Source organism: Hyperolius riggenbachi, chromosome 5, assembly GCF_040937935.1.
Source record: "Hyperolius riggenbachi isolate aHypRig1 chromosome 5, aHypRig1.pri, whole genome shotgun sequence".
Lineage (NCBI taxonomy): Eukaryota > Metazoa > Chordata > Amphibia > Anura > Hyperoliidae > Hyperolius > Hyperolius riggenbachi.
In genome coordinates, this window is record NC_090650.1 from 383,549,632 (window position 1) to 383,621,720 (window position 72,089).

The following is a 72,089-nucleotide window of genomic DNA, read 5'->3' on the forward strand; positions in this document are numbered from 1 at the left end:
ATGATATAATTTGTAACACTTTCAGCTTTCTGAAGAGATATCCATTCTGTTTATAATGTTGTGATACATGGCTTACCTCTGCCAGCATATTAATCTCTTAGAATGTTCAATGATTTCCATCCATCATCAGCTGTTATCTCATTATAAGAGACAGACTTTTGTCATCCAGAAATTGAATTAGCTCAGCATAAGGGTGGCCACTAACTGTCCAATTTCTAGCGAAAAATCGTTCGAGCGATCAGAAATTCTGATCGGACGAAAAATCGTTCACTACACCATCAACTAACCAATCTTTGCTTCCTATCTATTACGACCACTAAGAAAATCCAAATTTTCATTCGACGAAAATTCATTCGGGCGACATTTTTTTCACTCGTCCATAATCGATTGTGTCCACCAATGGAGATTATTTACAACCAATCCGATCAGAATTTCTGATCGCTCGAACGATTTTTCGCTAGAAATTTGACCGTTAGTGGCCAGCTTAAGCCTCCTCCTTATTTCTGTCTTCAACTGGATCGCTGTTATCTGAAGATTCATATGGTCTCTTTAAAGAGAATCTGTACTGTGAAAATCTTACCTAAATAAAAGTACCAGCCTGTTTGTAGTCTTCTCCTAGCCCCCTCTGTGACATTTTCGCTGCTCCTGCTGCTTTCTTGGTGATAAAATCACAGTTTTATTCATTGTTTTTGTAAGCAATGAAGATGGCCGCCAAACAGGCAATACATCATCAGAGCAGGTGCTTGTTTGCAGAAGCTCAAATGTGACTTCACTGCTGTAATATTTCTCCCACTTTTTGCCTTGGCTGCTTGTCTAGGCTTTGAACTTATCTTTCTGCACTCTCAGCTTGTCACAGACAGGTTGGCTGTGAGCAGAGACACTGGCTGTGACTCATACACACAGCAAACACACAGAGCCTGCAGGGGGTGTGGGGGAGGTGTGCACAACTTCTCCCTATCACAGGACATTCCTCTCTGGGCTGACAAGGCTCGACAACGAAAAGAAGATTAGATATAATACAGAGACAGTGCAACTAGAAAAGGCTGCAGTAAGCCATACCACATTAGAACAGGTATAGGAACTTATAGGATAGAAGAAATAAGGCTGAAAATGTTGTTACAGAGCCTCTTTTATAGTGGCCATACATAGTACAATAAAAAGGTTCGATTATCCCGTTTATTCGATCTAAATGATCGAATCGAATGAAAGTTGAAAAGGTTTTTTTTTTTCGATCAAGAAATTCAAACGATTATCCCATTTTTTCAAGAAAAATTACATCGGACATGCTGGAAAAATCTTTATATTCGATCTAATGGAATAATCAAACTAAATTATCTAATCAAAAACAAAAATGAAAAATTGTACCATGTATGGCCACCCTAAGATTCATCAAGTGCAGATAGCTAGGAATTTTGTCTCCCACTGCTCATAATTCTTCTCATCTCTGTTGAAAAGCAGTCTGTTCAATCGGTTTGTTCCCTCTCTCCTGGTCCAATAACCTGTTGCCATTTTTATTTAAATGATGGGATAGCCGGATTGATGCTGCCTTCTAATCATATCTTGTAAGTTACAGCAGATCTCTGAGAGAGGGTAAATTGCACACAAGCACCATGCTTTGATCTCTCTCATGAACCTCTCATACACTTCTTTTCTCTGCTGAGTAAACTTTATTTAACACTTCCTAGTTAACAGACAACATTGTCACATGACTCTAGATCAGTTAATAAGCTGTATAAGAGCATATGAATCCTCACATATCTTAATGCATACAATTCTATGGGCCACTTTTGCATTAAAGGGAACCTAAACTGAGAAGGATATGGATTTTTCCTTTTAAAATAATACCAGTTGCCTGACTCTCCTGCTGATCCCGTCTCTCTAATAATTTTAGCCACAGCCCCTGAACAAGCATGCAGATCAGGTGCTCTGACTGAAGTCAGACTGGATTAGCTGCATGCTTGTTTCAAGTGTGTGATTCAGTCACCACTGCAGTCATAGAGATCAGCAGGACTGCCAGGCACCTGGTATTGTTTAAAAGGAAACATCCAAATCCCTCTCAGTTTAGGTTCCTTTTAAGTGATCCTGTTATTCTAACGCTCTACATGCAGGCTTTGAACTAACGCAAATGGTATAACACAGAGTGTCCGCTGCAGTTCACACACATTGGGCCTGATTCACAAAGCGGTGATAACTCAGTTATCACGCCTAAAAGACTTTAGGCGTGATAACCTTTGCACTAGCAAAGTTATCACCGCTTTGTGCTCTAACTCGCGCGAAGCTCCCGCGCGTACGCAAAGTCCCATAGGGCTTAATGGGCACTTCGCGTGAAGCACGGTGCGCTGCGCGCAAAACTTTGCGCGCGGGAGTTCGCGCGAATTCCTTCAGATCACGCCTAAACTAAGTTTAGGCGTGATAAAGGGCTTTTCACAGGCGTGCAAAATGTTTGCACCGCTTTGTGAATCAGGCCCCTTGGCTTCAATTCACAAATGACTGTTTGTTAAAATAAAATAAACCAGGTCAATAAAATATCGCATTCAGTATTTTAGACTTTTTTTTCCCAAATTCACAAACATCACACGAGCGGTAGAAGTTCGGTAATTTACAGAAAAATGTTGCTTCAATTCACTAAGCCCTGATTGGTAACATAGAAGTCTCACCAGTGGAGGAGGTCTCTACAGCAAGGTGTGCAGACTGGTCTACATAAGCCGTTCCTGTGACAGCTTATTAGAGACCAAAATGCGTTCTACATACCTTTAGAAGTTCATGCATGCCACTAGGATGAGCTCTTCTGTGTATCACTATACAGATCTGCACATCTAAAGGGATACAGAAAAGCCTCTTTAAATGTCTATTTCTCCTGCTCTGTGGTTCTCATGTCCTGCCCGCCAGTGCATCGGATCAAATGGAGTTAGAAGCAGGAGGGGGTGCTTTTCCTATTGGCTGTCTGTTTTAGTCAGTCAATGCTATCACACGCTGATTGCTAGTTTCCGACAGATTAGAACTGGTCTTAAAGGGAACCTAAACTGAGAAGGATATGGATATGTCCTTTTAAAATAATACCAGTTGCCTGACTCTCCTGCTGTTTCGGTGTCTCTAATACTTTCAGCCACAGCCCCTCAACAAGCATGCAGATCAGGTGCTCTGTCTGAAGTCAGACTGGATTAGTTGCATGCTTGTTTCAAGTGTGTGATTCAGCCACTACTACAGCCAAAAAGATCAGCAGGACTGCTAGGCAACTGAATTTGTTTAAAAGGAAACATCCATATCCTTTTCATTTTAGGGTTCCCTTTAAAGAGACACTGAAGTGAAAAAAAAACTATGATATTATGATTTGTATGTGTAGTACAGCTAAGAAATAAAACATTAAGATCAGATACATCAGTCTAATTGTTTCCAGTACAGGAAGAGTTAAGAAACTCCAGTTGTTATCTCTATGCAAAAAAGCCATTAAGCTCTCCGACTTTCAAAGTCGTGGAGAGGGCTGTTATCTGACTTTTATTATCTCAACTGTTCCTGAACTATTTACTTTTCCTCTGCCAGAGGAGAGGTCATTAGTTCACAGACTGCTCTGGAAGAATCATTTTGAATGCTGAGGGTTGTGTAATCTGCACATATTATAGAATGATGCAATGTTAGAAAAAACACTATATACCTGAAAATAAAAATATGAGAATATTTTCTTTGCTGCTAATCTTCTAGTAATTATTCATAGTACACAACCAATTCACTATATCATATTTTTTTTTCCGCTTCAGTGTCTCTTTAAATACTGAACATCTCATTTGGCTTTACCGCATGCTCTTATCTTTGTGAATTGACATTTACTGACATGTTAAGTTATTTACCGCACAAGTCGATAATTTACCTTAGTGATCGTCAATCTCAGTTTTCCATATGGTATCAGCCTTGATGAATTGGCATTAGAGAAGATATTTAGTAAAATAAGCTGTTTACTGCATTACTGCAAGTGGTAATGCTTTGTAAATTGAAGTGTGATTCCAGCCTATTACAGTACAATCTGACTATAGTAAACTCTGTTATAGCAAACCTCTGGAAATAGTAAACTCAGTCTTCAGGTCCCAGCAACTGCATCTGTATAAATATACAGTGTATGACCAATTCTGACATAATAAACTTCTGATATTGTAAACTACTTTTCCAGGTCCCATGGAGTTTACTATAAAGAAATTCTACTGAATTTCTACTGAATAAAGTTTTGCTTTTTTGGTTTAATATACATCTTTCAGAAGGAAATCAGGCATGGTAATACTGCTCTATCGCATATTTCACACATTCCCAAGATATTTCGCAGTCTGGGGCGTGAGAACATTGTTGGTCTCTGACAATATCCAAACATTTGTGACCTAACTGCTGACATCTGTTCATGCTAACAGTTGCTACAGCCATATGTTTATTGGTCCTGCCAATTCTCCACCTTCTGCGAGACACAAATAGCCCCGTTTAAACGAAACCTGTCCTTAAAGAGAGTCTGAAGCGAGAATAAATCTCGCTTCAGACCTCATAAATAGCAGGGGCACGTGTGCCCCTGCTAAAACGCCGCTATAGCGCGGCTTAACGGGGGTCCCTTCACCCCTAAATCCCCCTCGGTGCAGCGGGGGAGCGCTTCCTGGTTGGGGCAGGGCTAACCGCCGCAGCCCTGCCCCACGCGCGTCTGTCAGCGCGTATCTCCGCCTCTCCCCCGCCCCTCTCAGTCTTCCTTCACTGAGAGGGGCGGGGGAGAGGCGGCGATGCGCCGCTGACAGACGCGACTGGAGGCAGGGCTGCAGCCGTTAGCCCTGCCTCCAGGAAGCAATAAATCTGCGACCTTTCTACGACACTCTTTTGCGGGGGGTGGGTTGGGGGTGAAGGGACCCCCGTTTAGCCGCGGGATAGCGGCGTTTTAGCAGGGGCACACGTGCCCCTGCTATTTATGAGCTCTGAAGCGAGATTTATTCTCGCTTCAGAGTCTCTTTAAAGGGGAACTGAAGTAAGAGGTATACAGAGGCTGCCATATTTATTTCCTTTTAATCAATACCAGTTGCCTGGCAGCCCTGCTGATCCTCTGCCTCTAATACTATTAGCCAAACATTTATATTGCGCTTTTCTCCTGACTCACAGCGCCAGAGCTGCAGCCACTAGGGCGCGCTCTATAGGCAGTAGCAGTGTTAGGGAGACTTGCCCAAGGTCTCCTACTGAATAGGTGCTGGCTTACTGAACAGGCAGAGCCAAGATTCGAACCCAGGTCTCCTGTGGCAGAGGCAGAGCCCTTAACCATTACACTATCCAGCATGCAGCAGATCAGGTGTTTCAGACTTTAAAGTCAGATCTGACAAGACTAGCTGCATGCTTGTTTCTGGTGTTATTCAGACACTACTGCAGAAAAATAGACCAGCAGGGCTGCCAGGCAACTGGTATTGATTAAAAGGAAATAAATATGGCAGCCTCCGTATACCTCTTACTTCAGTTCCCCTTTAACTAAAATGTTCTAAGCTACAAAGGTGGATATAGCTCAGCCTGGACACTATCTGCACGGAGTTCACGTGTTCTCCTATACTGTATTTTTCTTCCGGCCACTTCAGGTTTCTCCCATATCCTAAAGCAAGGTAATTGTTTCAACCCAAAATTAAACTATGATAGAAACATTAGACTGTGGTAGGAATTAAAATGTGAGCTCTTCTGAGGGACAGATAGTGCAGTGTTCTCCCCAGAATTTTTTTTCAGCCGGGTGGCATGAAAAAGTAGCCGGGTGGGGAAGTAAGGGCCCTTTTCCACTAGGAAGTGTCATCGCAATCGGGCTGCGATCACGCAACCTATAATTTCCACTATCCGTGATTGCACCGTGTAGCTACTGGGAACAGAGCATGTTCGCCCACCAATTCCGATTCGGATAAAGTGACACATGCTAGTGGGAAATGAGCACTGCGATTAACATGTTATTGTGGTGCTCATTGGTCAGAAAAACTGCTGCGATCCACTTTCTAAAGCAAATCGCAGCTAGTGGAAAAGGGCCCTAAGGTCATGCTGGGTGTAAAGGGAAAGTTACACCTAAGTGGGGTGTGTGGGTAAGTAGGTCAGGTTGGGGACTGGTCCGGTGGTTAGGTTGGGGGCTAGTGGGATGGGCGAGTAGGTGGTAAGGCTAGTGGGGTGCGTGGGTAGGTGCTCACGCTAGTGGGTGGGTGAGTAGGTGAGTCAGGCTGGTGGCTAGAGGGGTGGGTGGGTAGATAGGCAGGTGGCTAGTGGGGTGCGTGGGTGCGTGGGTGGCCAGGCCGGTGGCTAGTGGGGTAGATAGTCATGTTAGTGGGGTGGTGCCGCAGTACAGATTAGCCAGTATGGGTGCCACACTACAGGTTAGCCAGTCAAGTACAGGTTAGCTAGTGTATAGGTGCCACAGTACAGGTTAGCCAGGACTATCCCAATCCTCTGCCTTCACCATATCCCCGCACTATCCCAATCTTCTGCCTTCACCCTATCCCCAAACTATCCCAATCCTCTGCCTTCACCCTTTCCCCACACTATCCCTAGACTCTGCCTTCACTGTTCCCTACACTACCGCTATCCTTTGCTGTCACCGATCCGTGCATTATCCCAATCCTCTGCCTTCACAGATTCCCAGCAGTATCCCAATCCTCTGCCTTCACTGATCCCTGCACTATCCATATCCTCTGCTGTCACTGCTCATTGCACTATCCCTAGCCTCTACCTTCACTCTATATCCCTGCACTATTTCAATCCTCTGTTGTCACTGATACCTTCACTACCCCAATCTTCTGCCTTTACCGATCCCCGTACCATTCCATCTCCCCAATCTCCCATCATCACAGAAAAGGACCACTGCTCTGTGCATGTAGTATGTCCTTATATATTCAGCATGGGTACAGGCAGCCACTTTCCCTCACCCGCAGCGCTCCGGACGGCCAGGCAGATTAGTAGCACCAGGATCAGGAGGAGCGGGAAACATCCCCCTTGTTACGCGCTCCATGTCTATCGGGCATGTGGAAGGCGGAGTCTCCATCCCGACTTGTACTCCGCGCAAACTTTTTAGAAAGCTTGATTGGCCGCAATGAGCCTGAGAGGTGGGACCCGCCCCCATCCACCGGCACAGCTATTTCTTCTCCGACCGCGGCGCCGAATGAAATTAGAATTTACAGAGGATGAGGCTGAGAGCGGAGCAGGCAGTAGCGGCGATCTGACCTCCCGCCTCCCCGCCGATAGCACCACCTACAACCCGCCCAGTCAGCGAGGGGCTGGATAGAAGCTCCATTGCTCGCAATGCCAAGCCTCCGAGGCCCCACCTACAGCCCGCCCAGTCAGCGAGGGGTTGGATAGAAGCTCCATTGCTCGCAATGCCGAGCCGCCGAGGCCCATCCCCGCCGATAGCACCACCTACAACCCGCCCAGCCAGTGAATGACAGAGGAGTGCTGTTCAGCGACGGTTTTCGCTATCGAGCGCTGATTGACAGCAATGGAGCACTCCTTCCTGCATTTAATTAAACAGCACCGAGGGTTTGGCAGCTGGGCGGGGTTTCAAATCACCCGGGCAGCCCGCCCACCTAATTAGGCCTGGGGAGAACACTGTAGTGACTCTGGAAGATATGTGGAAGATGACAGAGCTAAGTAAGTCCAGCCATGTTAATGATTGTTGAAACTGTAAAGAAAATGAGAGAAAAGCCACCCACAGCCAGAGCCGTTTTGGGGTACAGGCAAGCCAGGCAGGTATCCTGGTTGATATACTGAACAAAATACACCCTTCCTTTTTAATTCAAATTATAATGTGAGCCATAGCAAGCCAAGCAGCACTTATGCTGTGCATGTGTGCATTGTCTGGGATGCCAATCTGCTCTATAAACATGCTGCTGCCTGCCACGACCCCAGGTCCACACTCTGTTCCTTATTTTATTGCCCACTTGTGTTACCAAAGGGAGGGGCACATCTATAACTGCTACAGCCTGCAGGTGTGGCTGACATTTGGTTGGACGACGTCCTGTGACTAGATATGCTGTATTTTATTGGGGTCCCTGTCAGAAGGGCCCGTATGTGAGTAATTTTACTTTTTATGTTTTAACCTTTGCTGCAATAAATGATCTGATGATAGATACGCTTAGATGTATCTTTTTATCAATCTTAACTAAACTGCTGGACATGCTACCTAAAAACTGTGCACATCCTTAAACGAGAGGGAGGCCGGCAGGGAAGTCACCAGCCACTGGTCCTGTGATGTTCTACCTACACCAGGCATGGGCAAACTTGGCCCTACAGCTGTTAAGGAACTACAAGTCCCACAATGCATTGCAGGAGTCTTACAGCCACAGTCATGACTCTGAGGGCTCGTTTTCACTGTTGCGGTGCGGAATCGCCTGGATTCCACCGCAGAAGAAATCGCATGCGGCTGCGTTTCCGCATGCGGATTTAGCCGCGATTTCGCATGGCAAGGAGCCAGGCGAATTTAACCATGTCACTGCCTGAATAAAGCACCATAGCAAACCATGCGAAATCGCACGCGAAATCGCGGGGAAATCCGCATGACAAAGCTGCATGCGATTTCCCTAATAAATGCATTAGCGGCGATTCGCCCGCATTCCTCCCGCACGCGAAAACTGACGGCTCTGCCGTGCAGATTTCTGCCGTACCGAAAAACGCTCCCGCCGCCGCACAAGTGGAAACAGCCCCATCCACTTACATTGACTATGCGAATCCGCATGCAGTACCCGCATGCGGATTCGCTATAGTGGAAACGAGCCCATAAAGGCAAATGAATTGTGGGACTTGTAGTTCCTTAACAGCTGGAGGGCCAAGTTTGCCCATGCCTGACCTAGACCCTATAAATGAGGACTCCTGCATGCTGCTGTACTCTCCTTTCTCTTCCTTGCCTCATCCACTGCTGCATGCATGGTACGCCCTATTTTCAGAAGCGTTCATTGCAGTACTACTGTGCAGGCATAGAATGCTCCTGGCCACGAGTATCAAGAGGGAATGCTCACAGCCGGACTGCACTGACTGGCAGATATACCGGGCTACCTAACGAAAGATACAGGTGGCCTGGGAGGACAACGAGGAACTGATCAGCCTGAATGGTAGTTGGAGGAAGTCTGAGGTATGTATCATTTTTTTTCATTGTCTCGGGTACACTTTAAGCCAATCACCCTGAACAAACATGCAGCAGATCAGATGTCTATGACAAATCGAACAAGAGTAGCTGCATGCTTGTTTCAGGTGTGATTTAGACCCTACTGACCAGAAAGATCAGCAGGACTGCCAGGAAACTGGTATTGTTTAAAGAGAGCTCAAAAAATGCAAAAAAAAAGTAGGTTCCCTGATCCACGGGGCCGAGCAGATCAGGTAGCCGCAAAAACCGCTGCTCCCGTGGGCCGCAATGTCCCACTTTCGTGACCTGGCGGGCGTTTTAAACAGGGAATTCCTCTCCCCTGTGTTTACCTCCGAGTTAGAGACAAATCTTGTCTCTAAACTTGGGGGGCTATAGCGCAGCGAGGGGGGGCAGAGAGCGGCAGTTAGGGGACACAGAGCCATGTCATTAGGCAGAGGACATGGATCTGTGCCCCATCTGACCGCCCCTCACCCCCCCCCCCCCCCCCAAAAAAAAAAATCCTCCTCGGGTCCTCTTTAAAAGGAAATAAATATGGCAGCTTATATACAGTGGAGGAAATAATTATTTGACCCCTCACTGATTTTGTAAGTTTGTCCAATGACAAAGAAATGAAAAGTCTCAGAACAGTATCATTTCAATGGTAGGTTTATTTTAACAGTGGCAGATAGCACATCAAAAGGAAAATCGAAAAAATAACCCTAAATAAAAGATAGCAACTGATTTGCATTTCATTGAGTGAAATAAGTTTTTGAACCCTTTAACAATAAAAGACTTAATACTTAGTGGAAAAACCCTGGTTTGCAAGCACAGAGGTCAAACGTTTCTTGTAATTGATGACCAAGTTTGCACACATTTTAGGAGGAATGTTGGTCCACTCCTCTTTGCAGATCATCTCTAAATCCCTAAGGTTTCGAGGCTGTCTCTGTGCAACTCTGAGCTTGAGCTCCCTCCATAGGTTTTCTATTGGATTAAGGTCCGGAGACTGACTAGGCCACTCCATGACCTTAATGTGCTTCTTCTTGAGCCACTCCTTTGTTGCCTTTGCTGTATGTTTTGGGTCATTGTCGTGCTGGAACATCCATCCACGACCCATTTTCAGTTTCCTGGCAGAGGGAAGGAGGTTGTCGTTCAGGATTTTTACGATACATGGCTCCGTCCATTTTCCCGTTAATGCGATTAAGTTGTCCTGTGCCCTTAGCAGAAAAACACCCCCAAAGCAAAATGTTTCCACCCTCATGCTTGACGGTGGGGACGGTGTTTTGGGGGTCATAGGCAGCATTTTTCTTCCTCCAAACACAGCGAGTTGAGTTAATGCCAAAAAGCTCTATTTTGGTCTCATCAGACCACAGCACCTTCTCCCACTCACAGAATCATTCAGGTGTTCATTGGCAAACTTCAGACGGGCCTGCACATGTGCCTTCTTGAGCAGGGGGACCTTGCGAGCCCTGCAGGATTTTAATCCATTGCGGTGTAATGTGTTTCCAATGGTTTTCTTGGTGACTGTGGTCCCTGCTAATTTGAGATCATTCACTAACTCCTCCCATGTAGTTCTAGGATGCTTTTTCACCTTTCTCAGAACCATTGACACCCCACGAGGTGAGATCTTGCGTGGAGCCCCAGAGCGAGGTCGATTGATGGTCATTTTGTGCTCCTTCCATTTTCACACCAACAGTTGTCACCTTCTCTCCCAGCTTCTTGCTAATGGTTTTGTAGCCCATTCCAGCCTTGTGCAAGTCTACAATTTTGTCTCTGACATCCTTGGACAGCTCTTTGGTCTTTCCCATGTTGGAGAGTTTGGAGTCTGCTTGATTGATTGATTCTGTGGACAGGTGTCTTTTATACAGGTGACTAGTTAAGACAGGTGTCCTTAATGAGGGTGACTAATTGAGTAGAAGTGTCTAACCACTCTGTGGGAGCCAGAACTCTTAATGGTTGGTAGGGGTTCAAAAACTTATTTCACTCAATGAAATGCAAATCAGTTGCTATCTTTTATTTAAGGTTATTTTTTCGATTTTCCTTTTGATGTGCTATCTGCCACTGTTAAAATAAACCTACCATTGAAATGATACTGTTCTGAGACTTTTCATTTCTTTGTCATTAGACAAACTTACACAATCAGTGAGGGGTCAAATAATTATTTCCTCCACTGTAGGTCTCACATTATTTTTAAAGTGTACCTAAATCAAAGTAAAAAAAAAAAGTTTCACTTACCTGGGGCTTCTACCAGCCCCCTCCAGACATCCTGTTCCCGCACCGTCCTTGAACGATCCTCCAGTCCTCCACCACGGCTTAGTTTTGGTTTCCACTCTGGCCAGTCAATGGCCACTGCACCTACGCGGCCTTTCCTGTGCACATTCTTGCGTCCTACACAGTACAAGATTTCTCAGTACTGCGCCGGAAAAGATTTCTAAGTACTGTGCCGGACGCTCCTGGCGATGCCTCGTCAGACCCGCACTGGCAGTGGCCATCGACTATCAAGTTGGCGGAAAGCGAAACTAAGCCACGGCGGGAGACCGGAGGATTGTTTGAGGACAGCGCAGGTGCAGGACTGGTCTAGTAAAAGCCCCAGGTAAGTTAAACTTTTTTTTTGTATACTTTGATTTATCTTTCCTAAATCAAAGACACGCCACCCATACACGCAGTAGTCTAGAAATATGCAATACTAACATAAACAGATCAGCACAGCACATCAAACCTAATAAGGAATAGGAAGGGCGGGATTGAGCTCAGAGGGCCTGTCCCTTCGGAATAAGAACAGTTGGAAGCTATGATTATTCAAAACAAACGTCAATCCAAATCTGTGCAGGGAAGTTCCTATGCTTGTGTACAGCAATGCAGGAATCAAGGAAGTTCCATTTTCAAACCCTCATAACCCCATCCGGTGTAGAAGACACATTCCTCAGAACTTCTCCTCACTCTACTCTCCCGCCTCCCCGCCCGGTGAATCTTCAGCACAGCAGCACTACCAGCGCACAGCTCGGAGCCGCGCATGCGCAGTACCGCATCCTGGCTGGGCAGAGCTGCCTGTGGAATGACAGCCTATTTCCTGGCATGTGCGCGGGGTGCCCCGGGGAGGGCGGGGCCTGGTGGCATGTGACGAGGGGAGTGGCCGCTCCCCGGAGTCCCTCGCCTGCTCTGTTTATTATCTCTCGGCTGCATAGGCGGCGGGACTGGGCGCTGGAGATCGGCGGGGAGAGCCGTGGCGGCCGCTGCGCTGCGAGCTGACGAGTCCGGGATATTATTGTTGATGGTGGCAGCTGCGGACGGGGCGACACCCGGGGCGGTTCTGCACTTCTGGTAAGTTCTAGTGATGGGGGGGAGAGCCGCCCTGCGTACGCCTCACTCTGCGCCGGAGTCCCGGGCGCCGAACCCAGCGGAGACTAAACTTTGTGCCCCCATTGGCATGCCCGCCGCCATGTTGTGCTCAACTTCTGAGTGTCGCCAAGTGCTTCTGTATAGTACAGAATAGAACGTGGGGGGAGTTCCAGAATACATATAGAATGTAGGGGTGATCTAGTGGGGCAGTCAATATGATATGAATAGTATGCATGAGGTAGGTTTCTAGTCCTGGTTATATAACATGCAGCAATAGCTAAGTTCTAGTTTGTGGAGGGGTTGCTTTTGCTTGTGGCGCCCATATTATATAGTATTATTCCAGAACTAGTTGACCTAAGCCCGTTTAGAAATGGGCTCTATGGCTGTTCACACCGCTGCATGTCAGTGCGCATGTGTGCACCTATCCACTGCGCTCACACGGCCGCCCTGGCCCCGTCCTGCTCCTGTCCCACCGGCTACACATGTGCATTAGCCAAAAAACCCGGACACAAGGACAGGAGGAGGATGCAGGGACAGTTAGGATTTATTATATAGGATGTGATGGCTTTGTTAGATACTTACCTATTGCCTATAAAGTGGGGAGCCCCTGGATCTTGCTTGACCCCACTGCTGCTGGGTGGGACCCTCTTTTAGTTTGCGATCATGTTTCTCTTCGTGCATGGCCATCCTGTGCGAGGGTGTCTGCATGATAGCATGGTGCTAGTCATGGGTGAATGGCTTTGGCTTACTGTACAGGTGCGGCTCTAATCGCGCAGGTGTAGTACATGGCCACAAAACCATATCTGACAAGCTCTTGTCGGATCTGTTCAGTGGGCCTGCGCAGTACGCCGTTGGTTTTATTGACAGTGGCGCTCCATGCAGGTGCAGTAAAGGCCACCCTCGAGGTTGTCCTCTGCACCATGCGGGGACCCCGGCCGGTGGCTGCGAATGGAGCTGTCAGTGTGGGACAGACAGCTGCGAGGGGCTGGTGAAAGCCCCAGGTAAGTAAATCAGATTTGCTATAATTATGCCTGATGATTCCTTTATCCCCCTTGGCGGTATGAAAAATACCGCCAGGGGGCAGCGCAGCAGTTTTTTTTTTTTTTTTTAAATCATGTAGCGAGCCCAGGGCTCGCTACATGATAGCTGCTGCTCAGCGGCATCCCCCCACCCGCTTCGATCAGGAAATCCCGTTCTTTGAACGGGATTTCCTGGAGGGCTTCCCCCGTCGCCATGGCGACGGGGCGGGATGACGTCAGCGACGTCGGGTAGTCATTGGGACTCCGGATCCAACCCTCGGCGCTGCCTGGCACTGATTGGCCAGGCAGCGCACGGGGTCTGGGGGGGGGCCGCGCGCCGCACCGGATAGCGGCGATCGGGCGCGCGGCGGCGATCGGGGTGCTGGCGCAGCTAGCAAAGTGCTAGCTGCGTCCAGCAAAAAAAAAATTATTTAAATCGGCCCAGCAGGGCCTGAGCGGCACCCTCCGGCGGCTTACCCCGTGTCGCACACGGGGTTACCGCTAAGGAGGTTAAAGGGAACCAGAGAGGAATGCTTCCGTAAAATACAAAAAAAGCTTTTATACATACCTGGGGCTTCTTCCAGCCCCATAAGCCTGGATTGCTCCCACGCCGCCATCCTCCGCTTCCTGGAACCGCCGGTACCGGGCCCGTCACTTCCGGCGGACACGGCCAATTGTCCGCATCACAGGGGCTCCCTCCATACCCGTACGCATGCGGCTGCGCAGGAAGCAGCTGCAAGCGTACCTGTATGGAGGGAGCGCCCTGTGATGCAGAGAATTGGCCGCGTCCGCCGGCCAACTGGCCGACTCGCGGCAATGACGGGACCCGGTGGCGGTGGATCCAGGCAGCAGAGGATGGCGGCGTGGGAGCGATCCAGGCGTATAAGGCTGGAGGAAGCCCCAGGTATGTATAGAAGCGTTTCTTCATCCTCTCTGGTTCCCTTTAAGAATGTGAAGGTGTTGGGTCACCTGTGCTTGGGTAGTGAGGGTGTAGTATTGCAGCACTTCTGTAGTATTAGACAGGTCTCACGCTTGCATGTGTGGCAGACGCAATCATATTTTCTCATGCCGTTAACATACACCAGGTGTGTTTGTTTACAGAAAACATGCACTGATGAGGATCAAACAATCCGAAACAGTCTGTATGCATGTTGGATTATTATGGCTCTGTACAAATTAACAAGATGACACATCATTGCATTCCAGTGGTTCTGGAGGTGTGTTTAGCTTCTAAGGGTACAATGGTTAATTTGCATATATTCAGCAGTGATGCACTGGGAGACATCTCAAGCTCACTCCAACCTGAATTATCGCAAATTCTTTCTGTTTTAACCACCCTGGCGTTCTGATTAAATCGCCAGGGTGGCTGCGGGAGGGTTTTTTTTAAATAAAAAAAAAACTATTTCATGCAGCCAACTGAAAGTTGGCTGCATGAAAGCCCACTAGAGGGCGCTCCGGAGGCGATCTTCCGATCGCCTCCGGCGCCCAGAATAAACAAGGAAGGCCGCAATGAGCGGCCTTCCTTGTTTTGCTTATATCGTCGCCATAGCGACGAGCGGAGTGACGTCATCGACGTCAGCCGACGTCCTGACGTCAGCCGCCTCCGATCCAGCCCTTAGCGCTGGCCGGAACTTTTTGTTCCGGCTACGCTGGGCTCAGGCGGCTGGGGGGACCCTCTTTCGCCGCTGCTCGCGGCGGCGATCAGGCAGCACACGCGGCTGGCAAAGTGCCGGCTGCGTGTGCTGCTTTTTATTTCATTAAAATCGGCCCAGCAGGGCCTGAGCGGCAGCCGCTGGCGGTGTTGGACGAGCTGAGCTCGTCCAGACCGCTCAGCTGGTTAAGAAAGCAAACTTTTGTTTTTCTTTACAGAAAACAATTTGCATTTTTCCATAGCACCTAATTTATTGTTGATTTTTGTGATTGGTGTCCAAATCGTTGCAGAAGGCTGTCCGTCTTCTCCTTGCATGCAAAATTCTCAACGCAGTATACTTCTAGAAACCATTCTAACAAAATTGACCTTCTTACATATTTTTATCTTCATTTATCTGCTATTCCCACCCTCTGGCCTGTCTATGCCCGATGATCATGAATTTGCTAATTGATTGTCATAGCCTGTCCATTGCAATGTAAAAATTTGCATTGTTGGAAATCACCTGTGGATCTAGCAACTGTCTGGTGGATGAGATGAGTACCAGTGTAGGGAGATTCCAGTACAATAGAATGAGGAAGAGCTTGGTAACCAGTGTCAGGTTGAATTCTATAGAACTATGTAGCAATGGATGGTTGGGACTGGCATAGTCTACTATGATATAGAATGTAAATGGATAGGTCATCAGGACTGGGATCTTCTGCATTACCATATAGCATGACACTATGTTGAGCTGATGAGTCACCAGTGCTGAGCAGGCTATCCTACTATGATTACATAGCGTTTTACAATGTGGGAGGGGGCACCAGTGCTCTGGGAATCTACCATGTTGATATTGTATATAGTAGTAGGGCTGGTTCACACTTGTTTTAAAAACGTATCCGTGGCTCCGCTTTTTGGCCTGGATCAAAAACGGGCCATGGATACCAATGTCTAAAATAGCAGCCGTCTTCACACACTTTTACAAAAAACTGATCCAGGGGATCAGTTTTGAAAAACTGAACGGAGAGAGTCCGGATTTGTCGGGACTTCACAGAGCCCGGATACACGGAGGGGTAATGAAAAGGCAATACAAAAACTGATCTCCCTCTACACACACACACAAGTTCACAAAAGACGGAGGGAGATCCGCATTGCCTACTGCTTGCTTCTCCACGTCACGCTGTACCCAGGTAGCCTGAGGGGGTAGCAGCCAGGAAGGAGGGCAGTGGGCACAGCGGCGGGGAGATGGTGTCACCTGGGTCTCCCCTCCCTCGGGTCCCTGCTCCCCCTCCAGCTATGTACGCTATAGTAATCGGCAAAAGTAATCAGCGAGCCGGGAAGCCATTACCTTCCTTCCTCTGCTTTACGCGTGACTTCCTGCAATGCCACCCTGTACACACTCTCAATACATGTCATCCAATTCCTTGGACAACATTGCAGGGCCGAGGCTGTGCAGATGCATTGCTCGCTTAAGGGAGGGGTGCAGGGGGCGGGGATAAGTGGGGGAGAACAATGTTATCTCACATAGCTTGGCCACTCATGTGGGAAGGTAGAAGGTAGCCTGGTTTGGAGAATCGAACAGGTGTCTTTGGCCTCCAAATTCCTTGAATATTAGTCCGCTGGAGTATCCCTGGGATGGGCTGGAAAATTAGCCTGGTCCTTGGAGGGCCTACCTTGCAAATTAGAGAATTTACAGCATAGTCTGGCATAGTATACACAATAAAAACCTGTTTCCCTACTCTCTCTCTTACTCCTGTAGGTATCCTGCCTGCCTTTATCCCAAGGCAATGTTATCCCAGACCCCCCATCAGTGCTGGGAGCTGTAATTGCATTGGGTATGTCCATCCATATCCAATGTATTCTGAAAACTGTTGAGTGAGGAAAAGTAAAGTGTGTACATAAAAGCTTTGTTCTTTTCTGCTCTGTGCTCTTTGCTTTAGTCTTCTTGTATTCTCTTAATTAGGGATGATGCAGAATTATACAGATTTTCCATGTGACTGTATGCAGCTTGAAAATTGACCAATATAATTCCAACTCTGCTTTATTTGTCTGGTCCAAATTTCAGGCTGCTTACATTAGCCTAATTCTGCATCAACTCGTAATAATTTGCATCACATTGACCATTCCTGCTAAGGCCTTGTTCACATCGAAAAAGGCAAAATGGGAGCGCTTTGCGATTAGAGCGGTAAAATCACTGGACACGTCCGCAATTCCAAAACGATTGCGGTCAGCGCTTGTATAAGCTCTCTACCGCAATCGCTCCAGAATCGCACAGAGAATGCTGCAAGTAGCACGTTTGCGATCGGCACTAATCGCAAAACGCCCACAATCTGCGCCAATCGTGGCAGTGAGAACACTGCATTAGGATAACATAGCACTAGCGCTTTAAAAATGTCCTAAATGCACATACAGTTAGGCCTTGGGACCCACTGGCAGCGCTTTTCTAAGCCATTGTAATTTGTAAAGCTAGGTTTTTTTTTTCTCGTTTTTTTTTTTTTAAAGAGAACCCAAGGTGGGGACATATCAATAAAAAAAACTATGCTACTTGATCTGGGGGGCTGGGCACCCCTCCTGTGACCTGCATTTCTTCATTTTCATGACCTCTGGGGTCACGACGCTGGAAGGAGAGCGAGCTGCTCTCTCAGCATGCAGGGAGGCAGGTGATGCAGTCAGGGAGAGAGCCCAGTGGCAGCTGGGGAAAGCCTACAAGAACGCTCCCAGTGGGCGGTTTAAGCAGGGAACCCTTCTCCTCCTCTCCCCTCGATTAGCGACAATCATTGTTCATAATTTTGGGGGGGAGGAGGCACAGAGTCACCTCATGAGGCAGGGCATGCCTCTGTATCCCATCCGCTCCCTGCCGCACCAGGTCGGGTACACTTTAAACAACACATTTTAAAAAATCACAACCCTCAGGGCCTGTTTCCACTAGAGCGAATCTGCATGCGTTTCCTGCATGCAGATTCGCATAGACAATACAAGTGGATGGGCCTGTCTCCACGTGTCAGGATTTCTGAGCGTTTTTCTGTGCAGAAAAAATCTGCACGGTAGACCCCGCAGAATTCGAATATCATATCGCTATGCGATTCGCATACAATGTATTTAATAGGAAATTCGCATGCGTTTTCGTATGCGAATTTTACTGCAAATTCGCGGGCGTTTTCGCGTAAAATCAATGTAAAAGCACACAAGCACTGACCTGGTTAAATTCGCATACTTACTAACATGCGAAAACGCCCGCAAATTCATGGTAAAATTCGCATACGCATGCAAATTCGTTTTGCGTTTTCCGCGACTAATTTGCACCGCACAAGTGGAAACGGGCCTTCACACGAGGTTTTTTTTTTTTAAATCACAAGTGATTAGAAATGGCTTAGAAAAGTGCTGCTAGTGGGTGCCTGGCATTTTTATGGAAATGGATGGACTCCATCCCTTGGGTGACAGTTCAGGGCTGATTTCTGTACAGACCCATTGCTAGCTTGCAGTCTAGTGAGGTGTTTTGTTGCTCTGGAGGAGGCAGAGGGACAGAGTGTGGTGCACAATGAAACCAAGAGAAAGAGGTAAGGAAGAAAGACAATGGATTTGGCATGAAGAATGCATCGGGGCTGCCGGACATGCTTGATTATCAGCTGTAGCGGCTTTGACTGCCCGAGAACCATCTAACGTGTGTAGAAGGCTGTAGTAGACAGAAATGGCATCTCTCTGCCATTGGCGCAGTGACTGATAAGGCTCCAGAGCAAAGTGAAAGTAAACACTCTTACACCAGCATCCACAGGGGTCTCTCAACAGCGTGAAACAATCGAGTGATGGTTTCAGACAAATGGTATTCCATGTGCGTTGGGGCCATATTCTCGCGCTTGGCTTCACTTCTTGCTTCGGGTATGCAGCAGCGTATTGTTTAAATATGCTTCTGCGCACCGTGGTGTCGGGTCGGTAATTTTTTTGTAAATCCACACGTTACAGTAGACGAACATGACTGACAGGCTGGTGCATATCGCCACAAGTTGACGCAGAAGCTGTGCGGTATCGTAGTTTTGCACCTGCGTCGCGGATGCGGTGAAACCGTCACTTCGCGATGTAACGTCACAATATGAAAGTCTCCATAGACTTTCATTGCATGATGGTGGGGTGCGGTAAAAATACTGCATTGCCCCGGTGTGAGAGAGCCCTCAGGCTGCAACTGAAATGATTACCGACAGAGGTATGCAAAGTAAGTGCTGCCATCCCCTCCTGTTTTACAAAAATAGAAGGCTACTTATAGCTAGCTGCATTTGTGTATCTGTTTACATTTAATTTCATCTAGTTTTAGGGTTTAGTGCATAGTTTGCATCTCTTTTGAATTTAAGGCGTGTATTTAAGTCTGGGGGAGGGGGGGGGGGGCAGGCTGCACTCCTCCATTGGTTTCATTTCAGCTGCAGCCTGAATTGGGGCACAGCCAATTCCTTTGCTGCTCTTTAAAAAAAAAATGTGTAGACCATTTTATGGCTAGCTGCCCCAGGTTTACACTGTTAAAGAGACTCCGTAACAAAAATTGCATCCTGTTTTTTATCATCCTACAAGTTCCAAAAGCTATTCTAATGTGTTCTGGCTTACTGCAGCACGTTCTACTATCACCATCTCTGTAATAAATCAACTTATCTCTCTCTTGTCAGACTTGTCAGCCTGTGTCTGGAAGGCTGCCAAGTTCTTCAGTGTTGTGGTTCTGCTATGAACTCCCCCTTCCAGGCCCCTCTCTGCACACTGCCTGTGTGTTATTTAGGATTAGAGCAGCTTCTCTCTTATCTTTTACAAGCTGGATAAATCCTCCTCTGAGCTGGCTGGGCTTTCACATACTGAGGAATTACATACAGGCAGAGCTGTCTGCACTCTGCAGGAAGAAACAGCCTGACACTTCAGTGGAAGATAGCTGCAGGGGGAAAGAAACACACAAATGATCTCTTGAGATTCAAAAGGAAGGCTGTATACAGCCTGCTTGTGTGTGGATGTATTTTCTATGTGTGGACATACTGTACATCAACCTACTTCCTGTTTTGGTGGCCATTTTGTTTGTTTATAAACAAACTTTTTAAAACTGTTTTTAACCACTTTTAATGCTGCGAGGAGCGGCGAAATTGTGTCAGAGGGTAATAGGAGATGTCCCCTAACGCACTGGTATGTTTACTTTTGTGCGATTTTAACAATACAGATTCTCTTTAAGGTGCCCATACACTCGTCAGATTGGCAGCAGATAGATAAGAAATGCATCTGATGATCTATCTGATGCGTTTTTAGAACATTTTTTACCAGGATAGAATTCCAGTAGATTTCAGTTTGAAATCTATTGGAATTCTATCTGATGGCATTTTTTTGCCATCAGATTTCCATTAAGGCCAATGCAAACTGATAAGCAATCTCATCAGATCGACCTAAATTTTCCATCCTGCCAGCTCGATGGAAATCCATCGATCGGTCGATTGGCCAACCGATTTGCAAACGATCGATCGATCGATTGGGATCGATCTGTCGGCCAGAAAATCAGCTGAGTGTATGGGCCCCTTTAGTCTCTTCTGTGAGGATCCCTCAATGTGGTGGAAGAGTCTAGTACTAAACAATCTGCACGTAAACTTTATTGGAAGCTAACATCCTCCATTTGTTGCATCTGTTTTGAATGAAAGTTGTGTAATCTACCTGTGTATGGGCTCTGCACATCTATGCAGCTGGTCAATTCAGGTGCAGTCTGCATTTGGAAGCGCTGCCATCTCCTCCTGCTGTACTGGCATGCATTTCTACTACTACGCTGACCGAATTCACCACTTAGCTAGAAGGTTCAACAAATGATTAACATTGATGGTGCGCTTCAAACAACACGAACGTAAAGTCCAATATGTAATATTATCATGGTGCACCTAGATAACATAAGTCCTTATGCAGGAAAAATGCAGTATTCTTCCACCAAATAACACCGGCGTAGAGGATTCAAGGTCCACATCTGAGAAGGCAACCATCAGACTATTTCGAAGCTAGACACCACCTCCTCACCCTTTGTATCTGACCATCTGCTAGATGTGTACATGTAATACTGTCGCAGGTGACCTGGGTGAAGGGTGAGCCAAATGATGGCTCACCCTGCTGCTACTCAGTTTTCTTGATGGTGGTAAATACTATTCCCCCTCCCAAGTTGCAGCAGCTCAGAGGGAGATGTAATACGGGGATTGCTGGAACTCCAAATGACCCTTGCACAATATAGCATTAGTGCTATAGCGGCGCCTAGCTTCGGCGCCCTGCACCAAAACCACCTTCTTCGTGCTAGATGGTCCCACAGCGTATTTGAGTTATCTAGGTTGCTCCTGCCTCTCAGGACTTAAAGGGACTCCGAACTGAACATAGTAAAACAAAATATATACATACCTGGGGCTTCCTCCAGCCCCATCGGCTCGGATCGCTCCCATGCTGCTGTCCTCCTGCTGCCCGCAGCTTCAGGAACCGGGTCCCATCGCTTACATCAGTTGGCTCCAGTCTATGCAGGAGACTCGCTCGGCTGTCATCTATGCAGTGTGACTAGGCTGTCCCCTGGTGAGGCTCAGATAGAGATCTGCTTTCATAGGCTGATGCCTATGAGAGCTGATTGCTGGGATTGGCTGTCGGGGAGGGAGGTGGTTAAAAAAAAATAAAACCACAAATAAAACTAAAAAATAGACACCCCAGCAGCGATCAGATCCCACCAATGGAAAGCTCTGTTGGTGGGCAGAAAAGGGGGGAGGGTGGGAGATTCATATGTGTGCTAAGTTGTATGGCTCTGCAGCAAGCTGTAATGCCTAATACACACGATACGTTTTTCCGCTCTTTTTCCATTCACTTCTATGAGAAATCAAGCAGTTAAACGATCGGGAGTAATATCGGACATGAAGTAATTCATCAATCGGATGCATCTATCGTACGAAAAATCGTAACGTGTTTACCCAGCGTTAGAGCTGCAGAGCCTTGAATTGTAAAAAATAGCCTAGTCACTAGGGAGGTGTAAGTCTATGGTCCTGAAGTGGTTAAAAAAAGCTCCACTGCCCTACTCTGCAGAAGAGGGAGGAGCTGCCCCCCCCCCCCCCCCCCATGTTCACTATAGTTATGCCACTTAGTTTGAGACTGTTTAATAAATGTTAAATCTTATTAAACAATTTGGCTCGTGACTTAGACTAGTTTAGATTTTGTACCCTTGCGTGACTGAGGTTGACACCCCTGGCCTGCATCTGTGTGATCTCGCCGCCGGGAGACTTGGGTGCAGGATACAGCCGGTATATGGCTTATCCTGCGACTGCACAAGTTCCCGGCGGTGTTAAATACTATTCCCCCTCTAGGTCCATGTGGATAGTGGGAAATGATGTAATTCGGCTGCCAGCTATTGCTGAAGGCCGAATTACAGTGTTTAAAAAGTAACTTCAGCTCCGTCTTCTGACAGCACAGGAGTTACTTGCTTTCCGCCGCTATAGCTGTAATTCCTATTACAGCCTATGGTGGCGCCGGCTGCGCCCAAATCACCTGCGCTGTTATTATAGCACTCCCCTGGCCTAAAGTGACTCGTCAGAAGTGACCTAAGCCAGCCCGGCAAATGTGCTCCACTCAGCTGCCTCTAATGGTTCTGGAAACTGTGTTCTACTAGGAAATGAAACCTAGCGTGTTATTGCATGTGAACTCTGACCAGAAAACTTCAAGTAGTATATGAACAAGCTCTGAAACTGCTCTGAAACTTTGTTTTCAACTATTTCCTTATTTGAGCTGAAACCCGTGTCTGATATTTTGTATACCATGTTTTTTTTTTTTTTCTCTTGCTGTAATATAGCTTTATGGCATGTGAACTATGAACAGGACAATTTGACTTGTTGTTCTGTTGAATTTTTGATCTTTGAAATTTTCAACGGTTTCCTTGTGGTAATGATGTGTTGTAGGAACAGGTGGGGGAGGCTTGCAGAGGTCAGACACCCACACCTGTGTCAGAGAAATGGGGAGCATTTATATTGAAGCAGGGGACACACTTAGTTTTCTGCGTACGGTTTCTGCGTTTCCTGTGTTTCTGTGCAGGACGTTTTTTCACAGCAGCTAAGGTAATTGATAAAAAAAACTGACAAATGAGCTTACTCGTGATGCAGAATGTCAGTTTTGTTTTCTGCATGCGAAAACCACATTAAGGGCTTGATTCACTAAACTGTGATGACTCCTATCACGGCCGCGCCATTGGTTTTGCGCACGTTTTCACACGCAATCGCAAATTTTCGCGTAATTTTCAAAACCGCTAGTGCGCCCATGACATGGGTTATCACGGTTTAGTGAATCAAGCCCCAAGTGGGAACTAGCCCATTAATAACGTGAGTTCTCAGTTTTTGTGTGCAGAAAATGCATACGAAAATAGTCACGTGTTCCCTGCCTAAGGCCTCGGTCACATCTGCTGTGCTGAGAAATGTGTGAAAGCGCGCGGTAAAAAAAGCATGCGCTTGTGCGTGTTTCTGTGCGTTGCGCTGCGCTTCTTCAAAGTACGTTTTTCTTATTGTAGCACTAGCAGTTGTCAATAAAGCTTTGCTTTTATATGTAAATGTATTTTTTTTCCAATTGGGGCAAAAAACACATGCGCTTCTATGCGCTTGTACGCGCTTCTATGCTCTAAAAAAGTGCACCCATTCACTTGCATTGATGTGCGCTTTACAGCTCAACCCACAGAAATGCATGCAACACTACGTTTTTGTAACACTTCTCAGCGCAGCGCATAGATGTGAACCAGCTACATTTAGTTACATGGGAAAATCAATACCTTGCTGAACGCACAAGGCAGTGTGCTGTTAAAAGCGCACAGAAACGTCCCTGAAGTCAGGGCTGTGGAGTCGGTACAAAAATCTTCCGACTCCTCGGTTTATAAAACCACGACTCCGACTCCGGGTACACAAAATGGCTCAGCCTCCGACTCCTTAGTCTAATCGTTAACAATGCTGTGGATTTTGTACAAAAATCATCCGACTCCTCAGTTTATGAAATCAACTACTCTGACTCCAGGTGCCAAAAATTACTCAGACTCCAACTCAGACTCCACAGCTCTGCCTGATGTGAACAAGGCCTAAAGGATAGGGTTTTGTTTTTTTTTGGCTCCCAAAAACAAAATGCAGTGGTGACTTTAGCCTGTATACCGTCATCCTTTTTTATATAGTCTACAGCAGGGGTCTCAAACTCGCGGGCCATTTGCGTCCCTCGATACAATATTTTGTGGCCCTCGCTGGCAAAAGCTTCCTTATAGTTCGCTTCAGTGCTCCCAAGTAATCCGCTGCTAAATGAAGGCTGCAGAGCCCCCAAATCGCCGGCAATCCGCCGGCATTTCCTGGAAGGGGCAGAGCTTTCAGCTTCAGCTCTGCCCCTCCTGACGTCAAAGGCTGCACGGATCGCCGCCTTTCCCCGCCCCTCTCTGTGAAGGAAGAGTAAGAGGGGCGGGCAGAGCCAGCGATGCGTCGCGATTGTGAAATTCCTTATGCGGCCCAGCCTCATTCTGGCTTCACATCCTGCGGCCCCCAGGTAAATTGAGTTTGAGACCCCTGGTCTACAGTGTTTCTGAAGTTTATTGGCAGTGTTGTACTTATACTGTGAATATGCCAGATCAGCTAAGCACCAGCCTGCTGATGGGGAGGGGGGGGGGGGGGGGGAATAACTTAACAATTTATCTTTGCCTGTACACAGAATATCTGCCAATTTTTTGTTTTTAGATGCAAAGAGATCACTGTGTCTGTGGTTTTGACACTTTAAAGGTGCCCAATAACAGTACAATTTTGTTCACCAAATGCGATCTTTCGATGCGATTTTAATGATCGAGTTATATAGGAAATTTCCCATTTATGAAGGCAATCGATAAGGAAAATTGCTAAACGGTAAAATTGATCCAAAAGTTGGCTTTTGTGATCTAATTTGAAGAAAAAATCGTTCAGTAAATGTGTACAGTCGATAATTACTTTTTGATCGTAAAAATCATACCAAAAGATCGCATTTAGAGAAAAATTGTACCGTTAATGGGTGCCCATACATAGTACAATTTTTTTCATTTTTTTTTTTTTTTATTAGATAATTTAGTTTGATTATTCCGTTAGATCGAATATAAAGATTTTTCCAGCATGTCCGTTCAGATTTTTCTCGGAAAAAAACGGGATAATTGTTCGAATTTCTTGATCGAAAAAAAAAAAACAAATTTCAACTTTCATTCGATCATTTAGATTGAATAAATGGAAACGACCGTTTTTATTGTATCATGTATGGCCACCTTTTAGAGTGATGTCAGGCTAAACACGTTGTTGTTTTTCTGATAGTTTGCAAGCACCGTTTTTAAACTGTAATGTTGCAGAAGTGAGTTTTATTTATTATGTATTTATACAGCTCTGAAATCTTTTGCAGCACTTTACAGAATACAAAGTCATGTCACTAAGTATATCTCTGAGGAGCTGCCAATAGTGAGTATAGTACATGGCTACTGCAGGGAGTAGCTACTTTGCATCAGTATTTGGCTGAATCCATCATTTGATTCTGCTAGAAATCAATGCAGCAAATGATTTCTGTGCTGGATGTAAGAGTACACTGATTGATGTCAGGGTGTGAATTTATACACTAGACTAGATTATCAAGGTCAAACACTAAAGGCCTCTAGCGTCAGGTACATACCACGGTGCCTGCAGTGCTTTGGCCTCTAGTGTTTATCACATGACATAGGCCGCTGGAGAGGCAGGAAGCCGAGCCTGGCAGCGGATGGAAGACTTGTGGCGGATGGGTGAGAGCTGATTACTCTGCACAGATGAGTGTAGTGTGTGGAGGGATTCAGTCAGACTCCACTCTGATCAGATAATCTTAGAGATCTATCTGGCCGAATGGACCAGTGTATGGCCAGCTTAAAGGAAATGTCCAGGCATGATAAAAAAAAATATATAATATAAATTACACTTTACCCCAGTTCTTCCTCTAGCCCCTGGCAGCTGCTATGTGCCACGCCGCAGCTCTGCTCACAGCTGCTGGCTCCCGGTGCAGAGGCCGACCTCGCCATGTTGTCCTCTACTGCACTCTGTGTGAGCGCCGATGTCAGTCAAGTCCATGTTGTCTGGAGTGTACTGTGCCTGCGCTGTGTGCAATTTAGATGCTTTTGCAACGCATGGCACAAGCATTGCTAAAAGATTCTTGTGTTGTATTTACGCCTGCCATGCACTCTGGAAAAGGATGTTGTGTTTATGCCTGCCATGCACTCTGGGAAAGGATGTTGCGTTTACGCCTGCCGTGCACTCTGGGAAAGGATATTGCGTTTACACCTGCCGTGCACTCTGGGAAAGGATGTTGCGTTTACACCTGCCGTGCACTCTGGGAAAGGATGTTGCGCTTATGCCTGCAGTGAAGCAATGGTCAAAAGTGCTGTGATTGGGACAGATGCAGAACAGCGGCTGTCCTGAAAAAAAAATGGTGGTGTGGGTAATTGTGGAAGCTGACGAAAGCATGTTTATGAAACTCAAAATTCTAGCCAGACATGTACTTCCCCCTTCCCCAAAAGTGAATATGTAGCAGCCATATGCTGTAAGACAGACTAATCGTTCATTCTATTAGTTTCTGACAGAAACCTTGCCACTGTAACAGAAGCCACTTTAAAATTACATCAAGGAGGGATCTGTCATCTATTCTGATTCATTGTGTTCCTATTGCACCAGTACGTCACTGCTGCCGCAGACATATTTAGTGAAATTATATAAGGAACTAAAGACTTCTGGCTGCTGTTAATCCACTGCTAAGACAATAATAAAAAGTATTAACCATATAACAAAGGAAACTAGTTGCCCCAATGTAACTACAAGTTAAAGGACGACTGAAGTGAGAAAAATATGGATGTTGCCAAATGTATTTCCTTTCAGGGCGTGTTCACACTGCAGGCGGTTTTTTGTTTTGTTTTTTTATTCGTCCGCCTGCGGTTTTTAAAAACTCCCCCGACCGCGTGGCCAGTGAATGTCTATGAGAAGGTTCATATCCGTGTGGGTCAGGCGCAGTGTGGCTAGGATAGCGGTGCGTGTTCCATTTTCTGAGCGATTCCACCTCAATGGAAGGTATAGGAAAATCGGTGACCGCGTACACAAACGTGGATTGAGGCGGTTGCGCTCGCGTTGTTAAGAATACATACATTGTATTTCTTTTCCAGCTCAAAGAATTCACTTCCTGACTTGCGTTAGGGAGTGAATTACAATACTGCTCAGAAAAAACGTTTAGAAAACCGCTAAGCACAAAAACGAATCGCCCACCGAAACGCCCGGGAATCAGAATAAAAAGACATCTAAAAATAAAACCAACGCGGATGGACACACAAACTGAACGCAATGTGAACAAGGCCTTAAACAATACCAGTTGCCTGGCAGCCCTGCTGATCTATTTGGCTGCAGTAGAAACAATCATGCAGCTAATCTTGTCAGATCTGACAATGTCAGAAACACCTGATCTGCTGCATGCTTGTTCAGGGTCTATGGCTAAAAGTATTAGGCAAAGTTCAGACTATACGCGCCGCCGTGTGCATTACGGCTTAGGGCATAGATGTCCCTTCTACTGTTCCCATCATATGCGCTATCGCACTGCTGCATGCATTTTTCAGGAATTGCAGCGCTGACCTATTCACAGCAGTGAATAGGATCAGCATAGTAGTGCAGATGGCAAGCGATGTTGAGTTCCGATCGCACTGCAATCTCCGCAAAATGGTCTGAACGAGGCCTTAGAGGCAGAGAGGATCAGCAGGACAGCCAGGCAACTAGTATTGCTTAAAAGGAAATAAATATGGCAGCCTCCATATACCTCTCGTTACAGTTGTCCTTTAAGGTGGCTATACATAAGGCGACTTGGCGGCCAATCGACTATCCGATTCTAATGATAATCAAGGTGCCAGTGCATGCCGACTGACGATGCAACCAATTTCGGGCCCAAAACGATTGCATTAATCAGTCGGGTATGCTACAAGATGGCGGGCCAGGATCGGGTGCACGGAGGTAATGGAGGGATATCTGGACAAGCGGCAAAAACTCTATGTCCCCGCTAATATTTTATGTTTCAATATTATTGTTATTGCTTAAACTAAACAAATATGGCAGCCTCCATATCCCTCTCACTTCAGTTGTCCTTTTAAAGAGACTCTGTAACAAAATTTTCATCCTTATTTCTTCTATAAGTTCCTATACCTGTTCTAATGTGGTCTGTCTAACTGCAGCCTTTCCTACTTGCACAGTGGCTGTATTATCTCTTTTATATGATCTAATCTTCTCTCCTCTGTCGGGCTGAGGCAGTCAAGCTGGAATCTGCTGTGCTGCTTGTAATTGGATAGAAACTATACACACCCTCTCCAGGCCCCCTGCACACTGTATAACTCACACACTGAGCTCCTCTCAGCCTATCACTTGCTATGTCTTTTGTTTGTAAACGCTGCATAAAAATGGCAATTACAAGCAGGGCTGTGGAGTCGGTACAAAAATCTTTCGACTCCGACTCCTCAGTTTAAGAAACCACGACTCCAACTCGGACTCCGGGTACCCAAAATGGCTCCGACTCCTTAGCCTAATACTTAACAGGGCTGTGGGTTTTGTACAAAAATCATCTTGACTCCTCTCAGTTTATGAAATCAACGACTCCGGGTGCCCAAAATTGCCCCAGCTCCTCGACGCCGACTCCACAGCCCTGATTACAAGCCAGGATTACAGCAGGGAGGGGCAGAAACAGCACAGAGGGGCCCAGGAGAACATAATGAATAGAATGGTATGCTTTTTATTGTAAGAATTTTACAGTACAGATTCTCTTTAAGAGTTGCTATGAAGGGAGCTTACAAGGGACACTGCAGGATCATTAAAAACTGAATTAGTATGGGAAATACTATAACATGGCAGCATTAGGAGTGCCATAATAATGGGCTCTAGGGGGAAAACTGATAGACATAAAGGAGTACTATGGTAGGGCTCCATTATAAGGGGAGGCACTAATGGGGAGCATTGCAGCCGGGTGATATGAGAGACCCTAGAATATCAGCACTAGCATAAAATGTGCATGCCAGCTGTAATGGCCTGTCATTGATAAGGTACCATCCACTGCTTGGCTCCTACTATTACATTTCCAGTCTAACTTCAAGACACCACATTCCTAAATTCTGCACATTTTCTACAGGTGTCGGAAAGCTAGAAGTTAAGCCCTGGGAATGTTTAAAGGTCAACTGAAGTGAAAGGGATATGGAGGCTATTTCCTTTTTAAGCAATACCAGTTGCCTGGCAGCACTGCTAATCCTCTCGAATACTTTAGCCATAGCCCCTGAACAAGCATGTAGCAGATCAGGAGTTTCTAACCTTGTCAGATTTAACAAGATTAGCTGCATGCTTGTTTCTGGTGTGATTCAGACACTGCTACAGCCAAATAGATCAGCAGGGCTGCCAGGCAACTGGTATTGTTTAAAAGTAAACAAATAGGGCAGCCTCCATATTCTTTCTTCTGTTGTCCTTTAAGTATTGAAAAAAGGTAATATTTAGAGCTTTTATAGACCTTACTAAGATGTATATTTCATATTTAAAGGTTTGTTTCTGTCATGACTTTTTAGATACAAGCAGACCAGTGTCATTTTTTTCTATCAGTGGAATTTCACTAGAATTGAAGAGCAGCAGAGAGCTGAGTGTACAGACTTGCCGGTTCTCAAACAGACCTGTAATAATGTGATTAACAGAATTAGTTGCCAGGGTATCCAAAATGTTAAATATAGCTTTAGTATTGAGATGGCCATCTGTTTTCTCCACTTGGATTGGGCACACTTTGGATCATAAATGACAGGTTGTTAGCTGAGATTCATAATATGGGTGTATATGTCTTCCTTCTGTACAAAGACCACGGATGGTAGCAGGGCTGTGGAGTTGGTACAAAAATCCTCTGACTCCTCAATTTATGAAACCACTGACTCCAGGTAACCAAAACTGCTCTGACTCCTCGACTCAGACTCCTTAGTCTAATTCTTACCAGGGCTGTGGAGTTGTTACAGAAATCATCCCACTCAGACTCCTCAGTTTATAAAACATCCGACTCCAGGTGCTCCAAAATTGCTTCGACTCTGACTCCACAGCCCTGGATAGTAGGATTCCTTGCGTTCATGATGGGTCATGAAATGTTTCTGTTCTGTGTGTTATTTTCAGACTTGTACAGAGTTGCTCAGAAAATGTTGTTGTCCCTCCGCCACCCCACCCCGCTGTATAGAAACATACGCATCGTCCTCCACAGGCTGCTCTGTTGCTTGGCAGGGATCGGTATCTGATCCCTTGGATGGCGGAGCTCTGCAAGAAATCTTCATGTGAGTGTATGCAACGAAGCAGTTTCCAGCAGGTGGGAAAGCAGCCAAAACAATGGCATTGTACGATGCTTGGACATTGCTAAAGATCCGATATACTGGAAATTTAGCAATTGTCACATGGTGGCTGTACCTATCCGCCGATAACAGAACGATCCCTTTATCGTTCGTTGCTGGCGATTTCGTTATTCTGTGTGTATGAGCCTTTAGTGTGCAAGTGTGCTTATGTGCAAGCGTGTTTTATGGTGCGTTAACTTGTGGTTTTTGTGTGTTTGCTACCAATGATGCTTCAGGCCAGTTTCCACTGCTGCGAATTTGCGTTTCCCAGCATGCGATTCGGACAGGTAAATGCAGCCAATTGAAATCTATTGTCTACCATCCGATATAGGCGCCTTGTGTCCGGGCTGTTATTCTGTTTGGCACTATATTTGACCTGAGGAAGCAGGCAAGTACCCACGGAACTCGTTGCCAAGTGCTTATTAAAAGTTTGTTTATACGAATTTGTCGTCATTTGAGGTAAGTCACCTCATCTTTTCTATTTTGGCTGTTTTTAACACTGTTTTATTACCCATTGGGCGCCTCTTTCCCCCTTGTTACCCACCCTCCCTTGGGAGGTATTTGGTTAGTTGTTTACCACTTCTACAACCATCTGGAATCTTTTACCTTGAGAGCAACTAAGTCCAGTTCATCTGGACACCCGAGTGGAGTCTGGTTTGTTCATCTCGCTGCCTTCAGTGGTCGGGGGCCCGTTTGCTAACCTCTTTTGTGAGTACCACCATCTATTACATCAGCCTTCTCGTTACTTACTAACTACACCATTGGGGCTTCCGTTGTCTGTGTTCTTTTTTTTTTTTTTTTTTTTACTCAAGGGTGTTCTTTGATCACCCTACACGTCTGCTCTGGCTATAGTAAACTCTTTCCCCAAGTCCCAGCAAATGCATCTGTATGAATATACAAGGTATGACCAATTCTGATATAGTAAACTAGAACTTGGCCAAGTTCCTTGAGTTTACTATAAAGGGATTCTACTGTATTACGTAGGATGCAAAATTTGTGGCTGTACAGATCTCTGCCCCAAACTGTTGCCCAAAGGATCAGTCCTGATGCTTGCGGGTAACAGCCCTTGTAATTTCATACCAAACTTAAAGGGAACCTGAAGCAAGGAAAATTTAAAATAAACACATGACTTATCTGCAAATGAATATTACATACTAACCTCACCGTCAGTTCCCCTCCAGAAGCTCACCATTTTCTTCTTACAGCGATCCCTTCCAGTTCTGACAATTTTGTCAGAACTGAAATGTATACCAGCAGCTGTCAGTTACAACTGAATGTGCAAGGTAATGTCCATGTTTTCCATATGGCTCAAGTGGGTGATATTACAGTTCAACACAGGGCTGTGGAGTGGGTCCAAAAATCCACCGACTCCAACTCCTCAGTTTAGGATTCCACCGACTCTGACTCCACGACTCCGACTCCTCTAATTTGCATATTACAATTTTATTGATTAAAAGTATGTAACATGAAATTCGTCTCTTAACTGCCAATGCTTAGGAATTTTAAAAGACAACTGAAGTGAGAAGGATATGTAGACTACTATATTTATTCCCTTTAGGCTGCTTACACACCAAGACGTTACAGGCGCACGTTAGTGCGCCTGTAACGCTCCCCCAACGCACAGCAATGTAACACAAGTGGGCTGTTCACACAGCCCACGTTGCGTTACATGTAACGCTGCACGTTCTGTGCAAAGTGCAGCATGCTACGGCGTTGGAGCGGCTATAGCCGCGTTAGACTGTTTGCACATGCGCAGTGGGGGGCGGAGAGGAGGCGGGGAGAGCCAGCTACAGTAGCCGCGCACATGGCTACTTAATATTCACTGCACTGGCGGGCGCTGATTGGCCGGCGGGACCACGTGATGCGGAGTGTCTCGCTCCGCATCACGTGGTCCCGCTGGCCAATCAGCGCCACTCTGGGAGACATTATAGGACTCGAGCCGCCTAACGCGGCTCACTCTACCGTCGGCTCTTGCAGCACCATACGTTGTTAGGTGCACGTTATGCGACCTTAACGTGGCACCTAATGCAACGTCTTGGTGTGCAAGAAGCCTAAAGGTGCGTACACACATGCGACTATAGTCGTTTGTAACGATCGTTCCCCGATCTTTACCAACGACGATCGTTACAAAAAACGAACCAACGACTATTAAGGCTAACGACGAACGAGGCAAATCGCTACAAAACAAAGTTCTGTCTTGGCGGATTTTTACCACCGACGATCGTTAGCAAAAGTGGTACATCGTTGGAAACGATCGTTCGTACCAGGCTGGACATGCGCATTTCTCTTTTTCTCCAAGGAACTTTACAATTTTATGCGCAGGCGCATTAAGTACTTTTAAGTGGTGTAACGTTCGTTCTAACGATGTGATCGTTGCACACTTTTTACAACTAACTTTACTTCGGTCGTTCTTTCGTCAATTAAAAGATCGTTCGTTGTTGACAACGAACGATCGTTGTCGCATGTGTGTACGTAGCATTAGACTAAAACTAGTCCTTGGTAAGAGTACTTGTAAAAGGTACAAACCGGAACAAAGAACATCTATCAGGCCCTAGGCAATGTAAGTGTGGGTACATGTAAGAATGACGTGCAGGTACTCTGCAGGGGAATGAGGAGATTGTAAACAGACAACACCTCTGTGTTCAATGTGCACAGCATTCTCAGTGGATTCCCTGCAGCTCTGTGGGGAGTGCATATGTAGAGTATAGTACTACTGTGTAACAAAGTAAACCTGAGACAGATGAAATTAAAGTTTTATACATACCTGGGGCTTCCTCCAGCCGCCTTCAGGATAATCAGTCCCTCATTGTCCTCCTCCACCACCTGGATCTTCTGCTAGGAGTCCAGGTACTTAAGCCAGTCAGGCGTAGTGCGCATGCACACATTCCGCCGCCAGGAGCATACTACACCTGTGCAGCACTATTGCGCAGGTGCAGAATGTTCCTGGCTGTGGGAGCGGCATGCGGCCGGACAGCGCTGACTGGCTGAATTACCAGGACTCATAGCAGTAGATCCGGGTGGTGGAGGACAGCGAGGGACTGATTAGCCTGAAGGGGGCTGGAGGAAGCCCCAGGTATGTATAAAACTTTACTTTTCATCCGTCTCAGTTACCCTTTAATTTGTAGTCACCAAACCAAATTTTAATAACATATCACATTATTTGATTTCATCAGCAAAGGGAGTGCATACATTTGCATAAATCAGCATCAATGCAGAATTATTTCCATCTCGTTGACCATCTCTATTAGTGACACAGCTACACATCAGGCTTTATACTTACAGCATAGATGTTATTTAGTATATATAAGAGATTCCTGTGAACACATCATATATACAGTCACAATCAGATATGTATATCTGACCTTAAAAATACGGGGACTGCTTTATTGAAGCAGCACAAGTAACTAATTTTGGTTTATTTCATTGTTGTGCACTAAGCACAGCTATTACTGTGTATATATATACTGTATATATACATTATTTGTAATGACTATTATCTGAGAAATAGAACATTTTATCATATTTTCTATTTTAATTACAGTTACAAATTCATTAGGAGTCGGAGTCGGTGCATTTTTTCCCGACTCCAGGCACCCAAAATTGCCCGACTCCACGACTCCGACTCCACAGCCCTGGTTCAACAGAGTGCTGATCCGGAAGCTGTTAGAGGGGGAAATGGCCATTTTTTTTTTTTTTAAGTAGAGGACGGAAAAATCCATTGAACACAGTGGACAAATGGGACACAGGAGAGCAGAAAGAGATCGAGGAGTAGACTACACAGGAGGTAAGTATGACCTGCGTGGTTATTTTGACTTTTTATTTTCAGTTCGGGTTCTCTTTAAGAATAGGTACACCACTAATACTTGAAGGTAGAACAGTGTACTTTTCCTCTACCACAGCAATGCTTTATAAAGCTTTCACTTCATGCCACCCTTTTATTTTATGGATGTTGTGACCACAGTTATGCAGCTTTCCAGCCCAGCTCTGTTTACAAGCATTTTATCTTTTGCTTTCTTTTACTGAAAACCCCAAGCCACACGATCAGCTGGTGAATGTGTGAAATGGTTGGGAAAGTATTTAGTAAGCAGAATTGCCTGAGCTGGATATGTTAACAAACGCCAACCTCCCAAGCCCTGCCTAGTTTCAGCCTGGGTGTGGCAAGTCCCTAATGAAGGAAAATCACACTGACTCCCTCTGCTGCCTCTCGCTGTATAGAGGCTCAGAATGTCTCGTGATTGGTTATTACTTTTTACTGGAACCAAACCACTGTTGTGTATATAAGCTGCTGGGTTAGTCGTATCTACCGTATATAGGAAAGCCAAGGTGCAGATTTCAGTATTTTCTCATAGTGATAATGCAGAATAGGAGCAGCATACTATGTTTGAGCAGCAAATGCATAATGCAGCATTTCAGCATAGTGGGCAGCGTGCCAACCCTTTCTTTATGCCTTATTGAAGTAAATCTCAGCTCACTTGGCTGTGCAGAGTGTATGGCTCTGTAACGTTAACTTCCTTGGCGGTAACCCCGAGCTATGGTCGGGACGGAAAACCGCAGCTCAAATCTGTAAACCCAACTTACACTCGGGGTAGCCACCAGAGGTTCTATGCAGATCAATGCGTGCAGCGGGTGTTTCCACTCACCTCCCGGGGGTTCCTGACGTCGGCCACCATTCTTCTTTCTCTCATCTGAGGCTCTGCTTCCCCCTGGTGAGAACGCAGACTGTCGTCATGACGACAGCCGGCAATCTCACTGTAGGGTTACAGCACCACCCAGAGGACGGAGGGAAAACTTTAGTTTTGGAGCCCAGGGAGGTGAGTAAGTACTGGGACTGCTGCAGACTCTCTCGTGGTATTTTTTTTTTCTTCATGCTTTTAGGGTCTAAAAGCACATGAAAACATTGTACGGCTTTTAGACCCTAAAATCAGAAGTAATCCTACCGCCAGGGAGGTTAAAAGGCTGACTAATCGGTGCATTCCAGTGGATCTGGAGGTGTGTTTAGCTTGCAGGGACAACAATGGATAATTTGCATATTCAGCAGTGATGCATAGTGGGAGATATCTCGGAGCTCACTCAATCCTGAATTATTGCAAATACTTTGTTTTAAAGGGACACTTAGGCCAGAAAAAAAAATGGAGTTTTACTCACCTGGGGCTTCTACCAGCCCCCTGCAGCAGTCCTGTGCCCTCGCAGGCACTCACTAATCCTCGAGTTCCCCGCTGCCAGCTAGTTTCGTTTTTGCCGACAGGCCCGTCAGGACTGGCGACGCGTAGTATCCTCCGCATTCCCGACTGCAATTAGCGCTATTGCGGGCCGCAACGCATACAAAAATGCGCGTTGCCGCATTACGAACGCATAGATATGCAGCAACGCGTATTTTTGTACGAGTTGCGGCCCGCAATAGCGCTAATTGCAGTCGAGAATGCGGAGGATACTACGCGTGGCCAGTCCTGACGGGCCTGTCGGCAAAAACGAAACTAGCAGGCAGCAGGGGGCCCGAGGATTAGTGAGTGCCTGCGAGGGCACAGGACTGCTGCAGGGGGCTGGTAGAAGCCCCAGGTGAGTAAAACTCATTTTTTTTCCTGACTTAATGTTCACTTTAAGAAGACAGATTTTTTTTTTTCTTCCTTGGCTGTGCAGGAAATACGAGTTTTCTGCATTGTTTGCGCTGTCTATGCATTTACGTTTTTGGTGCGTTTGCGTTTTAAGGTGGCTGCCAACGGTCCAATTTCTAGAAAAAAAATTAAGAGCGCTCAGATAATTCTGATCTGAAGTGATCTGATTGGTTGTAAATAATCTCCGTTAATAGGCACAATCAATTATGAGCGATTATTGGATTTTCGACGGACCAAAATAGGGGGACGTACTTTACAGATGACCATCCCAGAGAGTGGCTGGGGCTGCCTGACTAAGCATGTTCTGCTTATTTTAATAACTGTAGTCAGTGTTCAGATGTTTCAGTATCACAAATTGTGTGTCATGTCAGAAAAAGGACCAACCAATTGGCTTCTGCCCCCTCCCTACCTCACGAAAAAAAAAAAAGTTCCCAGCGTCTGCTCAGCTGGCAGTGTAACTTCAGATCTGCAGTAATTAACACATTTTCCTTGCAGCAATCTGCTGTCACTTTTACTTCAGTGAGTTTCACATACACTGGCAGTTTGTGTATAATTTATGATTATGTAAAATTGTTCCAGAAATCTGTGACAACCTTGCACATTCTAAATTATAACTTTGCTATTGCTTGCTATCAGGATGTTCTCTTGTGAAGGCAGTCACGTGCCTTTGAATGGGTTTTGTGTTCAGCAACCTCCTCCATCAGAAGCCTAAAGGACACCTAAAGCGGAACTGAAGATAATATTAAAACAGTTTCACTTACCCAAGCCCCCAGCAGCCGTCCTCCACGATCCTCCGTTCTCCCGCCGTCAGCTACTTTTGGTTTCACAGACGGGCCACTGCGCCTGCGCAACTCTGGCCACGCGTATTCTTCTTAGCGTTCCAGTCCGCAATAGCGCTATTGCAGACGGGAATGCGGAAAAAGGATACGCTTGACAGGTCTCGACTTACAAGTCCAGGAACGAAACTAGCTGGCGGCGGGGAACGGAGGATTGTGGAGGACTGGCGTGGGACAGGACGGCTGCTGGGGGCTTGGGGAAGCCCCAGGTAAGTGAAACAGTTTGTTTTAATATAATCTTCAGCTCTGCTTTAACTGAGAGGTGTATGGAGGCTGCCATATATAAATATATTTCCTTTTAAACATTGCACATTGCCTGGCTTTCCTTTCAATCCTCTGCCTTTAACCTCCTGAGCGGTATGGACGAGCTCAGCTCGTCCATCACCGCCGGAGGCTGCCGCTCAGGCCCTGCTGGGCCGATTTTATCAAATAAAAAGCAGCACACGCAGCCGGCACTTTGCCAGCCGCGTGTGCTGCCTGATCGCCGCCGCTCTGCAGTGGCGAAAGAGGGTCCCCCCAGCCGCCCAAGCCCTGCGCAGCCGGACCAATCCAGTTCCTGCCAGCGCTAAGGGCTGGATCGGAGGCGGCTGACGTCAGGACGTCGTCTGAAGTCCATGACGCCACTCTGCTCGTCGCCATGGTGATGAGAAAAGCAAAACAAGAAGGGCCGCTCATCGCGGCCCATCTTGTTACTTCTGATCGCCGGAGGCGATCAGAAATATGCAACAGGAGCGCCCTCTAATGGGCTTTCATGCTGTTCAGTTGGCTGCATGAAATAGATTTTTTTTTTTTTTATAAAAAAAAAAAAAAACCCTCCCGCAGCCGCCCTGGCGATCTCAATAGAACGCCGGGGAGGTTAATACTTTTAGCCATAGCCCCTGAACAGGCATGTAGATCAGATGTTTCTGACTGACGTCTGACTATTAACTGCATGCTTGTTTCAGATGGGTGATTCAGACATTACTGATGTATTAAAGATTAGCAATTTGCGAGGCAACTAGTATTTAAAAATACACATGGTAGCCTCCATATCACCTCTCTCTTCACATGTCCTTTTAACAGGGTGTAGACCACTGACAGTTGTACAGCTGCAAATGGTGGAAGTCAGAGCTGTAAAAGCACAGGCAATGTTGGCCAATAGCCACTGTTCATCATATCCATTATGTTTACACGGTTTCCATAGTGAAAGCTGAGCAGTACTGATCTTCAAGGGGCAGCATGCTGGTGAGGAGGCACTTGAAGCTCAATACAGGACTAGTCTTGTGTATTTATATAGCGCCAACATCTTCCATAGCACTTTTGCATAGTGTGTGTAATATATAGGGCTGTGGAGTTGGTAGAAAAACCATCCGACTCCTCAGTTTATGACACTTCCAACTCCAGGTACCCAAAATTGCTCCGACTCCTCGACTCCACAGCCCTGGTAATATAACTTTAGATTTGTATTTTTTATTTATATTGCGCTAATATCTTCCGTACTGTACAAAACAAACAATAGTGGGGAGCATAGATACATGAGTAGTTCAACATGCAATAAACCTATCTGTATGTTTTTTTGGGATGCGTGAGGAAGCTGGAGTACCCAGAGGAAACCCACTCAAACATATGTAGGACATACAAACTCCCGTGCCCTGGTAGGACATACAAACTCAGGCCCTGGTGCTGCAAGGTAGGAGTGTTATCCACTATGCCACTCTGCCAGCCGACCCTACCACTTATCACACAATTTTCATATTTGATACAGCTGTTCCAGATAATATTCCTTTGGAAAAGTTGGTCACATGACCCAGAGATTTGTGTATGGATCTGTTTTTTTCCCTCTGCACAGAACCAGAATGTGACCACGCCCTCTTCCTCCCTCTGGAACTTGATATGGAAAATACCATCTGTGTTCACAGGAACTGACTGGCTCTGCCCTCTCCCAGACTGACTACCCTCACCTTTTTAACAGCTTACAGTTGGCTGAAAAAAGTGTATAGTATACTGTGCTGGGCAGAAGGATATTTGGTGCTTTGCAGTCTAATATAGCATACACAAAATGCATTGAAACCTTAGGGCTTTAAGCTTGGTTTCATGTGAATTATGCATTTTCTTAAAAAAAAACAAAAAAAAACTTTTATTTAAAAAAAAAAAAAAGTAAAATACTGATGCCATTCAAAAACCATGAACCTCCCCATAAGGGTAGTTCATAACACTGTATGCCGTTGGGGTTAGGTAGAGTGCCATGGTTTACTTGGTGGGGCTGTTAGTGTAGCCCCCCATTCCTGTGAAGATTGCTACCTCATCCTCACATCAAACTTGCTCTGCATGGTGCGTCAGGTGCGCTTCACATGCGGTACCTCTGCCAAGTCAAAATCTAGACATACAAGTCGACCCCTATATATTTTTTCTCAGGCGAGTCAGAGCTTAATTTCTTGAATAATAGCCAAGGATATACTGTACATTTCTAGGTGTAGACAGCTTTAATTGCTTTAATGTGAATAAGGGATTACTATAAAGGTTGGTATGTGGTGAAAGGAGCAATTAATATGCAATTCAGGAGCCAGCTCTATTGATGACACAGGAAAGTTTAAAAGTTTGATTTCTGTGGCTCGTCATCTAGCTGCCTCCTGGGGTTTCCTCTGCCATGTTGCTAATGTCATAGATTAATATTGTAGAGATGAATTGTCCACTGGGATCATCTAACCCATCAGTATCTGCCCAGTCCTAAAATGTCACTGTTTTTTTTTTTGGGGGGGGGGGGGGATAGAATTGTCATTGTTACTCGAAGTCCATACTTGTGGCTGTGGGGTAATAATACAAGAGAAGAAACTGAAGGTATATTCTCTGCATATTCCTGGATGTCACAAGCCCAGAAGAAAGTGGTATATTAGGGAAAATGATGGGTGATGCAACAAGAAGTTTAAGAAACAAACCATATCTATTCACTGCTTTAAATATAAAATTGAGAGGTGTATATATAGAAGATATTGCATTATTTAACCAGCTGAGCGGTCTGGACGAGCTCAGCTCGTCCAACACCGCCAGAGGCTGCCGCTCAGGCCCTGCTGGGCCGATTTTCACCAAATAAAAAGCAGCACACGCAGCCGGCACTTTGCCAGCCGCGTGTGCTGCCTGATCGCCGCTGCAGCGCGGCGATCCGCCGCATGCAGCGGCGAAAGAGGGTCCCCCCAGCCGCCCGAGCCCAGCGTAGCCGGAACAAACAGTTCCGGCCAGCGCTAAGGGCTGGATCGGAGGCGGCTGACGTCAGGACGTCGGCTGACGTCCATGACGTCACTCCGCTCGTCACCATGGAGACGAGGTAAGCGAAACACGGAAGGCCGCTTATTGCGGCCTTCCGTGTTACTTCTGGCCGCCGGAGGCGATCGGAAGAACGCCTCCGGAGCGCCCTCTAGTGGGCTTTCATGCAGCCAACTTTCAGTTGGCTGCATGAAATAGTTTTTTTTTTATTTAAAAAAAACCCTCCCGCAGCCACCCTGGCGATTTTAATCAGAACGCCAGGGTGGTTAACTACTTAGGGACTGCGCTAATTGGAATCTACGGCCTGTTTTGATGGCTACCTGGCTGGCATGGCGTAGATTTCAGTACACAGACTGCACGCGTTCTCGACGCTTTCGTCGCTCCCGACGATCTCACTGCTGTCTCCCCGCCGCAGCTCACTCACTCTGACATCTCTAGAACACAGAGCCCTGTGAGCGGGTCAGGAGCTGATTTCTTTGGCTTCTCACCCTATCTATCAACGTAAGCAGCTCCCATTGGCTTACATTGATAGGCAGGGTCAGGAGCCAATGAATGCGGCTCCTGACCGGCTCACAGGAACTCTGCAGTCATAGAGATGGCAGAGTGGGTAGCCCAGGTTCCCGACGTGGGCGGTGATTGCGGCGATTTGCCGTTATTCCGCCGTTTCTTGTACCAGCGGTCTCTGGTCCTTAAAGTGGATTTGAGATAAACTTTTACTCATTGCATAATTGTGTTCCTTTCAGATAGTTTATAGGGCATTCCTCAAGTCAAATACTTTTTGTTTGAATACTCTAATTCCTTAACTAACTAAACAAGCCTCGCCCACAGCTTTTCACAGTGCCTTGGGATTGCAGTAAGGGCTTATGGGAGCTCATCTGGGCAGGAGGAGGTTACTAGCCATTGATTTCAGAGGCAGAGAGGAAGAGGAGGAAGGAGGAGAGGTTACTGAATTTACACAGGCAAGCTGATAACATCTCCAGCATTCAGCCTATGACAAACAGAACATGGCTGCTCTCGTATCACCGGAATAAATGATCATAAACTTTTGAAGCAGTTTGCAGCTAGATATGCTGTGTAAACTACCTAAACTTTAGATAAGAACCAGCAAAAGAGTAAATGACCAGCACCAGCTATCTTTAAAAAGACAGGAATTTATTCACATACAGAATTTGTGAATAAAAATCGCTCCAAACATCCAACAATCTCCAGGATGTAAATATAGCTCTAGGCTGCATACATGCAATGTAGGACTATGTCCAGCAATGGGTTATGTCTTCATTGCAGCCAAAATGCCCTCACAACGCGCGCCGTTTCGAACGGACAAACAAAGACAAACATTTCTATCGCGCTTTTCTCCTGGCGGACTCAAAGCGCCAGAGCTGCAGCCACTAGGACGCGCTCTATAGGCAGTGGCAGTGTTAGGGAGACTTGCCTAAGGTCTCCTGCTGAATAGGTGCTGGCTTATTGAACAGGCAGAGCTGAGATTCAAACCCTGGTCTCCCGTGTCAGAGGCAGAGCCCTTAACCATTACACTACCATTACACAAACCATTCGTTGTCAAGTGATAGTGTGTTTTTAAAGATAGCTGGTGCTGGTCATTTACTTTTTTTTTTTTTTTTTTTTGCTGGTTCTTACTGAAATCTGTGCTAGCCACATGGACTAGACCAGGCACAGCGAACAAGGCAAGACAGGTGTGCTGTCTAAGAAGCAAACCCTAAACTTTAGATAACCTATATAGAAGTTACTTGTTATAGTTAGTTTTTCATCTTGGATCCGATTTAAGGGGGCAGAGCCTGCTGGTACTTAACCCTCTGGGCGATACAATTACATCGCCCAGGAGGGGGCACCGCACTTTTTATTTTTTTTAAATTATTTTTTAAATCATGTAGCGAGCCCTGGGCTCTCTACATGATAGCCGCTGCGCAGCGGCATCCCCCCACCCACTCCGATCACCTTCGGCGATCAGAGTAAGCAGGAAATCCCGTTCAGAACGGGATTTCCTGCTGGGCTTCCCTGGTCGCCATGGCGACGGGGCGGGATGACGTCACTGGCGTCATGTACGTCGTGACGTCAGAGGGAGTCCCTATCCACCCCTCAGCACTGCCTGGCACTGATTGGCCAGGCTGCGCAAGGGGTCTGGGGGGGGGGCTGCGCGGCAGATCGGCGGCAATCGGAAGTTACACGCAGCTAGCAAAGTGCTAGCTGCGTGTAACAAAAAAAAAAAATTATGCAAATCGGCCCACCAGGGCCTGAGAAATCCTCCTGCGCAACATACCCCGAGCTCAGCTCGGGATTCTTGCCCAGGAGGTTAAGTGGTTAAAGGAAACCTGAAGTGAGATGAATACAGGGACTGCTATCTTCACTCTCTAATAAGCAATGTCAGTTGCTTGTCCTCTGCGCTGATGATCTGCCTGCAATACCAAAGTCACTGGCCCAGAATGAGCATGCCTATCGGGTGCACTGACTCCACTGGCTGCATGCTTGTTGCAGGGGTGTGCCCAATCTAAAAGGTTGGCATGACAGTCATGCAGTCAGCTGTCACCCGTTCTTCTGGTGTCCCCTCCGTAGCGGGTTGGCAGCTTTTGCACATACGCCTGCCTGCGCAGAACACTCCTGGCCAAAGGAGTGTGACTTATGAGCAGCTATGGAGGGGGCACTAGAAGAACGGGTGACAGTGGAACTGCAGCGAGGGACAAGGATGCTTCTGGGGCTGGAGGAAGCCCCAGGTAAGTAAAGCTACACTACTTTAACTGAACTACCTTTTAACTTGACTGCATCCTTTAAACTGATATTCCATTTTTTCAGATTTTAATGCAAATCTCAACAGTTCAGAAGTGTTTTAAAGAGACTCTGTAACAAACTTTTCATCCTTATTTCTTCTATCCTATAAGTTCCTATACCTGTTCTAATGTGCTCTAACTGCAGCCTTTCCTAGTTGCACAGTGGCTGTATTATCTCTGTTATATGATCTAATCTTCTCTCCTCTGTCGGGCTGAGGCAGTCAAGCTGGAATGTGCTGTGCTGCTTGTGATTAGATAGAAGCTATACACACCTTCTCCAGGCCCCCTGCACACTCTGTATGACTCACACTGAGCTCCTCTCAGCCGATCACTTGCTATGTCTTTTGTTTGTAAACCCTGCATAAAAATGGCAATTACAAGCCAGGATTACAGCAGGGAGTGTCAGAAACAGCACAGAGGGGCCCAGGAGAACATAATGAATAGAATGTTATGCTTTTTATTGTAAGAATTTGAGTACAGGTTCTCTTTAAGGGGCCCATACATTGGTCGATTTCAGCAATCGATCGATTCAATAGAATCGGTTGGAAATCGATTCTATCGAATTAGATGATCGATCGATTCTGCAGCCAATTTGATCTATATGACAGGATGGAAAATCTAGGTTGATCTGCTGCCAGCCCATGGCCCATAGAGTTGCATTGGATCTAATGGTCCAATAATGCATTTAGATCGATTTACAATAGATTTTGTTCTGAAATCTGTTCCTAGTGTGTGGCACACATCAGATTACTGTCAGATTCGACTTGACAGGCATCTGACAGAAATCTATCCGATGGTCGAATCTGCTACAGATCTAAAAGTTTATGGCCTCCTTATCAGTGTATGGCCACTTTTACAAGAAGTGATGCAAACAGTGTTAATATGTTACTTTTGTAGTATCTGGAAAGACTGCTTTGTCAAAGGATTAACCATGGCACAATACAAAGGCTGGGGGGCCACACCTGTTGAAAAGCCGTGTGATTTCTGCTCAGCCTGACCGACAACTAATGCTGGATACACACCATGCGTTTCCGCGTTCTATGCGTCCGTCGATACGCATCGATTCGATTATTTCTGACATGTCCGATTCACGTTTCGATGGATTGTTAGGTCGATTTGCCATACTTTACATGGCAATCGACCTAAAAATCATCGAAATGCGATAGGAAATGATCGGAAATAATCGAATCGACGCGTATCGACAGACGCATGGTGTGTATCCAGGATTACACAATGCTTGGACCACCTCTGTCATGACTGTTGCGCTGCATAAACTTCTTGTGTTGCCAGTAAACATTTTGCATTTTTACACTGAATGGAAGGAAGAGTATTTGCTCTGCGAGTTTGCTGGGAAACAGAATTGTGATATGTAAATTTTACTTATTGCAAAATGCTTCTAGTATGAGATCTGAGAAGCACCTGTGGTATGTAAAACAGAAACCAGAAACTCCCAGTCTCTGATTCCACTTTTTGTTAATGACATTTGAAATGTTAAAAAATGGCGAGGAGGAAGCAGATTACCTGCAAGGCTTCAAGTGATGAGAAATAACTCCTCACATGAGATCTTTCTGCCTCGGTGTGAGCTGGAGGGGCAGGTCTTTTCCAACATCAGAACATTCTTTACCTGCAGGAGTGTTGCTCCAAATCACGGGGCAGCCCAGCGACACTTTGATGCCCTCCCACCACCAGAACATTCGCACCACTGACACAGCTGCTGGTGCATGCGGGGAGATGCAGCATGCCAGGAGATGTAGCACCCTCGGCTACTGGTGCATGCTGGGAGATGCAGCACCCTCGGCTGCTTATGCTGGGAGATGCAGCATGGCGGGAGATGTAGCACTCTCGGCTATTGGTGCATGCTGGGAGATGCAGCATGCCGGGAGATGTAGCACCCTCGGCTGCTGGTGCATGCTGGGAAATGCAGCATGCCAGGAGATGTAGCACCCTCGGCTACTGGTGCATGCTGGGAGATGTAGCGTCCCCAGCTGCTGGTGCATACGGGGAGATGCAGCATGCTGGGAGATGTAGCACCCTCGGCTACTGGTGCATGCTGGGAGATGCAGTCATTAATGTCTTTACAGCTGGCCATTACAGCCCCCACAAAGCACACCTCATTTACCAGCTTCCCTTGAGGGGATGTTTCCTTTTTTTAAATATTTTTACAGAAGAGGTGCTCTGTTTAACTGTTTACCTTCCCTCTAGTGCAGGGGCTCCTCTCCAGAGAAGTTGTTTTGGTCACACTAGCTATGGGTGGTACAACCCCCATAGGTAAGTTAAAGCGAACCTGAACTCAGAACTTCCTCTCTGCAGAAGGAAAACATAGAGAAATGCACCCTGTATGTATTTAGAGAGTTTCGCCTGTCCTAATTTTCTCATTTGTGACTGATAACAAAAGTAATTTGATCTCTTGGCTGTCAGGTGGCTGCCTCAGCACAGAAGCTAATTTGTAGATGTTAACCCTGTGTCTGCTTCAATGAAAGCAGGAAGTAGACGTTGTTGCAGGGTTTGTATCAGCTGTACCAAAAGAAATGTTCTGTAAAGGTTATTATGCTGTTGCTTATCTTTTAGAGCAGCGAGGAAGTTCTGAGTTCAGGTTCACTTTAAATATTTTTATAAAAGGGGTGTTCAAGTTGCTTTTAGAGCACCCTGCAGCTATATGGGCTGCTCTTCCTATATTCGGTTTACCCGCTGTAACGGATGCTAATGACTAACTGTGGCTCGGTACATTTTAATAACCAATCTCATCACACCTTTGTTTGTTTTTTAGATCCATTGAAGAACAAAAAATGGTGGATCGTTTGGCAAACAGTGAAGCTAATGCAAGGCGAATCAACTTAGTGGAAAACTGCTTTGGCACAGCAGGACAACCTCTGGCTATCGAAGGCCGAGTTCTGATTGGAGAAGGGGTCTTGACAAAGCTGTGCAGGAAAAAGCCAAAGGCGCGACAGTTCTTCCTGTTCAATGACATTCTGGTGTACGGGAATATCGTCATTCAAAAGAAGAAGTACAACAAACAGCACATTATCCCTCTGGAAAACGTTACAATAGACACAATCCCCGATGAGGGTGATCTTCGGAATGGGTGGCTCATCAAAACCCCTACAAAGTCATTTGCGGTGTACGCAGCCACGGCGACTGAGAAATCTGAATGGATGAATCACATCAACAAATGCGTGTTCGATCTCATCTCCAAAGGTGGGAAGACCCCCAGCAACGAACACGCGGCCGTCTGGATCCCGGATTCCGAGGCTCCCACTTGTATGCGCTGTAAGAAAGTCAAGTTTACGCCCGTCAACCGCCGGCATCACTGCCGGAAGTGCGGCTTCGTCATTTGTGGACCTTGTTCCGAGAAGAAGTTCCTTTTGCCGAACCAGTCTTCAAAGGCTGTACGGGTTTGTGATTTCTGCTTCGAACGCCTTGCTACCGGAGAATTGTCTTCCACCCAGCCCTCCGGATCAGACTCCCTCCCCAGGTCCCCCAGAACACCCGTTCATCTGTCAGACGATGACGACGACGATGACAGCAGTGACTGAACCAATCTGAGAAGCACAATTTGAAAGGATTGCTTTTAAGGGAGATGGGAAGAAAAGGAGCCTGTGCTGCTTCTAAACTGGGAAACTTTAGTGTTTCTGTACTTTTTCTTTAGGTGTGCTTAAAATAGAACCTTGATTAGTAATGTAATACACTTATTAGTTTTACCTAGTTTTAGGATGCTGGCAGTTCGAGCCCAGTACATACAGTCTGGCGGTAGCTCTCTGCCTGTAGTGACAGTAAACTAGCTGCAGTGTGTGCTGACCCCTTTTTGAATCCGTGCCTAAGAGGAATTTCTACTGTTATGCTTTTGTAAATTGTGCGCCTGCATCTGGATCTCTGTATGGCTCTTATCCACGCACAGCATGCAATGAGGTGTACAGGCTGGTGAAGTTGCTGTTTTACATTTGGAAAGGACTTCACATCGGTACATGCTTCATGCACGCCGACTGCTCCACCGAGATGTGCAGACAGATAATTTACAACCAGACAGAAGGAAGAGAACAAGTTATACACACATTATTCAAATGGCAATCGGCACACGTTGTTTGCAGTTTACTATCAGTATAGGCACAGAATTGACAGCTCAGACTGTACATACTGGAGATGATATGCCTGCCCAGTAAGAGGTAAAATTAGTAACTGGTGCGTTACATTATTAATCAAGTCCCCATTTTATGCACACTTGAGCAGAAGTATTCCATCACTTTAAAGTGAACACAGATGGACTGTGCAACTCTCAAATTAATCCCCCCTTTCCCTGCCTTTGCCTGAGAATATTTAACTACATGTGCCTTGATACCTTCATATAACAATCATGTTGTGGCTCTTTCAGGGAGTACATTATAAACCTGTAAAGCTTTTTTTTCTGACTTTTGAAGAGGTTGCAGATGGAATTTTCTACTTTATCACACTCTACCGAAACCTGAGATTTTCTATTTTGTTGTTTTATAAAGTGTGAAGCTTTTGTTAGCAATCTGATGAGATGTGCCTTAGCGCTAAATACTGAGATCCCTATGTCCCGGTGCTTTAGTCAAACACTATAGGAATTAAATGTTCCTTGTAGAGGTTACTTTTTCTGTTCGGAATCCTCTGTTGTGGTGTTTGTTTTTTACCAGATTGTGGTGTTTCCAAACTCAGGACCTTTCAGCACAGTAAGTAATACGTCCCTAAAATAACTTGACCTTTGTGATTGGTTACAAGATTTTCTCCCACCCAGTAGCGCAGTACTTGAGTCCATTTTTATTTCCCGAGACTACATAAGGACTTAGGGCTCTGGTACAGGGTATCCTATGTATGTGCGCTGAATAAAGTTAATCCCTCGTGTTATGTTAGTTATTGAATTAATTTTATATAGATTTCGCCCTTGCATCTGACTTACTTTAAAATATTTCATATATGACTTTTCTTCTTCTGTGTGTTATGACCGGAGTTCATTTAAAATTTTGTATGTTTTTCTGCCCTCTACAGCTTGATCAAAATTGAATTTCAATCTGCTCAATAGCAGTATCCCCCTAGTAGAACCATTTTTAGACATAAGCAAACTAGGCAATTACTTAAAGCACCAAAGAATCATGCCTAGGTTGTTTTATGTTATTTCTTTTTGAATTGTCATAGTCAGGTGCTGGTTATAGGATGGAAGGAGTGAGATGTGATTGCACAAGCACCATTTGATCTGACTGTTTTTCAAGCTGCATAAATTGAAACAAAAAATTGCATTGGCTCAGAATTATTTGCATCTCATTGACCAACCCTACACCCATGCTTTGAAATATTGCTGAAAACAGAATTTCTGCTATGGAAAAAGCAGTAGAGTGTTGTACCGTGTTGGCCATCAGTAAAAGCATGGCACTTAGAAAATAGGTAAGCTATCATCCAGATTCCAAGTTAGCCAATATATGATATCATCTTGATTCAAAACTACGTGCATCTATGGAAACGTATGGGCCTTGTCACTTAGAGGAGCTGTCAGCCATACTATCAGAAAAAAGCACATGTATAAGTAGATAATACTTGCTTTACTTACATATATATATATATTGCACTGTCCACATTTTTATTTTAGTGATTTTTCTATAGTAAAAAAGAAAATTCTTCTGGATTCTCTATTTTAACTGTATCTTGAAGCCAATCCTGATTTCATTTACTCCCTTACTCTTCTCTGCCTGATTGTGTATGCATTGCCTGCCCTCCTCCCAGTCTTTAGGCACTCCCACCCAACTCTGCAATATAAAGTGCTTTGTCTCCGCAGGAGAAATATTGGCCAATTAGAGAGGAACAGAGGTGTGGGAGGCAAAAACCGGAAGGAAAGAGGCTTTAGCCAATCAGGCTGCATTAGTTAAGTCTGAGGGGAAAGTAAAGAAGCCCCCCCCCCCAAAAAATACAACTAAGCATGCCCTGGGACCTTCTTGGTGTGGCAATGTACCAAATAAGAGTCAGGTAAACTGGGGAATGAGCAATTTACCTACAAGAAAATTAAGTGGGTTTTTTTTTGTTTTGTTTTTTTACTTTTGGATTGCCTGGTTAGAATCCTTATTACTTGTTTACCAGATAAAAATAATTGATTTTTTATTTTATGCACGACAGCGACACTTTAAAGGAATATTTTAATCCAGCAAACCTGGACTGGAGTAATCAAGATGTCAATGCCATTAAAGGGGAACTTCAGCCTAAACAAACATACTGTCATTAAGTTACATTAGTTATGTTAATTAGAATAGATAGGTAATATAATTTTTTTACCCACCCTGTTTTAAAAGAACAGGCAAATGTTTGTGATTCATGGGGGCTGCCATCTTTGTCATGGGGGCAGCCATCTTTTTGGTTGAAAGGAGGTGACAAGGAGCAGGAGACACAGTTCCAACTGTCCTGTGTCCTGATTACCCCTCCCAGCTGCACACGCTAGGCTTCAAATGTCAAATTCAAAATGTAAACAAAAAATAATTTTGCACCAAAACAGCAGAACGAGAGCAACAACATCAGAAATCCCATCATGCTTTGCACAGTATCAGGGGAAAAAAGCCCGGGCAGTTTTCTTCTGTGCAGCTAAAAATGAGGTTTGGATAAGAGAAACAAAGTTCTGATGCTGTGAAACTGTTAAAAAAACACCAGGCCTTTTCAGTGCTGCTGAGTTGATTTTTAGTCTGGAGGTTCACTTTAAGTGATAAGGACTTTATACCTTCTCATGGTTTGCATCTGACCATAGTGAAAGTTGCTGGGAAGTCTGTTAATAAGGTGTTATTGGACAGTAGTTTGGTATGGCATTTTCAAATAAATCTGAGGCCGCCTGAGGTGGTTTAAACTAAGCTCTGGTTGTGGACCCCAGTATAAGCCTGTCATTATTTACAAGTCAAGCACTTACTTTACTAGTCTTTAGAGAATCCATGAATGGAGTCAGAATCTCTGAGGCTGGATTCAAACTAAGCACGTTGCATAACACTTGTTCTAATGTGTGTGAACTGCAATGGAGACTGCGTGCGTTTATAACATGCATGTCAATTCAAATACTGCATGCAGTGAGTTAAAATAACGTGATCCCTTACAGTGCATAGATGTCAGCAGGCCCAGAGAATTGTATGTGCGGTGAGTTGACTTGCAGAATTCTAGGTTAAAGGTAACCTTAAGCCAAAAAAATTAGTTTTTTTTTTTAACATAATTTTATTTTCGTTTTTTAGATGCTTTACAACAGTTTATCCATACATTATTAACTTTCCTTATACACTTTCACTTGACTATCTATGTGCTCATATATACAGAAATTAGGTTTCAACAGTAACATGGACAAAACTCTTCTCAATATTAAAACATCTTTTTTTTCCTCCTTTTAAGAGTGTGGGCTTGCTTCTTCCAATAGGTGTTATCTAATTTGCGTAGAATCCCATTAACTATGATAAACATTGCCCTTCTACCCTCCCCCATCCCTTCCCCCTTCCCTTCCCCCCCCCCCCTACCCAAGGATCACGGGCTGTTGGACTGTGTTCATTATTACCTGAGATTAGCATTTGTATCGAAGGTCCCTACCGTGCTTATATATCAAACTCATGCAGGATTCATCTCATATAATTTCTGTATAAAAAAAAATTAGTTTTACTTGGGGCAGTTGTCCGGTGCACTCGCAGCCTCGCTCCGATCCTCCTGTCCCTGCCGGCGACCACTTCCGGTTTCGCCGTCAGGACCCGACAGGCTGGGAACGAGTGATTCTTCGCATTCCCAGCCACAATAGCTCCCCCCCCTATGCTGCTATAGCTGATGGCGAAACTGGAAGTGGTTGCCGGCGGGGACAGGAGGATCGGAGCGAGGCTGCGAGGGCACCGGACAGCTGCAGGGGGCTGTTGGAAGCCCCAGGTGAGTAAAACTCATTAATTTTATTTATTTTTTTTTGCTTAAAGCGGAATATAACCCTGCATTTCAACTTTGCTCTAAAACATTATTTACAGTATATTATATGCAACCAGCATTTTTTTTTTTACTAGACCAGCATTGGAAGGGTTACACAGGGCTTTAAAGTCCCTAGAGATTTCTGCAACCGAATCCGAACTTGAGTTAGATACTTTTTGTTTACAAATATGTGTTTATTATGACTCATCTCTCTCACTGAGAAGGAGCTTGGAGGACAGCCAAAGAGATGTATCTATTGATAAACAGTTACACACTAACTAAATAGAATGTAACCATCTGAATGTCTGCACGGAACTTAAAACCTCTGTGTTTAACCCTTCCAATGCTGGTCTAGTAAAAAAAAAATGCTTTTTGCATATAATATGCTGTAAATAATGTTTTAGAGCAAAGTTGAAATGCAGGGTTATATTCCGCTTTAAGGTTACCTTTAATAACATGCAGAAGCATAAGTGAACGTGCCCTTGGTAAGCTAACTCTTCTAAACCCCTATACTCCTATTGTGTATTACCATTCTTCTGTAATCTGTGCTCAAATATCTCCCACTGTTCTGTTTCAAAAGCAGGAAACTCTCTCAAGTCTCTTGGAAGCTCATCAATCTTCCTCTTCTCAACCTGTCCAGTTGTGGCACAGGTCTCCAACCAAACTTGCTATATAGTATTTCCTCTCTTGCTCTAGCTGAAGAGCAACATGAGTGAGGATATGTCACCAGCTGGATAGGTGATCTTGGAAACTTCCTGCTTTTGAGACTGGATGCAGAGGGATTTTAGAATATAGATTACAGATGCCCAACGCCACGTGGGTAGAAAGGGGCGAGACCAAAGCTGTCAAAGGTCGCTATTTGGTAAGGGCTGCTGTACACATGCCAAGATATTGGCAGAGGCTGTAGTTATAGGCAATCTCAGCTGACTTTAATCTAGCATGTGTATGGGCCTTTACTAAATGTAGCCAGGGACATGTTTTTTCTTTTAGGGATTCTGACCCACTTCAGGGATACCCAAAAGTGAACCTAAACTCTTGCACTGCACACAATGAAAAGTTTTATTTCCACGTATACCGGTAGTTACTAAGGTAATCCAATGCTCTGTCTTGTTTGTTTAGCCAAATTAAAGTGTCTAATTAATCCTCATCAGTAGTTGTGAATAGACTGCAGGAGCTTTTCTAAACAGCTTTCCACATACAGTAACATTGAGACTTAACCCCTTCAGTGCTCCCTGCAAATTGAAACCAACTTGTAAACCTCAGTGTTTCTGCTTTCTGGAGGATGATTTCCATTAACTGTAATGAAGAAATCTTTTTGTCCATAAAGGTTATCATGCTGTGGCTAATCTTTTAAAGCAGAAAGGGAATTCTGAATTTAGTTCAACTTTAAGCAACCCCAGCTATGTTTCATTATGATCCAGACAATGGCTGCAATCTTGTCACCTAACAATTTTAAAGCATCCAGTCCAGGGCTGCTGGACCATTTATGATATCCATACTGATGATGCTTTAGTAAATTAAACCTACTGTAATATATTTTAAATAGGTTTTCAGGAATCTTTCAGTCCCCCTACTGTACTAAAGCCTTAGTTATGCATGGATTTTTCATGATTCATAGAGGCAAATGGGAGACTATGCCAATACTTTCCATTTTCATATTTGGTGCAGCTGTTGCAGATAATTTCCCTTTTGGAAAAGTCAGTTACATGACCCATGGATCTCTTCAGTAAACAGCTACTAGGACAGTGGATAATGCTTCGATTACTAATGATGTCATTTAGGTGGGTGTATCTTATCTCCCCAGCAGGTGATGGCCTGATGGGCATACTGTGAGCTTTGCATGCAATCCTCAGTCCTCTGTATCTACAGAAGTGTGCACAAGGCTGAGCAGGTTGCAGCAGTTCTCCATACAGCACTAGGGATGGTCAATGAGATGAAAATAACTCTTGACCATGCAAATGTGTGCAACTTGAAAATGGAATCCTGCCTAGGTGGAAGTCTATTTTATGCAGTTTTTTAGGCAGCTTGAAAATAAAACGCTTAATCCTGCATAGACTCAAAATCTGCATCTTTGCCCATCCCTATGCAGCACCCGTAAACTGAGCACACCGCCCATCTTTCCCCTTTGCTGCTGATTGACTCTGTGGCCAGCACTAAAGCTACAGCTAAGCAGAGTCTTGTATTGCTATATATTTCTGCCCTGTTCAATGTGCAATAAAGCATTCTTGCCTTCCCCACAATGTCCATCATGTGTTTGTGTGTATAACTGTCGTGTAACTAATCACCCTGCTCTGCCTGCAAAAAGAAACCATTTCTCGTTGCTTTTATGTAATCACTTTATAAACTGCAAAGAATATAACAAGTTTACCAAAAGAAGCTAGGAGACCGACCTTGCTGCAGATTTCCTTTTGTGGAAGAGGATATTTTCTTGGCTGTGATACCAAAAGCCTTGCAATTGGGCAGCCAGGAGCCACTACCCTATGGTGTACAGCAGGGCTGTGGAGTCGGTACAAAAATTATCCAACGCCTCGGCTTATGAAACCTCCAACTCCAGGTACCCAAAATTGCTCCGACTCCGACCGCTTAGTCCAATACTTACCAGGGCTGTGGAATTTGTACAAAAATCTCCAACTTCTCGGCTTGTGAGACCTCCAACTCCAGGTACCACAATTGCTCCACCTCCCACCACTTAGTCCAATACTTACCAGGGCTGTGGAATTTGTACAAAAATCATCTAACTCCTCGGCTTATGAAACCTCCAACTCCAGGTACCCAAAATTGCTCCAACTCAGACGGCTTAGTCCAATACATACAGGGCTGTGGAATTTGTACATAAATCATCCGACTCCTTAGTTTGACACCTCCAACTTCAGGTACCCAAAATTGCTCCGACTCCACAGCCCTGGTGTACAGCCGGTTGTGGCATGTAAAAGGGGGCATTAAAGCGGACCCAAACCAAACATTCTTCTAATTCAAAATATTTAGTTGCACCACTCTGACACATACAAAGATAAATAAACACTCCTTCAAGCCTATGAGCATTTCAGTGCCTGCGTTTCACCTTCCGCTTTGCATAACTAGGGTTATGCTGGGGGCAGCCATTAGCACCTCCTTTGCAGGACACCATCTACTCCACCAGTTTGCCGGATTATTTGCCGGCAATATGAAAGGAAGGGAGGGGTTTCTCCAATAAATGTAAAATATTTTATATTTGTCATCATGCAGCTAAAAAAAGGCTGCTATTTATTACTATAATTTAGAAAATAGTTTTATTTCTGAAATCTTGTATTTTTAGTTTGGGTCCACTTTAAGTCAAATCTGGCATTTGGATATCTTACTCAGGAAAACCAAAATTCATTTTTTAATACACTTTGTATGGAAAAACTCTTAATTGTATTTGCATGTACAGCTGTTGACAGTCCAGTATTGGCTTAGGCCCAGTTCACACTGGATGAATCAAAAACTGATCAGTAAAACGGATCGGTGTTCAAGAGGTTTTGATCCGTGACCTCTGTTGCGTTGGTGCACAGCCAATGGATGGACACATTGATATGGAAAATCGTTGACCCAAAGTTGCGGTCTGTTCAGTGAAATGTGCTAAATGGATCAGTTTTAATGGAGATATGTGAACTGATCCTATTGATTAAAATAGGATCCGGTCCAGAGCGTTTTAAGGCTAACGTGAGCCAGGCCTAACTGTTGACCCTGACTTTAGTGCAGTGTGTTGTACAGTAAGCCATTAGTTGGTTGGCTGCTGCTTCATGAGCGACATTTAGTCTCTCAAACATTTGGTAAGGCAGAATTTTTTTGCTCCCATACTTCAAGATTCAAATCGATTCTGTTAATCACAGTAAGAACTAGTTAGGCCAGATGTGCAGTAGCTGAAATTATGACTCCTAAAGTCAGTTTCAGTTGAGTTTGATGTGGCAGAAGTAGATTTATTCCTATCCAGTATTGTGGCTGAGGAATGCTGTGGTCTGCTGTAGCATTGTGTGTATTGGGTTGGTGTCTGATCACTGACCCTCTATGCAATATGGATCTGTTAAGCCTCATTTACATGCTACAATTTTCCATCAGATAGTCTGATCTATTAGATAGATCTAATAAGAAATTGCATGGTGTGTAGATGTCCAAATTGTTTCAGATTAATTTTGCAATAGATTTTGCTTTGATAAGCATCCAAACCCTATTGCAAAATTAACACAATCCGATTGGACCGGTTGGAATCTATCTAATATATCCGTCAAATAGAGCTGAACTGACGGAAAATTGGACTGTGTAGATGAGGCTTTAGGGTTCCAGATATAGTAGTACCGTATGCTAAGTTTGCAAAAAAAAATCTTCATATAGCTCTTAAAGAGAGTCTGAAGCGAGAATAAATCTCGCTTCAGACCTCATAGATAGTAGGGGCATGTGTGCCCCTGCTAAACTGCCGCTATCCCGCGGCTTAACAGGGGTCCCTGATTCCCCCAAATCCCCTCATTTCAGCGGGGGAGCGCTTCCTGGTTGGGGCAGGGCTAACCGCCGCAGCCCTGCCCCACGCGCGTCTGTCAGCGCGTATCTCCGCCTCTCCCCCGCCCCTCTCAGTCTTCCTTCACTGAGAGGTGCGGGGGAGAGGCGGCGATGCGCCACTGATAGACGCGACTGGAGGCAGAGCTGCAGCCGTTAGCCCTGCCTCCAGGAGCGACCAAGTCTGCGACCAAGTGTCGCAGTGGGGGGTTTGGGGGTGAAGGGACCCCCGTTTAGCGGCGCTATAGCGGCGGTTTAGCAGGGGCACACGTGCCCCTGCTAACTATGAGCTCTGAAGCGAGATTTATTCTCGCTTCAGAGTCTCTTTAAGATGTAACACTATGAACCTAGCTAACATAAATATGACACTGGAGGCAGCTTTCAAGTGAATTGTGCAGAGGAGATTAGCTCTCAGCAATATATTATTTGTGTTGTCTGAATCCATCTGTACCTGAGCCCAAATATATTGAAAAATATCCATCATCTTGTTTTTCTCTTCTGTGGTGGCACCTTTTCAGGTAAACCAGCAGTACGGCTTAGAACATAATTAATGTCTTGTCTCTTTAAGTTGTCTTTTTATGAAATTGGTCTCTAGAAATAAAAACTGCTTGCTTTTGTATAAACTGAGCAATGTTTTTTTTTTGTTTGTTTGTTTTCCCCCCCACCTGAAGGCTTTGATAGTAGATTACTCCTCCAGTAGGAAAAATCTAAGTAGCCACATGCTTCTCAATGTCATTCGTGCTTCATGTTAATGCCAATGCAAATTCATCACATGCTTCTCCTATAAGAGAAATTGATAATTTTTCAGGAGTCCGTAGTAAAAAGTGCGGTTAATATTTCTGTATTCCAAAACTACCCTGTTTTCCATGTGTTAAGCCACACTTTTTCTCTCCCAAAAGACGATTCTGCTGCTGTATACAATCTGCCTCCTTCTGGGTTCACTGGTGCCCTCTAGCTGCGCAAGGCATACTTGCGCAATCAGGTTGCGCATGACGTTTGCAGCTAGAGGGCACGAGTGAACCTGAAAGAGTAGGAGGCCACGACTCTGACTGCGTCACTAGATAGGTAGAAGCATGCAGTTATCTGTGAGTGTAGATGGCAGAGTAGTTGGGAGACTAGTCTGTGTAGCTGGCCATGTAGTGTTGCTATGATAGAGAAAGCTTAGGGGTAAAAATGTCCGTAAGTCGCCCCAGCACCATAGACACACCAGGTTTAGTATTTTTCTTTTTTGCCCTGTAAGCATAGGTGCGTCTTATAGTCCAGTTATAAACTCCATGTATAAAATCTTTGCGGGATAGCAATGTGTAAAACCACACTGAAACCACTGGCAGATGGGGGTGATCTTGTTATAGTGACACCTATCATGGTGTGGGATAATATCGGAAGACAAGTGAACAGTCCGTTCATGGAGATGTTTATACAGAAGCAGTACTGTAGCAATGAATGAGCATTAAAGGCCAACTGAAGTGAAAAGAATATGGAGGCTGCCATATTTACATCCTTTTAAACACTACCATTTGCCTGGCAGCCCTGCTGATCTATTTGGCTGCAGTAGTGTTTGAATAACAGTGTTCTCCCCAGAATTTTTTTTTCCAGCATAGGAGGAGGAGGAGGTGGTAAGAAGATAGCCGGTTGCTCACCAATATGGAACACCTGGCTAAAAGAGCCTGGGGAGAACACTGATAACACCAGAAACAAGCATGCAGCTAATCTTGTCAGATCTGACAATAATGCCAGAAACACCTGATCTGTATATGCTTGTTAGGAGTCTACGGCTAAAAGTATTGGAGGCAGAGGGTCAGCAGGATAGCCAGGCAACTGGTATTAAGGAAATACATATGGCAGCCTCCGTATCACTCTTGCTTCAGTTGTCCTGTAAAGGGCTCTTGAAGTGACTCAAAATATAATATAAACCTATCAATGCATCTATTATGGGGCCCTGATGCTCAAAGGTCCTTCAGTTGCGCTTCCCTCCATTTCTCCACTTTACCTTCTTCCTTCGGTACAAGCCCTTACTTTGTGATCCTGGTTTGTCCTTCCTCCTGCATGTCTACAGCAACCACAGCCAGAAGCTTCCTGGACATGCACTCTTCAGAAGCTCTGCTCGTGCATGTGCAGCAAAGTGCGCGTGCCCAGGACAATTATGACTGCTGCCAAATTGAACAGAGTGCAGAGTAAGACAAAGCATGTGTCTAATGAAAGTGCTTTTTTGGCTTCTGCTCAACTGGCTTCATATAGACCTATAAACGAGGGAAAGCTGGCATAACCTAGGAACCTGGGTAAATTGGAAATATTGATATATTTATATTACATTTTGCATCACTTCAGGTGCCCCTAAAGGGTCTAAGTAACTTTTTTACAGAAGCCAAATTATGATGGCTGGATTACGGAGACAGAGCAACCTCAAAATACCAGGTGCTTTAGGTGTTCCGTGGATGTAGTGGTTAGGTCATACCGAAAAAACCCCACCAAAAACAGTCGTGGAAACCACTTTACCGGCGCCTGCATTGGAAAGACTTGTTACCTCACCCAGATATTGCAAATTACCAACTCAAATTCTGCGCGTGGAAGCGATAGTATGCACAACATGCGTGCATTCTGTAGAACAATGCCATTCAAACATCGCACGCACATGGCCGATTGCCATGCCAACAGTCTGCATTGATCCACTGGATACATCTGGCAAAATACCCGATATGTGTCTGTGGTGTTTGGCTAATTTTTTCCCACGATTGTCCTCCAACACAGCGAAATCTGTAATTTGACGTTTCAACAGACTGGTTTAGCGTGTGTACATGGCAATAGCAGCATAGGGGGAGATATTGTGGCTGGGAACGCAAAGAATCACTCACGTTCCCAGCCTGACGACCGGTGACAACGAAACCGGAAGTAGCCGCTGGCGGGGACAGGAGGATCGGAGGGACACGGCGAGTGCACCGATCAGCTGCAGGGGGCTGAGGGAAGCCCCAGGTGAGTAAATTTTTTTTTTTTTTTTTTTTTTTTTTTAAGGCTTAAGTGTCACTTTAAACAGTAAGCTATCCAGCTGAATAAAAATCATAAATAATCACATAGCACTGTGTTTAGGTATGCAATCATATTTTTATACCACTAACTTAAATGCAAACACAGCAAAAATGCAAGTTTGTCTTTGGTAAAGATCTAATTGCATGAATGGAAATCTGCAATTACAATGATGTCCATGGTGCTCTTGTGATCAGAAAAGCACAGGCAATCTGATTTTTGGATCAAAGGGTCCTAAGGCAAATGCTGAAAAGCTTTATGGAGATGATTTCATTTTTCAGCACGACCTGGCACCTGCTCACAGTGCCAAAACCACTGGTAAATGGTTTACTGACCATGGTATTACTGTGCTCAATTGGCCTGCCAACTCTCCTGACCTGAACCCCATAGAGAATCTGTGGGATATTGTGAAGAGAAAGTTGAGAGACGCAAGACCCAACACTCTGAATGAGCTTAAAGAGTAACTGTCAGGCTGCAAAAGCTAATTTAAACCTCTATTCTCCTGTGTTAAACAGTTTAGAAGGAAGCCAAAAAGGCAATACTGAAGTTAAAAATCTCTCTTACCTTTGATGTGTGCTTATCAGCTAGGCTGTTAGACCCAAGCTCTCAAAAGGAGGAAAGGCCGCATACCATACTGCAAAGCATTCTGGGGCTGCTTGGGTCCTCCCCTCGGCTGCTAGTGAGAAAGTACAGGCTCATGTTATAACAGCGTAGCACTGAAAAATCTCTGGGCAGAGTACACTGCAGGAGCCTGCTATTGTTCCTAGCCACATGGCTAATCAATATTCACTGCACAGCAGTGTTTTCCATTACGGATCATTTGTGTGAGTGGAATCATCAGGAAGCAGGCAGGACATGACGACACAATTGGCTTCATAGGAGACAGACAAACATGGAACCTGCCATGAGCTGTCAGGAGCATCATTCTCTGCAAATACTATATAAAAATTCTGTGAAATCCAAACGTGGACAGTGAAATGCATATGTAATGTAAGTACAGCCAATCTTTATCTACTGATGTGTTTTTTTTCTCTGAGACCCTATACCTAACAGCTCCTCTTTAAGGCCGCTATCGAAGCATCCTGGGCCTCCATAACACCTGAGCAGTGCCACAGGCTGATTGCCTCCATGCCACGCCGCACTGAAGCAGTCATTTCTGCAAAAGGATTTCCGACCAAGTATTGAGTGCACAACTGAACATAATTATTTGAAGGTTGACTTTTTTTATTTGTTTATAAAACACTTTTCTTTTATTGGTCGGATGAAATATGCTAATTTTTTGAGATAGGAAATTTGGGTTTTCATGAGCTGTATGCCAAAATCATCAATATTAAAACAATAAAAGGCTTGAACTACTTCATTTGTGTGTATTTGAATCTAAAATATATGAAAGTCTAATGTTTATCAGTACATTACAGAAAATAATGAACTTTATCACAATATGCTAATTTTTTGAGAAGATCCTGTATTCCATTGAAAGCAATTTTTTTCCCATTTTGTGTTTGGCATTTGCAGTCTAAACAATACCAAATGCACACGTCCTTTTTGCCCAAGTATAAAGTGAAAAAACACGGGCATCTTTACTGTCATCCTTGCTGCATCATCCTCTTGTTAGTTTGAAATCCAAGCTTGTGAATAGATTATGATTGTGCTGCCATAACACTCACTAATATTGCCCCGGGGGCTGAACTGTTCAAGCAAGTCTCAGGCTCTAAGATTAAGGCTGCATTTCCACTTGTGCGGTGCGAATCGCCACGGTAAAAATTCGCATGCGGATGCGAATTTCGCATGCGGATCTATACGAATTTTCATGTGAATTCGCATGCGAATTCGCATGGATGACGATGTATGCGAATTTAACCGTGGCAGTGCTGGTGTGCTTTTCCATTGTTTCTATGCGAATTCGCATAAAAATTCGCATGAAAATTCGCATGCCCAAACCTCATGCGAATTTCCTATTAAATACATTATATGCGATTCGCATAGCGGTATGCGGTATGCGAATTCTGATGGCTCTGCCATGCGAATTTTTTCTGCACAGAAAAACGCAAAGGAATCCTGACAAGTGGAAACAGTCCCATTCACTTGTATTGCTATGCGAATTTTCATGCGAAAAACGCATGCGAATTCGCTATAGTGGAAATGAGCCCTAAAGTATATTTTGTAACTTTTCACTCCAGTCTAAGAAGCTTTGCTTAATTAAAGTTATTGAAAAATGTTTACAACTCCTTTGTAGTGATCTGATAATAGAACTATGCAAGCTGTACTTCTTGATGGCTTTCACTGCAGCTCTCAGGTCTAAATCCCACTTTAAATACAAGCTTTTAAAAACAAGTTCAGTATTTCTCAATTTCAGTGTACAAATCTGCTTCTGGGCTTTTTTTTTTCTTTTTCTGTGGCTTGGTTTTATGTCTACAATGAGTAGCTGGGTAATGCTGGAAACACTCAAACCGATTATTGGATAATAGCTGATTGCCCGGCGTTGCCCAGGAATGTATTTGGCTGGTGTTGGCTCCACCAATTACCTTGTGAGCATTGCAGTCTTTGGCAGCAATAATTTGCACTAAAAGAAAACAAATCTGATTGGCTGTTTGTGGCTCCACCCCTTTTCTGAATTTGAACCCCAGTCACCCAATGACCAACTGTACCAGGTTTGAGGCTTGTTCCGGCAATTAAATATTCCCCTTGAAAATTAATAGGCACATTTTTAACTGCCTGAAAGAGTTAAATATCAGGTATGGAAGTGACTACAGTGTGACCCTCACTGATAAGAAATTCCCCTTTTTTACCTCTTTCTTGCTCTCAGAAGACATTTTCTGCTAGGAAAGTGTTTTATAGTTGGAATTTCTTATCAGTGAGGGTCATACTGTAGTCACTTCCTGTCTGAGTCAGGACTGAGTCGGCCACTTGCATGCCTGATAGTTAACTCTTTTAGGCAGAGAAAGAAAAAAAGGAACACAGCATAGTTATTTGTGTGCTAGGCATTGTACATACACTTGTCTATCTCATCATGTCACATGTCACCTCGGGTATCCTTTAATAACCATCTGCCTGGCAGTCATGCTTATTTTTGGCTGCAGTAGTGTCTGGATCACACACCTGAATCAAGCATGGTGCTAATTCAGTCAGAAACACCTGATCTGCATGCTTGTTGATGGTCTGTGGAAAACATTGGAGATACAGGATAGCCAGGCAATTTGCATTGTTTAAAGGGAACCAGAGATGAAAAAATAAAGCTGTTATACATACCTGGGGCTTCCTCCAGCCCCATACGCGCTGATCGATCCCACACCGCAGCTACGAGAACCGACTTCCTGCTGTTCCGTCAGTCGGAGCCAGTCTAAGTGTAGCAGAAGTGCGCTCTTTGCGTATCTCTGCAGCAGTGTATGGAGAGATACGTAGAGGGCGCACTTTTCCTGCGTAGCGCGGCTCCGGTGATGTCAGCGACGGGAGTCGGTTCTCGTAGATGCAGACAGCGGAGGACGGCGGCGTGGGATCGATCAGCACGTATGGGCCTGGAGGAAGACCCTGGTATGTATACCTTCTTTATTATTTTTGCATCTAGGCTACATCTCTGGTTCCCTTTAAAAGGAGATGAATATGTCAGTAAGGGCTCGTTCTCACTAAGGGCGTTTTTGCCCTTTTTTTTTCAAGCATGGGCGATTTTCAAAATCGTCCTAAAAACGCTTGTGCAATGGGCCATTTTTGAGGTGATTCCGCCTCAATGGAAGGTATAGGAAAAAAGCAAAACGCTCACTGCAGCGATTGCATTCCCATTTTTAAGAATAAATACACTATTCCGGGTCAAAGAGTTCACTTCCTGATTTGCGTCAGGGAGTGAATAAACAAAACCGCTCGTGAAAAAAGCTTAGAAAACCACTTTGCACAAAAATGAATCACCCACCCAAGCACCAGGAATAAAAAAAAAAAAAAAGACGCGTCAAAAACCGCCCAACGCTAACGGCCACCCAAACGGAACGCAATGTAAACGAGGCCTAAGGCAGGGTTTCTCAAACTAGTTGGTCATTGGGTGACTGGGATTCATATTCAGAAAAGTGGGTGGAGCCAATCAAAATTCACCTATTGATTTTCAAAGGGAATATTGAATTGCTGCCATTCCTGCACTGTTAATGGCACACGCCTCAAACCTGGTACAGTTGGTCATTGGGTGACTGGGGTCAAATTCAGAAAAGGGGGTAGAGCCACAAACAGCCAATCAGATTTCTTTCATTTCAATGCAAATTATCGATGCCAAAGACAGCAAAGCTCACAACATTTGGTCACTGAGTGATTGTGTGTTAGGGTTAGAAATTTGGGCACAGCCAACACCAGCCAAATACATACTCGGGCAACACCGGCCCATCAGCTAGTTGTTACAATAAGGAAATAAGTATGGCAGACTCCATATCTTCTCACTTCAGGTTCCCGTTAATGAGTGTTAAGGTACCCATACATCTAACAATTTTGGGTGCTGATCGACCAAGAGACAGATCTCTTTCTGATCTAAATGAAGGACTAAAGAAAAGTACCCAATTTGAACAGCACCAAACCACTCAGGGTAATAATCAAAAGTACAAATCTTTATTGATAGCATAACAACCGTATTATTAAAACATAATTAAAATTCACCAAAGGTGAAAGCGACGGTGTACAATATTAAGAAATACGTATATAATTAAATAAGTCACAGGTCCTCACAGTTTACCTCAAATGCCTCTATATGAGGTTTATCAATTGGAATTGCTTTAATATATATATATGCACTAATTAGCACCTTTTGCCTAGGGTTTTGATGTTATTGTTGTTTGAATGAGTCAGTGTTGAGGACACTATTGCTTTATTTATTTGGTCATAGACCATTACTTAATTGTATATTCATACACTTGGGATCACTGTGAGGACCTGTGACTTATTTAATTATATATGTTTTTTTTAATATTGTACACCGTCGCTTTCACCTTTGGTGAATTTTAATTATGTTTTAATAATACGGTTGTTATGCTATCAATAAAGATTTGTACTTTTGATTACCCTGAGTGGTTTGGTGCTGTTCAAATTGGGTACTTTTCTTTAGTCCTTCATGTCCAATTTGTCTGCCCTAATTAGCACATCCCATTCATATGATTTAAATCATTATTTAATTGATGATGGTGCTTGTCCACATGTTCGTGTAAAGTGACTCTTTCTGATCTAATCTAGCAACACTGATTTGCATCCAATTGAATAATTATTGAATTAGATGGTCGATAGGCTGCCAGGTCCAGAGCTGTATGGCCACCGTTACAGACCGGGGCCTTTTGCAGACCTGAAGACAATGACCCAGTTCTCCTTTTAGTTCCTCTGATGAAGAGTGGCTCATATCTGTTTCTAATTTATGATGATCTGATTTCAGAATTCAGTCAGCTGCTTCCAGATTAGGCTGCGCCTTTTTATTTTCAGTAGACAAATTATCACCAGCATTCTGTCTTATGACTTGTGTGTTCTAGATTAGTGTTGGGCGAACAGTGTTCGCCACTGTTCGGGTTCTGCAGAACATCACCCTGTTCGGGTGATGTTCGAGTTCGGCCGAACACCTCATGGTGTTCGGCCTTTTAAGTTCGGGTTCGCCCCGAACTTCTGTATGCCCCCGAACAGGGCCGAACAGGGCCCCTGTTCGGGCGAACAGGGCCCTGTTCGGCCGAACAGGCCGCAATACGGCCCCCCTATGGGGTCGCAGGCATAAGGGGGGAGCATGCCCCGATCGCGGGGGGGGTCGGAAATTCCCCCCACCCCCTCCGCTAGCGCTCCCCCCTCTGCCCGCTTCCCCATTCAAAAGTTTCAAGAAGTACCTGTATAGCGGATGGCCTGGCAGTGGGCGGCACTGTGGAGTGAGGAGGAGGAGGAGTCCGGAGAGTGACGAGTTGAGGGAGGCCGGGCAGCGGGCGTGAGGTCAGAGAAAGGGCGGAAGTTCCGCCCTTTCGCTGACCTCACGCCCGCTGCCCGGCCTCCCTCAACTCGTCACTCTCCGGACTCCTCCTCCTCCTCACTCCACAGTGCCGCCCACTGCCAGGCCATCCGCTATACAGGTACTTCTTGAAACTTTTGAATGGGGAAGCGGGCAGAGGGGGGAGCGCTAGCGGAGGGGGTGGGGGGAATTTCCGACCCCCCCCCGCGATCGGGGCATGCTCCCCCCTTATGCCTGCGACCCCATAGGGCCCCCAAAATAGGGATGTTCGGGAAGTTCGGGGTTCGGCCCGAACATGCCGAACATCTCGGCCATGTTCGGCGAACTTTCCCGAACCCGAACATCCAGGTGTTCGCCCATCACTATTCTAGATCAGTGTTTCTCAACATTTTATTGGTATGTACCCCTTTTAAAACCCTGTACTCTCCAAGTACCCCCTGGCATAGTAAACATTATCACAAGTACCCCTTGACAAATATATATTTAATTGTAGTACTTGATAATTGGTTCTAAACTATTTCCAAGCATTTACTATTGCTTTTAATCAGCTAAAATACTAATTTGGTGTTGTTTAAATAAGATTTATCATTTTCTAAGACTCTAAAGTTGTTATTCTTGGTTAAGTATATGGAGCCCGAGTACCCCCTGGAACCATCAGAAGTACCCCCTGGGGTACGCGTACCACACGTTGAGAACCTAGGTTCTAGATTGTCCTGATAAAGACACACGACACACTACACATTACAGTTCAGTCATTTCTTTCCAGGTCATCCATTTTCACAGTAAAGTGCTTTGATTTCGATTAATCTCATTCCCCCTTTCCCAGTATTAGTCTAAATAAATGTGCTGAAGCAGGGACAGAATTAATGGAAGTCTGAGGCCCTGTTCACATCTGAGTGTTTTGCAATTTCGGCAAACCGCTCAAGCGCTAGCGCCATAATACCCTATAGGCCCGTTGCGATTTGCGTTAATCGCCAAAAGAAAATTTGTATCCTGCACCATTTTCAGGCAATTTCCTGGCAATCCTGTTTAGTGCTATAGAAACAGCGCTAATCGCGATCGCAAAAAAAAAATCGGCAAGTGTGAATGGTGATTTTTTTTTCGTGTTAATCGCCAAAAATGGACAGAGCAAAACGCTAGCAAAAGCGCTAGCGTTTTGCAAGTGTGAATGGGGCCTAAGGGCTGGTGCACACCAAGAGCGGAGTGTTTTTTAAAAATGCTTGCGCTTTGAAAAGCGCCATGCTAATGTATTTCAATGGGATGGGTACACCAGGGCGATTCCTTTTTTTTCCCGCAAATGCAAACTTGGGTCCTGCAGCATTTTTGCTGATTTCTGAGGCAATTCAGTCTCAATGTGAAGTATAGGACAGTGGAAAATCGCTCTGAAAAGTGCTGGACCAGAGCGATTTTCCAAGCGTTTTTGTTACAGAAGCTGTTCAGTTGCAGCTCTACCAGTGGTGGCGCCAGGGGGGTGCTTGGGGGTGCTCGAGCACCCCCTAGAATTGTCCAAGCACCCCCAAAGCACCCCCTGGCGTGAACTGACTTCAGGCGTCTAAAAGACGCCGAGTCAGTTCACAGCGGCAGACAGGCCAGAGCAGCAGGCAGGGCTACGGTAAGATGGCCGCCCGAAGCCTTGCTCTGCAGACTTGAGTCTGCAGTGCATGGCTTCGGGCGGCCATTTTCCCGTAGCCCTGCTCGCCGGGGGCTGCAGGCAGGAAGTCACATGGAGGAAGAGGATCGTGGGAGCTGTGCGCCACAATGAGGTCGGGAGAGGAGGAGGTCGGAACAGAGGGTCTTCTGACTAGGTGAGTAAATGGGTTTTTCTTTTCTTTTTCAGGTGGTGCTGCTGATTGTGGTCAGATCTGCTGTGCATTGTGCATATTGGGGTCAGATCTGCTGAGGATTGTACATATTGGGGTCATATCTGATAAGGATTGTGCATATTGGGGTCAGATCTGCTGTGCATTGTGCATATTGAGGTCATATCTGATAACGATTGTCCATATTGGGGACATATCTGATAACGATTGTGTGCATATTGGGGTCATATCTGATAACGATTGTGTGCATATTGGGGTCATATCTGATAACGATTGTGTGCATATTGGGGTCATATCTGATAACGATTGTGCATATTGGGGTCATATCTGATAAGGATTGTGCATATTGGGGTCATATCTGATAAGGATTGTGCATATTGGGGTCATATCTGATAAGGATTGTGCATATTGGGGTCATATCTGATAAGGATTGTGCATATTGGGGTCATATCTGATAACGATTGTGCATATTGGGGTTATATCTGATAACGATTGTGCATAGTGGGGTTATTGATCATGTTTTTTGTTCAAATCTGCTCACAATATGTGTATTTTCTTGAGAAAACCTGCACAATTATGTGAATTTTCTGGGGAAAGGGTCACCAAAACTTGGGCCCTCTGTCTTTGCGTTGCACTTTTAACCACTTGCCGACCGCGCACTCATACCGCGCGTCGGCAAAGTGGCAGCTGCAGGGCCAGTGACGCAGTTCTGCGTCGCCGGCTGCAGGCTAATTAATCAGGAAGCAGCCGCTCGCGCAAGCGGCTGCTTCCTGTTAATTCACGGCGGGGGGCTCCGTGAATAGCCTGCGGGCCGCCGATCGCGGCTCGCAGGCTAAATGTAAACACAAGCGGAAATAATCCGCTTTGTTTACATTCGTACAACGCTGCTAACAGTAGCAGCGTTGTACTCTATCAGCGATCCCCGGCCAATCAGCGGCCGGGGATCGCTGTCACATGACAGGCAGGAACCTGTTAGAGGCTGCACAGGACAGATCCGTTCCTGTGCAGCCTCGGATCTCCGGGGAAGGGAGGGAGGAGAGGGAGGGGGGGAATTTCGCCGCGGAGGGGGGCTTTGAGGTGCCCCCCCCCCGCAACAGCCAGGCAGGCAGGAGCGGTCAGACCCCCCCCAGCCCATCATCCCCCTAGTGGTGAAAAAAGGGGGCGATCTGGTCGCTCTGCCTGCACCCTGATCTGTGCTGGGGGCTGCACAGCCCACCCAGCACAGATCAGCTAAAACAGCGCTGGTCCTTAAGGGGGGGTAAAGGGTGGGTCCTCAAGTGGTTAAAGGGAACCCGAGGTGAGAATAATATTGAGGCTGCCATATTTATCTCCTTTTAAGCAATACCAGCTGCCTGGCTGCCATGTTGGTCCTCTGCCTCTAATTCTTTCAACCATAGACCTTGAACAAGCATGCAGCAGGTCAGGGGTTTCTGACAATATTGTCAGAACTGACAAGATTAGCTGCATGCTCGTTTCTGGTGTAATTCAGTTGAGTTCACTACTGCAGCCAAATAGATCAGCAGGGCTGCCAGGCAACTAGAATTGTTTAAAAGGAAATAAATATGGCAGCCACCATATCACTCTCACCCTGGGTTCACTTTAAATTATTGTTAGCCCCGCCCTCATCTGGTCATGACCACGCCCATTTTTCGACGCGGCTCAGGTTTTGACCACGCCCATTTTTTTGCTGTCAGCTCCCCCGGAAATTGGTCCAGCACCTGCTTAGCACCCCCTAAAAAAAATTCCTGGAGCCGCCACTGAGCTCTACTGTAACAAAATATAAAAATGTTACACCAAAACGCTCCTAAAATCGCTAGGTACATGCCTAGAATCCCCTTAAAAAAATCACTTTGCTAAGCCTTTGCTTTTACGCTAGAGCTTTTTGGTGTGCACTGGCCCTAAGTGTAGGAACACACTAAGCAGAATTGCATAAGCTTTTTCCATAGCACACAGAGGAAAATGCATATGCGATTCTGCCTAGTGGGTTCCTACCCTAAAGCGGTATTAACCCCAAAAAAACAGATACAGTACTTACCTAATGAGGAGGAAGGCTCTGGGTCCTATAGAGCCTTCCCAGTCCTCTGCTGGCCCCGCGTTCTCCCGTTAGCAGTCTATGAGCCATGTGTCGGATACTGCTTTCTTCAGTTTCAGGTGGGCTTTGGAAGTCTTAGGGATGAGGTGAGGAACGTTCCTGATTAACTTCATTTCAGTATTTTGTTACCTTTAGACCTCTTTCACAGTGCGACGTTAAAGTCGCACGTTAGAAAATGTTCCAACGCAGACTAACGCACAGCAATGCAAAGTCTGTGCAACATTCACAGACATTCACAGTGCACACATTGCGTTGTGTGTAACGTGTAGCAATATTTAGAAAGTGCTGCATGCTGTGCGTTTAGCAATACGTTTGCTGTGTTATGTGTGTTGCACATGCTCAGTAATGTTTTTTTTTTTTGTTTAAATGTAACGCATGCGCCGTTTACGTTCCATCAGTATGCGACAAAACCGGCGCACCAAGAGACACATAACACAGTGCAAGATAACGTCCAATTTTATAACCTACATGCGTTGTTAGGGGCACGGTGTGCGACTTTAACGTCGCATCAAACGCACCGTCTCACTGTGAAAGAGGCCTAAAGAATACCACAGCCCACAAGCTGTGGTAAAATAAATGCTGCAATGTGTAGGGGAAAAAAGGACATACTCACCGCTTCCCTCGCTCCCTGCCGTCGGCCCCCCCGCTCGGTACACACAGCTGCCGGTACCGGCTGACTCCTGACCTGGACATACTGCGCTGCGCATGCGCAGTATGTCCTATAATCTTCCCTTCTGCCATCGCATCATGACGGCAGAAGAACGGACACTCCCCCGCCTCTTCCCTTCCCAGCGTGTGCGCTCCAGTATAAAGCTAGCGTGACAGGCTAGCTGGAGTTAGTTACGATTTGGAGAGAGAGAGAGGAGGGGGAGTAAGTTGGGATGGACGGGGGAAGCGGGCACTTATTATTATTATTATTGCTATTGAAAGTGCCCGCTTCCCCCATTACAGCATTTATTTTTACCACAGCCTGTGGGCTGTGGTGTCCTTTTAATTATATTCTTGCTCTTTGGGAACTTAAAAATGTAACATAGATACGGTGTAAACAGGTGAAAAAACTTTGTGAATCATGCCCATTGTGTGGTGTGATTTGCGCATTGCATAAGAGCCTGCAGCATTGCACTGTAGTTCTCTGTGGCAGAATGCTCTGTCAGGGAAATCAGTGTGACTCCGCCCCCGCTCAGTGATGTGCAAACTGCTCTACATGAAGTACGTCACCGGCATTCCCCCGATCTGCGCATCCGCACTGCGACCTCAAACATCTATAAAGAGATTTCGCGTTTGCCATTGACTCCAATTGAATCGGGTGCCGCACACACCAAATGACGACGTGTTGCAGCCTCTGCATCAGCCGCGGGTACTATATAGAGATTATAAGTGGCTTGTCTTATATAGACATTAATGGCCACTGCAACAAGCTGCAGTGGGGGAGAGTACTGTGATGTAAGTATGAGAGGGGCCTCAATTGCCCTCAGTGGGTTATGCTGGGCACTCAATTAGCTATTGGACTCTGTGCACTCTGTTTCGCATATATTCTGAATAGTTTGCTTATGTAGGCACTAGGGATGATCAATGAGATGCAAATATATATCTGAGTTCATGCAGGAGTATGTACATTTTGTATGCAAACATATGTGGCTTGAAAGGGGACCAATCAGTTTAAACATTGGTGGGATTTGATTTTTGAAATTGAAATTTGAGCACCACAAAAATAAATAAAATCAATATTTAGTAGATCCTCCTTTTGCAGAAATTACAGCCTCTAAACGCTTCCTGTAGGTTCCAATGAGAGGCCTGGTGCACACCAAAAACCGCTAGCAGATCCGCAAAATGCTAGCAGATTTTGAAACGCTTTTTCTTCTTTTTCTGTAGCGTTTCACCTAGCATTTTGCGGTTTTGTGAAGCGTTTTTGGTGTAGTAGATTTCATGTATTGTTACAGTAAAGCTGTTACTGAACAGCTACTGTAACAAAAAACGCCTGGCAAACCGCTCTGTAGTGCTGTTTTTCAGAGCAGTTTGCGTTTTTCCTATACTTAACATTGAGGCAGAAACCCATCCGCAATCCAAAATCTGCAGCAGCCCGGGAGTATGCGTTTCTGCAAAACGCCTCCCGCTCTGGTGTGCACCAGCCCATTGAAATACATTACTCAAGCGGATCCGCACCCGCAAGCGGATCGCAAACCGCAGCAGAACCGCTCTGGTGTGCACTAGGCCTTAGTCTGGATTCTGGTTGAAGGTATTTTGGACCATTCCTCTTTACAAAACATCTCTAGTTCATTCAGGTTTGATGGCTTCTGAGGATGGACAGCTCTCTTTAACCACCCTGGTGTTCTATTAAGATCGCCAGGGTGGCTGCGGGAGGGGTTTTTTTAAATAAAAAAAAAAACTATTTCATGCAGCCAACTGAAAGTTGGCTGCATGAAAGCCCACTAGAGGGCGCTCCGGAGGCGTTCTTCTGATCGCCTCCGGCGGCCAAAAGTGACACGGAAGGCCGCAATGAGCGGCCTTCCGTGTTTTGTTTACTTCATCGCCATGGCGACGAGCGGAGTGACGTCATGGACGTCAGCCGACGTCCTGACGTTAGCTGCCTCCGATCCAGCCCTTAGCGCTGGCCGGAACTATTTGTTCCGGCTGCGCAGGGCTCAGGCGGCTGGGGGGACCCTCTTTCGCCGCTGCTCGCGGCCCGGCGGCGATCAGGCAGCACACGCGGCTGGCAAAGTGCCGGCTGCGTGTGCTGCTTTTTATTTGATGAAAATCGGCTCAGCAGGGCCTGAGCGGCAGCCTCCGGCGGTGAGCTGAGCTCGTCCATACCGCCCGGCTGGTTAACTCACACCCCAGATTTTCAATTATATTAAGGTCTGGGGACTGAGATGGCCATTCCAGAAAGTTCTACTTCTTCCTCTGCATGAATGCCTTAGTGGATTTTAAACCGTGGTTAGGGTCGTTGTCTTGTTCAAAGATCCAGCCCTGGTGAAGCTTCAGCTTTGTCACTGATTCCTGGATATTGGTCTCAGAATCTGCTGATACTGAATGGAATCCATGCATCCCTCAGTTTTGACAAGATTCCCAGTCCCTGCACTGGCCACACAGCCCCACAGAATGATGGAACCACCACCATATTTTACTGTAGGTAGCAGGTGTTTTTCTTGGAAAGCTGTGTGGTTTTCCTCCATACATAATGCCCCCTTGTTATGCCCAAATAACTCAATTTTAGTTTCATCAGTCCACAGCACCTTATTCCAAAATGAAACTGGCTTGTCCAAACGTGCTTTATGTGCTGTGGGCAGAGAAAAGGCTTCTTACTCTCGCATACAGTATCTTCTTGAACAAAGTGCGCCGAATGGTTGAATGATGCACAGTGACTCCATCTGCAGCAAGATGATGTTGTAGGTCTTTGGTGCTGGTTTGTGGGTTGACTCTGACTGTTCTCACCATTCTCGCTTCTGTTTATCCAAGATTTTTCTTGGTCTGCTACTTTTGAGCCTTAATGAACTGAGCCTGTGGTCTTCCATTTCCACAATATGTTCTTAACTGTGGAATACAGCTGAAAACTCTGAGACAGCTTTCTGTATCCTTCCCCTAAACCATGATGGTGAACAATCTTTGTCTTCAGGTCATTTGAGAGTTGTTTTGAGACCCCTATGTTGCTACTCTTCAGAGAAAATTAAAATAATCTCTCATAATTGGATTCACCTGTGTATGTAGATCATGGTTTCCCTCTTGGAGCCAGGTGTCTCCCCTTGAGTCAGCAGCCTTTACTTACCTTCCAGGCTCTAACGATGAGCAGCTATGGACACCTCCGCTTTCAATGGCATCCCCGCTCATACTGCTGCTCAGTGCCGGATTGCGGCTTGATGACGTCATCAAGTCGGACCCGGCGGGAATGCCGGCCA

The 72,089-nt window shown here is 45.4% G+C and overlaps 1 protein-coding gene across 1 annotated transcript; it reads left to right on the forward strand.

Moving 5' to 3' along the window:
• Positions 1–12,170: 12,170 nt before the first annotated feature.
• On the forward strand, positions 12,171–50,260 carry PLEKHF2 (pleckstrin homology and FYVE domain containing 2). The gene is made up of 2 exons (XM_068237689.1): positions 12,171–12,400; positions 45,670–50,260. Exon 2 carries the CDS (start codon positions 45,689–45,691, stop codon positions 46,433–46,435), a length of 747 nt encoding a protein of 248 aa, XP_068093790.1. The 5' UTR covers positions 12,171–12,400; positions 45,670–45,688; the 3' UTR covers positions 46,436–50,260.
• Positions 50,261–72,089: the final 21,829 nt, after the last annotated feature.

Coding starts and splice junctions, on each gene's coding strand:
- PLEKHF2 (XM_068237689.1), top strand. CDS start 45,689: ATGGTGGATCGTTTGGCAAACAGTGAAGCTAATGCAAGGCGAATCAAC.